This window comes from Helianthus annuus, chromosome 1, assembly GCF_002127325.2.
Source record: "Helianthus annuus cultivar XRQ/B chromosome 1, HanXRQr2.0-SUNRISE, whole genome shotgun sequence".
NCBI classification, from domain to species: domain Eukaryota; kingdom Viridiplantae; phylum Streptophyta; class Magnoliopsida; order Asterales; family Asteraceae; genus Helianthus; species Helianthus annuus.
In genome coordinates, this window is record NC_035433.2 from 126368932 (window position 1) to 126441020 (window position 72089).

The 72089-nt window shown below is 34.9% G+C and overlaps 1 protein-coding gene and 3 long non-coding RNA genes across 4 annotated transcripts; 3 read left to right on the forward strand and 1 right to left on the reverse strand.

Moving 5' to 3' along the window:
- Positions 1 to 20997: 20997 nt before the first annotated feature.
- LOC118479791 lies at positions 20998 to 21989 on the reverse strand. Its single transcript, XR_004860758.1, has 2 exons — positions 21903 to 21989; positions 20998 to 21393 (listed from the first exon to the last, which is right to left on the reverse strand). It is a non-coding gene; the product is annotated as an uncharacterized LOC118479791 (long non-coding RNA).
- Positions 21990 to 22001: 12 nt separating this feature from the next.
- On the forward strand, positions 22002 to 24001 carry LOC110871628. Its single transcript, XR_002553853.2, has 3 exons — positions 22002 to 22207; positions 23012 to 23341; positions 23559 to 24001. It is a non-coding gene; the product is annotated as an uncharacterized LOC110871628 (long non-coding RNA).
- An 11790-nt stretch (positions 24002 to 35791) lies between these two features.
- Positions 35792 to 36354, forward strand: LOC118479331. The gene is made up of 2 exons (XR_004860742.1): positions 35792 to 35932; positions 36024 to 36354. It is a non-coding gene; the product is annotated as an uncharacterized LOC118479331 (long non-coding RNA).
- A 736-nt stretch (positions 36355 to 37090) lies between these two features.
- Positions 37091 to 39403, forward strand: LOC110871611 (replication protein A 70 kDa DNA-binding subunit B). Its single transcript, XM_035989107.1, has 7 exons — positions 37091 to 37154; positions 38179 to 38333; positions 38428 to 38707; positions 38804 to 38906; positions 39001 to 39128; positions 39221 to 39305; positions 39400 to 39403. The coding sequence occupies exons 1-7, from the start codon at positions 37091 to 37093 to the stop codon at positions 39401 to 39403; spliced, it is 819 nt and encodes a 272-aa protein (XP_035845000.1).
- The last annotated feature ends 32686 nt before the right edge of the window (positions 39404 to 72089 follow it).

Here is a 72089-nt window from a genome sequence, read left to right on the forward strand (position 1 = left end):
GTAAGATTAAGTATTTTGTCAAATACTAAATTCCGTAATAGGCTTAAATCAGTGGCTCGATCAGTGGCTCAATAGTTATTTAATTATTAGCTCTGATACCACCTTCTGTCGCGACCCCCGACCCACCCTGGATGGAATCGGGAGCCGCGAGCAGTTCCAGTGGTACCCGTGGTATCTGATTTATGCGGCAGCGGAAGTCTTTTATTACAGGATCTTTTCACCGTAAAAATTTCTCGTTTAATATATTACACAAAGTTGTTAGGGATAAATTCCCATAATTTACAATACGTTGATTTCACACAGAAATCATTATTTGCCAAAACATGTTTTATTTATTTATTCACAATGAGCCACTTCTCTGAGCTTGTAGTGCTTTACTGCACTTTTCCTGGATCGCACAGATCACCTGAAACATGTTTGAAAAAGGTTTTGTCAGCGGGGAAATACTGAGTGAATCATTCTGTTTTCTAAAACGACCCGTTAGTTATAAATTACAGTATCAAGGGGAATTACAATGTTTCTGATATCAAACCAACTACCCACAGTATTTGTCACTCGACCAACCATTGGCTAGCCCATTTGTCCAATGGTGTCTGTGACTGTGGTCAGATCACCCCTTGGCCGCCCGTTTGTCCAAGTGTGACGGGAAACAAGTAATGTATACAAAACCCCACATACCGGCTGTAATTTGGTGATTACATAGACTTAATCCCTGTAATTATAACTTTGGAAAATAACTTGGAGTTTTGTAAACTTACTCACAAACTGTGAGAAAACAGTTTAAAAGAAGAATGACTCACATTGCAGATTAACGAGCAATAGATATAAGCCTACTGATTAGCCTTGATTAAACCTAGTTTAACACAATGCACACACAGGCAGGTTAGTAACTAATACAGCAGTTACGTCAATTCACGAGATTAAACCCTCACAACAGTTAATCAGTGCAATACTCGATAATTCAATCGGATTCACAACGAATAACAGAGCATAGTCCGAATTCGAACAGCACTCTAATATTCAAGTCGAAATCACGACGAATAATCAAAGTACAAGCTCAATTGAGCAGCACCTGGACTATCGTTGGATAGTTATAATCGATCGGACGTTGAATCGTAATAGCGATCGAGTTATTACCGTGATTGCGGTAGCACCTCGTGATCGTGTGTGTGTTTATTGTGGTATTATGGCCTCAACTCGACGTACAAACAGCAACTTTACGTCGTTTTAACTTCTACAGGTGAGTGCCAATGTCGGCTATTTATAGCAAGTTTTGGGACTCCCTTACGGACCGTAAGCCCGAACCTTTACGGTCCGTAAGCTAAGCAGTCTAATTCATAGGCTGCCTAGACTCGGTTGTAGCTTGGGTGACTCAACTTTTCAACAAATCAGATTTATGCAACGTTCATTTTAGATAAATATTAGACTAGGGTTTGCCCCCCCCCCCCCCCCTCTCGAGTTTTAGGGGCCCTGATCCTGATTCCGATCTTTCTGAAAATTTTAGGGCTAGTGCAGAATTACTTGGGTGTCTCAATTAGGGTTTTTCTTATTGACTAATTATTGTCCTAACTATTGATTTTAATGGCAGTTATTACAAATATAACCTTTGTTGATTGTATTTTTTTTTGTTGATGTATTTTTTTTTTCGGTTGATGTATTTTTTATTTTGTTGAAGTAATTTTTTTTTGTTGAAGTATTAGTTTTTATTTACTTTGATCAATATTTTTATAAAAAATAGGAGTTTTTTTATATCTTTTACATAAAAAAGACAAAATAAATCAATGCCACGTGTCGCAAGACGCCCTAGCCAGCCAAGTTGCTCCACTCCCCTTTTTTTGCCCAAAATCCTCACGTCACGTGTCGCAAGACGCCCTCTCAAAAGGATGCCCCACTCCTTTTAGTCTGAGGGAGCAACAATTAAATGAGGCGACATCAAGACTTATCATATCACATCAATTTTGGATAGACAAAAAAAAAGAGAGTGGCAGCTGATTTATTTGGAGTTCACGTGAATTTTGGGATAAAAAGTCATTCAACAATTAATTCATCAAATGATAAAACATATTGGACTTTTGGAGGGCACTGTTGGACTTGTTATTGGGCCGCCATATTGAGAAGAATTAATAGAGAGCTCAACATAACATCATCAATATTCACGTGACATCAAGGAGAAGATAGTGGGCGACATCTTGGACTTTGGGGATACAAGGCCCATTATTTTAATCATCCAACATCACTTGTGGGCGGGATTCTTTTCGGGCGCTGACATACTAGGTTGGAGAGAAGGCAGCCACATATCGTCCATTTTTTTGGGGCTCTAATCACTAATGAACATCCTCATTCCCACCTCTCAATCAAATCGATCATGCCTTCAATCTCATCTCAAGTCGGTGATCGCGTCCACCCAACCATGAACGACTAGTCTCTGTGGATTCACCCCGGTGTAGATGTTGTAAGATTTCTAGGGTTTATACATTTGTATTTTAAGTTGTTTTGTGACAAATTGTTTAGTATTTGAAACTTATGATAATTGTCGTGCATTTAAATTGAATTTGTGAATTGTCGAACGATGATAAAGTTATGACTTTGTGAAATGAATTTGTGCACTTATGCCTTATCGTAGGTTAGGATTTACATGTCCGAGGCAACGAAGTGCATTACGGTCCGTTGTCTATGACGTTGATAGCAATTGGCACCTAAGCTTCGTGATAGTAATCTGTTAATCACTATATGCAATTGATTCAACTTAAGATATGTAGAAACCCTAGGTCTTGCAATTATCGAACCGGGTGTGATCCGTATTCTCAATTCTTGTTTCAACTTTCTAGTTACGATTTTAGTTGCAATTTTAGTTAATCAAAAGTGTTTTAGATAATACCCATTGTTGGTTCACTCCGATTTATTTTCGAATCAATTGAACAAATAAAATTAGCAAACTTCATAATCACGTTGTACATTGTTTGTAAATAGTCTAACTAATCGAACGGGTTATGTGAGACTGGCCACCTGCTCTTCGTGGATGATACCTGACTTACCCTGACTACCTAGGTTTAATTGGGTTTTTTACTGATCGGGACGACACGGTCACGTCAGACGCAATATCAAACGAACAAAGATAATCAAGAGCGAATTGTTTTGCAAGAAATCAAGCTCGAGAATTATTGGGGTAAAGTGGGAAGCTTAGAGATCAAGAAATTTACGGGTTCTACCTTACGATTTCTTTTATTTTCTAGTTTCTTGTTTTTACTTCGATGAATTCTTGTTTGAGATTTTGTTTGATTATTTTTAAGACCATGATTCTTGGCTAAATTTCATAAACTACCTAGGCTTACGACAATGGTTTAATAAAGTTTGGATTTTATTCGTTATTAATGTGGTTTATGGGTTTTCTTGAAAAGTAAACGATTATGGTATTTTGATTTGGTGTATATGCGTGCTTGGTATTGTTTGAATATTGATTATTGCTTCATATGATTCTTGGTGACGGTCTATATCACATAATAGAGTCGTGCTAGGGTTTTAGATTTAGGTGACGGTCTTTATCACATAATAAATCTCTAACTCTTTAAGGTGAAATCGCGCGAATAACCTTAGAAGTAATAGTCGGTAATCTTATAAAATCAAGTGTTCTACTAATCTTGTCGCAGTAAGGCTCGGGGTTATTAATAGGTCTCGGTTTGGTATATAGCTAGGATTAGGTTTTGTAAGAAATCGGTCTTAGTTCCCTAATCATTCTCTTGTCTATTAAACCAAGTTAGAAACCATAGTTGCCTTAGACTTTCGCGATGTAAGGTAGATTGTTATATTAAGGCACTTTTCAAGAAGTTAGAGGACTGTAAGGAAATCTAACAACCGGTAGTCGTAATGGCCTAGGTAGTGCCATAAGTTTCACCTCGAGAAGGGTTGAGGGGCTTAGTTGGTGTCTTAATAGGTTTAGTATCATAAGATCCCGGTTCCATACCACATTAGTTTCGAATAGAAATCCACTCCAAGTTAAACCTGCGTCTAGCCTAGGTATTCTTCATCGCCACTGGTTTAAGTCTTCGTCCAAGTTCGTGTTTCGTTATTTTAATTAATTTAGTTTAATCTTTATTTGCAAATTTAGGATTTTTAGAAACCCCCTAATCAAATAAATAATTAGTGAGTCGTGTCAGTCTTAGTCTAGATAGAGTCTTAGCGTAATTTAATTGAGTCTCGTGGGTTCGATATCCGGACTTACTTAGCTTTACTAGAGTCGATCGGTTCACTTGTCGGTTAGTAGTTTAGTCGAGTTTAGAGAGTCTAGAGTATTACTTTGAGTCTAGATTTAGGTTAATTTTAGTTGTTTTTATTAAACTACTTTTAGCACATCAAGTTCTTGGCGCCATTGCCGGGGGACTCTTTGGCGATTGCGTTGATTACTTTATCTGGACTTAATTGACATCATACGTGCTACTTGCTTTTGTACATTGAGTCGTAGGAGTCTAATTGTCCGTGTCTTTTATTTTTCTTGAATCTTGTAAATATGTGTGAAATTTGTGGAGGACCTCATTTTACTATTAATTGCCCACAATATGAGGGGTCCTCTGCACAATGTTATGCTAACCCTTTTATGCAGCCGCAGCCATATTTTTCACAGGGGTATTCTTTGCATTGTTATGATAATCAGCCATATTACGATGATCCGTGTCAGCAGCCACAGTATAATGGGGGTCAGTACTATGAACAATATTCTGGTAGCAACTCTGATGGGGTGATGATGTTGTTTGGGGTAGGATTGAGGAGATGTTTGCTCAGTTAATGGTGAGAGATCAGGCTACTCAGAAAACCTTAATCGAATTTGGTAGCTTCGCTAAAAATCAAGATCAAATAAATAAAAATCAAGAGTCTGCTATATTAGATCAACAGTCTACTCTACTAGATCTTCAACGTACAGTAGATGACATTGCTAGAATATTGAAAGAAGAGGAATAAGCGCAAAAAGTCCAACCAGAACAGCCAACGACTGTCTATACATATGATGCGGAAGGGAAAAAGCTGTCATATGAGGATTGGTCAGATGAAGAGATCACTTCAGTCACGGAGACGAAAATGGACGCTGAAGCCCCACCTCCGGTTCCACAGGTTCCAATTATTAATTACTGGAGCGACTCTAATGATGAAATAGACGAAGAAGAGTGGGTTGCTTATCAGAGGTCGTTAGTGAAAGAAGAAGTGATGGAGAAGGAAGTAGACTTAGGAGACTCACTTGGGTTAATGTTTGGTGCAGAGGAAGAAATTGTAGTGGTTGAAATTAAGTCATCTAGGGAGGATGAGTTTTTAGAGTTAGAATTAGAGGGTTTACCGATCTATGAAGAGGTAGGAGTGTTGGACCCTAATAGGGACATAGCATACTTTGATGCCCTACTTGAAGGTGAACCGACAAAGATGATCGAACCTACCCCTTACGAAGAGACTAAGTGTGGGGATCATCCTTTGAATGTGGTGGAAGAAGAAGAAGAACACCACAGCTGGCCCATGGTATTAGTGATAGGTGAAACTGAAAAATCAGAGAAGCCACAGGAGAAGGCAAAGAAAAGAAAGAGAAAGGATCTAAACCGGAAGAGGATCGAAGGTTGGGGCGGGATAGAGATGAAGAAGCCGTTCACGCACGATCAGTCTTCTCGCTACATGTTGCGCATTCAGTTTCTTCCAGGTAAGTTTAAATTTTGGTGGTCTGACCCGTTTAAAATTTTTAAAATATTTTATTATTCCACCAATAAATGTTTAATTATTTTTGAGGATCGGGTGGAATTAAACGGGTTAGACAAGGTCCAGATCAAAGAAAAACCTCCTGGTAAAATTCAAGTGTGGGGAGGTTTTGTAGAGTTTTGTAAATTTATATAGATTTGGTGTATTTTCGGTAGTTGTGGCGTTGAGTCGTTTATTTTGTATCATGAGTCTTATTTAGTAGTTTTTGAGTCAATTTTTGTGTCGATTCGGTACTGCTTGGGTTTTTGCTTGTATTTGTTTATGCAGGTTTGAATCGTACCACCCATACTTAATCTCCATTCGGGTGATTTTGGAGCTGCTTATCAGATATCAGGCATTTACTAAGCATACCAGTCAGAGTCAAAGCCGATCGCGACCGAAATGCTACGATCGAGCTGGATTGGACGAGACTGTGGGAGCTTACGCGTTATTAACCAGCTAAGTCCTTTCCATTTATGCCCTTTATCTTTTATTTTTTTATTTATTTTTTAGTTTTTTGAGTCGGTTTCCATCCTACATTGAGGGCAATGTAAAGTTGGAGGGGGGGGGGATATTCCACGGTCCTCCCAACCGCCAAGGTGATCCCACCTCGCAGACCGCCACCCAGCAAGCCTGAGTCTGGGGGTAAATCCGCTACCGTAGGGGCATTGGGAATGAGCAAGACTCGAACCCGCCACCTCCGGGTTAGAATGCGGGCTGGTGGCCATTGGGCTGACACCCAATGGTTAGGGCAATGTAGAGTTTAAGTGTGGGGATGGGAAACTATCGTTTAGTGTCTTAGTTAGTAGAGTCTTGAGTAAAAAAAAATTAATTAAAAATTTTCAAAAATCCAAAAAAATTAAAAAAATTAGAAAATGTCTTTTGAAATAAGAAGTTTGCAAAATAAAAAACGGAAAATGATAGAAAAGTTGTATTTTTGTTCGGGTTCTAATAATGATAATATAAGATAAAATAATTGAGCTTGTGTCTAGTTTGGGATGTGCGGGTAGGCTCGATTCGGTTCTGGGTTCCTTTTATCTTAAATATACCTAATTGTCGGTCTACTAGTGGGTTTTTATCTAGGGAAAGTGGGGAAATTGAAACCGCCAATAATAGTATAAGGGATGCCGTTATAAGTTAAGATCGTTAGAGTTTCTTATCATATCTCGTTGAAAGAAAAGAAAAAAAAATAAAAAAATATAAAAAAAGAGCTAGAAACTAAATGAAAGTAGCGCAGTTCTATGTAATCTTGGTTGGAGATAGCGACTCTACAGCCGGAATACCTCTAGGATGTGTGAAATCGAATTTGCGAATAAAAAAGTACCGAAGCCTAAGTAATCCGAGTTGGGGATAGTGACTTTGCAGCCGGAATGCCTCTGGGTTAGGGAAAGCAACGTCTACGCTCGTTAAAAAAATGAAAAGAAAAAAAAAGTGATGAAAAAAAAATGAGAAAAAAAATGAGAAAAAAATTGACTTTAAACTCTCTTGATCTTGGTATAAAACGGTTAGGAAATAACCCAGTGGTTGTTCCTTTTGTCCTGTAAGCTTGAGGGGGGATTAGGTGGACTTGCGATTCTTAGCGTGAGACCCTAGGTAGATTGACCATAATTGAACTAAATTGCATGATAAGGGCTTGGAACCGAGTTTAGGTTTAAGAGGACAAATATACTTGCAATCGCGGCTAACACAAGTTTCGATTTTAATAAGTAATTTAAGCTTTTGTCCCAAACGATTATCTAGTCTATGATTCCGTTTTGCATAATTCTTTTTCAGGGACGAAAAAATGTTAAGTGTGGGGATATTTGATAAGTGGTAAAATAGACATATTTGTCCCGTGTAAATTGTATAATTATTGTATAGTTTTATTTGTTTTTTTTATAGTTTTTAGTATTATATTACATTATTTTGTGTTGGTCCAGGTCCTGATGCAAATGAAGCAAAAACGAGTAATATGGAAATGACCAGCCAATTAGGCAGAGTGAAGTGCCAGTGACCGAATTAAAGTTGCAACTATTTTTCTTTAGTGGACCGGGCCCGCTATATATATAGTATTAAACCATAATGTCATATATTATAATTTTGGGAGTCAACATTAGACGTCATACTTGGAAAAAGAATTCATATTGCACAACACAATGACATCACTTCTACATGAATTCGAGATACATCATCGGCCCAACAAGTTTACATTAATTATGGTTTTGGGCCTTGTGGATTAATTGATTGAACAATTATAATTATTAAGATCAAAACCGTAATCCATGCAATTCAACTTAGACGCCACTTTTTGAATGGACCTGAGATATATAATTAACCTTGGAAAAGAAGCAATATATAGAGGCATATCATAATTAGCCACACATCAGAGGGGTTCGCACGTTGAAGGCACAAAGGATTTAGATTGGACACCACCTTTTGAATACATATATTACGTATAAAAACAAAAAGAAGGCGGCTATTATTTTTTGTACAACAGAAATTAATTGGGCCAAGCCCATGATACGAGGAAAGGGTGGAGACGCGTATTCTTGGGGAAAAAGGAATATCATTCCTTATATATCTTGGAGACGGCTGGACATAAAAAAAAAGAGATCAGAGGCACGAAGAGAGAAGGGGACGCAATATCAGACGAACAAAGATAATCAGGAGCGAACTGTTTTGCAAGAAATCAAGCTCGGGAATTATTGGTGTCAAGTGGGAAGCTTAGAGACAGCGGCGGAACCAGAACGTTAACTCAGGGGTGTCCCAAAAATTTTTTTTTTCACCGTGCAACGGTTGCGGTTGAAACTAGTAAAAGCAAAGCTAGCTTCACTACCCGATAAACTAAAGGACAAGAACTATGTTGCCTGTTCTTGTTTAGGTGAGCACTGATCAGCGTCTGGCCCCTGCACTCAGGTCGAAGTTTCGTTTCCTTCCAACACTCCACTGCCGCGCTTTGAAACTTCAAAAGGGTTATTAACTTATTTTGTATTTTGGGCTAACATATAAACTGTTTTGGCTAACAATAGATTCGGGCTTTAATAATAAGATAAAGGTTGGGTCATTATTATATATATTACTTTTAATTAATGAACGACACATTATTTTAGTTAATGAAATGTAATGTGCTACAAGATCTAATCGACACCGTCCATTTTAAATGAAGTTTGATTATATTCACTGCTTTAACTTTTTGCTTTTTCATTCATAATCCCAATAAACTTCATCTTCATAGGTCATCCGTAGTCACAAAGCCCCTTTGGGGGCGTTATGCGACACGTGGCACGCCACGTCATATAGGGGCGTTATAGGGCGTTATATCACTATTCATTACTCAGTTATTAATTTTCAGTTTTTATAAGTAATTTCTAACTTTATAAAATTAAATGGAATCCTATTTTATAATTTTATAATTGGAATCTAAGAACTAGTTTTTTTTTCGCTTGACAAGTTAAAGAAATAAATTCATAATAGATTTTAGTTATAAAGCTAGGTATTGATTGGCAAAGTTTAGAAATATATAGGGATTAAAGTTCCTAACCTGTTTTAAATATATTAAGAATTACAGGGACTAATATTGTACAATATCAAAACTTTCAAAATTAAATAAAACAAACACCCGTTCTTCAGTTCATCTTCTCCGACTATTCCGGCGGAATTCCGGCAACTTCGGAATGGTTCGATCCCCTAGTGTTTAGCTCATTTTTCTTGCACTAAAGTTTATCTCCACTCTTTTTCTAATCGATATCGCTAGTATTATCCCTTCAAGACCTTAATAAACTTCATATTATTTGCAAGTTTTTGCTGACCAGATTATTCATTATCGGCGACCGGAAAATTTATTTTCATCTCATTTTCACTTACATTTAGGGTGTCCTCGTAGTTGTTTAGGGGTATCATTTCTATAAAACCGAAAAATATATATATAAATATACACTACCGACACGAAGTTGAGCCCTGTCCCGTGCTACAGCTCATAAAGAGCTAGGTCCGCCCCTGCTTAGAGATCAAGAAATTTACGGGTTCTACCTTATGATTTCTTTTATTTTCTAGTTTCTTGTTTTTACTTTGATGAATTTTTGTTTGAGATTTTGTTTGATTATTTTTAAGACCATGATTCTTGGCTAAATTTCATAAACTACCTAGGCTTACGACAATGGTTTAATAAAGTTTGGATTTTATTCGTTATTAATGTGGTTTATGGGTTTTCTTGAAAAGTAAACGATTATGGTATTTTGATTTGGTGTATATGCATGCTTGTTATTGTTTGAATATTGATTATTGCTTCGTATGATTCTTGGTGACGGTCTATATCACATAATAGAGTCGTGCTAGGGTTTTAGATTTAGGTGACGGTCTTTATCACATAATAAATCTCTAACTCTTTAAGGTGAAATCGCGCGAATAACCTTAGAAGTAATATTCGGTAATCTTATAAAATCAAGTGTTCTACTAATCTTGTCGCTGTAAGGCTCGGGGTTATTAATAGGTCTCGGTTTGGTATATAGCTAGGATTAGGTTTTGTAAGAAATCGGTCTTAGTTCCCTAATCATTCTCTTGTCTATTAAACCATGTTAGAAACCATAGTTGCCTTAGACTTTCCCGCTGTAAGGTAGATTGTCATATTAAGGCATTAGCAAGAAGTTAGAGGACTGTAAGGAAATCTAACAACCAGTAGTCGTAACGGCCTAGGTAGTGCCATAAGTTTCACCTCGAGAAGGGTTGAGGGGCTTAGTTGCTGTTTTAATAGGTTTAGTATCATAAGATCCCGGTTCCATACCACATTAGTTTCAAATAGAAATCCACTCCAAGTTAAACCTGCGTCTAGCCTAGGTAATCTTCATCGTCACTGGTTTAAGTCTTCGTCCAAGTTCGTGTTTCGTTATTTTAATTAATTTAGTTTAATCTTTATTTGCAAATTTAGGATTTTTAGAAACTCCCCAATCAAATAGACAATTAGTGAGTCGTGTCAGTCTTAGTCTAGATAGAGTCTTAGCGTAATTTAATTGAGTCTCGTGGGTTCGATATCCGGACTTACTTAGCTTTACCAGAGTCGATCGGTTCACTTGCCGGTTAGTAGTTTAGTCGAGTTTAGAGAGTCTAGAGTCTTACTTTGAGTCTAGATTTTGGTTAATTTTAGTTGTTTTTATTAAACTACTTTTAGCACATCACAGATGTAGAGGGAACCGACTGCTGATCATCACTGACAATGTCATGAGATCTGACTATACCTTCTTCATCATTGGGAGTTTGAGATATTCAGGTGAATATGCTTCATATAAAAAAAAATTTACATGATTTAAACTTTTATCAACACTAACTTTATCCACATTATCACTGAGAGTTTAGACTTGAAAGGATAAACATGTTCATAAAACTTTACATCTCTAGAAAAAAAGTTTTTTTTCTCATCTAAACTCCACCGTTTATATCCTTTTTTAACATTTGAATAACCTATTAAAGCACACTTATCAGCGTGCTAAGCGAATTTATCAGACTCATTCAACACGCTACTGAAGCATAAACAACCAAAAGACCTCAGATGTGACAAGGAGGGTTCAAACCCAAACATAAGTTCATAAGGACTCTTTCCTACTAACACAGAAGACGGAAGCCTGTTAATCAAATACACACCAATTAGCACACAATCACTCCAAAACCTCAGTGGTAGCCCACCCTGAAACATCAATGCTCTGGCTATGTTTAATAGATGTCTATGTTTTCGTTCAACTACACCATTCTGCTGTGGTGTATATGAACAGGATGTTTGGTGTATTATACCTTTTTCTTTAAAGAAAACATTCATCAGATTATTAACAAATTTAGTTCTGTTATCACTACGAAACACATTTACTTTGGTTTTAAACTGAGTTAAAATATAAGTTCATAAAAATCTTTTAAATTTTCAAAGACCTCCATTTTATTTCTAAGCAAATAACACCAAACAAACCTAGAATAGTCACAACTATAGTTAAAAAATACTTGTATCCTTCATAACTTGCAACTCTATATGGACCTCATAAGTCTAAGTGTACTAGATCACCAATACTTAGAGGTGTACAAATCGGTTAATCGGTTATTAAAAAACCGGGTTTTTCACCCAAAATAAAAACCGGTTTCTTTTTATAACCGGTTCCGGTTACTAACCGGTTTTTGAGGTCCAAAACAATAACCGGTATAACCGGTTGGGACCAGTTTTTAACCGGTTTTTCCCAAAAAAACCAGGTTTTTACCGGTTTTAACCGGTTTTTTAATAACCGGTTCGGTTAATAACCGGTTTTTGAAGTCAAGAATAGTAACCGGTATAAAAACCGGCGGTTAAAAAAAAAACCGGTTATAAAAAAACCGGTTAAAAAAAAACCAGTTTCGATTTTTTTTCCGGTTTCGATTCTAAAACCAGTTTTTTTGTGCACCTCTACCAATACTCTTAGACTTATGATCACTTAAAGGAAAAGGCACTCTAACTTGTTTAGACTTGTGACAAATTTCACATGGACATGCTCAATAGATTTAATTCCTAATTTATCTCTTAACACAACCAGAACATGATCTGAAGGGTGGCCTAACCTACTGTGCCACATATTGGATTTCAAAACACTATTATAACATAAATTCACTGAATTACCATGTCTACCAACAAAATACAACCCATTATCCTGGTTACCAGTCACCAGGATTTTCTTTGATTTCAAATCCTGTAACATACAATTACTCTCATTAAACAAAACACCAATGTTATTATCTTTAGCTAGGGGGGATAGTGTACGGTCCTCCCAACCGCCGGAGTGATCCCACTCCGGGAGCCGCTACCCGACCAAGCTATCTCCGCGGTGAATTCCCCTTGTCGAGTTCTTACTCTGGGCGACATACGCCACTCCCAAGACTCGAACCCGGTACCTCTGGGAAGAGGTGGGTGTCGGTGGCCAACTGGGCTACCCCAGTTGGTTATTATCTTTAGCTAACTTATGCACAGAAAGAAGATTAACACTATACCCAGGAACATAAAAAACATCTTTTAAAACAACATTGTTAATCAGTTTTAACTCACCAATTTTTAATTCATTTACACTAGTTCCGTTGGGATGACCAACTTTTAAACCACACTCAGAAACATCAACACAATTAATCATGTCTTTATCAGTTTTAATCATATGTTGATTTGCTCCTGAATCAACAACCCAACTATAATCATGTTCGAAATTAACAACACTGGAACAACTAATAAAGCTATTCACATAACTAGACTCACCTCCCATATTAGACTTCAAATGCTCTCCTCCTGACTTCTCACCAACTAAATTTATCAACTTAGAAATCTGCTCGGGAGTAAAAGGAAGAGCAGATGCAACAGAACTAGAAGGAGCAGCAGATTGATTAGACTTATTACCTACATTGTTTCTACTAGACTGACCAACAGGTCTTTTTTTCATACCAGGAGGATAACCAATCAACTCAAAACATCGATCTACCATATGACCTAACATATTGCAATTAGAACATTTCAAGTTTGGGTTAGGTCCTCTAAAATTTCTCCTTCTAGGGTCATAGCCTTGATTAGACTGGTTTGACTTAGTCACAAAAGCAACAGAGTGACTCTTTGACCCACTACTAGAGAGTCTATGAGACTCTTCTCTAGAAATCAAAGCATAAGCAGCCTTGACAGACGGAAATGGTTCTCTTGTCAACAAATTTGTCCTCACAGGTTGATACACATCATCACGGCCCATGAGGAATTGCATTAACTTGATTAAAGTTGAAAAATCATTGTAGTCTTTGGCTGCTTGACAAGAACATGAAGGCAGATGCACCATTGCATCAAACTGCTTCCACATTGTTGTCAGCTTGTTATAATACTCAACCACAGAACTACCATTTTGTGAAATACAGTTAATCCGTTTATATAAATCATAGACAACAGAACCATCTACCTTATCATATGTTTCTTTCAAGTCTGTCCAAACTTCAGATGCAAGTTTGGAGAAGACTTGTCCTAAAAAGAACTCTTCAGACACAGAATTTAATAACCAAGTCAAAACCACAGAATTGCATCTATCCCATTGGGCAACTAAGACATCGTTATCATCAGGTTTTTCACATTTACCAGTTATGAAACCAAACTTATTTTTTGCTTCTAATGCAAGTTTCATAGCACTAGACCAAGCAGCATAATTCTCAGTGCCCTTAAGCTTTATGCTAACTATAGTCAAAGCACTTGAGTCACCAGGATGCAAATAAAGAGGGTTTCCTATATCTAACTTGCTAATAAGAGTGATAGAGGTACCTTCACCATCACCCATGATAACAGCACACAAAGAAACCAACAAACAGACTAAAGAAGTTACCAGGCAGATAACACACAAAATATGAACAAAATATGAAACAACAATTATAAAGAACCTAAGGCGAAACTGAGTCAGGGACCAGATTCCAGGTTCATCACTCTATGGTGCCTGGACAAGCCTTTACTCAAGAGCCACAACTAAACCAGTATAAATCACAATGGGAAAGAAAGACAACAAAACTTGAACAAAGACTAAACACAGAACAGATATCACCAATAACAAACAGAAATAATACAAAACTAAACACGTACAAACAGACAATGCAACAACTAGCAAACAGACTCGATCAAGTGCCGGCCCGACTAGTCCGGTAAACAGGGGATGCCTAGACTCAGAAATGATATGATGCAAAGACAAAACTAAAGAGATAGGAAAGATCTTACAGCGGGTGCAAAAGCTCCTAGAAGTACCAGATCAGTACTTTTCGAGAACTACAAAATCTGATATAAGAAAAAACTCCAAACAACCCAACTGGTTAGTTTGCCCTGAACCTTCTAGGGTTCAGAGACTAACGCAGAGTGTAACGCAGAGAAGAAGCTTTGAAACCCCAAGTTAGGGTTTCAATCTAAATCCCGATCCACTTCCAACAGTAACAAATCAAAGCAGATCTGAATGCAACAAGGATTCCGAGCACAGAAACGCTAGAAATAAGAACAACAAACAATAACAGACAACAAAGAACTAAAATACACAGGAAGAAGAAAAAGGCTCTGATACCATGTTAAAAACTATTGTATTATGATTGATTTCCACACACAACACTATAAAATCACAACGAACACAAAATATAGCGATAAAACGGTGGCAAAACTCTTATTAAACCAACCCGAAATGATTACCCCCCAATATCCCAAACAGATCTTACAAAAGTAAGGTCTAACAATACAGAAATACAAGAACTGTTCGATGATCATCAACAGATGATCATCTATAAAGCACTAACCACAATCTCTCAGACACAAATGAGAGATTCAACTGTACAACTAACAGCTGCAACAATCGCAGCAATCGCAGAAAGAAACCCTAGAACGATACAGAAGATACAGAGAGTGAATGTGTGAAAAATGTGAGAGGAGAACTAAACAAATGAACTGATAACATCCCTTATATACAAGTAGCCATATGAAGTTACATCCAGGTCCAAAAGATTGACTGAAGATGATCGCAGTCCTTCTCATTTTACAGTTTACACCCTCCATCTTTATAACCTGTTGCAACCACTTGAACGACTTATAACAAACTTATAACAACATAACAACTTGTATGCTCAGACCAAAAATATAAGCCCGATGTTCTACTGAGGCCCAGCAAAATGTGAGCTGACCAACTTATATTCATGAGCCCAAAATGGATGACCTGAAATATAACATTTTAACAACTTGAAAAGAGTTTCAATGTATAAAGTTAAACCTTTCGTATGAGATGTGTGATCCCTTACGGATCAAGATGTGATGTGATAGTTAGGTTAAGTTTATGATGTTCATGCACAACTAGTTTATAATGTAGTTAAACTAACTATTATGTACGAACATGGGTTAAATTAGGGTCTAACAAGTTGGTATCAGAGCCCTTGTTTGAGGGATTTAAGTAAAATGTTGATACTTAAACTCAAACCTTGTGTGCTCTTAATTTATAAGGGGTTTTAGACCCGAGACTTGACAGATGAAACTCTGTGAGCCTGAAGGGAGTAACAAGGCAATATTTATCAGAGCCCTTGTTTGAGGGATTTAAGTAAAATGTTGATACTTAAACTCAAACCTTGTGTGCTCTTAATTTATAAGGGGTTTTAGATCCGAGACTTGACCGATGAAACTCTGTGAGCCTGAAGGGAGTAACAAGGCAATATTTCTAAAAAATTAACTTGTCTATTTGGAATATTATATAGCAGGTATAAGAATACTTGAGAATATCGTGTTGATTACTACGCATGGCCCATGTAGTAATAAACATGATGCACTGATTTATTTTTATAACGGACTTTATAGTATTACAATAAACAAGGGGGGTTAATGGGGGTAAAATGAAGTCTTTGACTTCAAAGAGTTATATGAAGTGGACTTTCACAAAGTAGTAAATGAAGTCCAAGAGTTATGTGAAGTCATTCGACTTTCACAAAGAAATAAATGAAGTCTTTGACTTCAAGGAGTTATGTGAAGTCATTCGACTATCACAAAAGGAGTTCATGTAGCTTTGACTTCAAGGTGTTTGTTGAAGTCATTCGACTTTCACAAAGAAGAAAATGAAGTTTTTGACTTCAAGGAGTTATGTGAAGTCATTCGACTATCATAAAGGAGTTAATGAAGTCTTTGGCTTCAAAGAGTTATTTGAAGTCATTCGACTTTCACAAAGGAGTATGTGAAGTCTTCGACTTCAAGGTGTTATATGAGGTCATTTGACTTGTCACGACCCCCGACCCGTTTTACCCGGTTCAGAAGTCGCTCGACAGAAACCTGTGGTATTGGTGTTTAATTTGGCAGCAGAAATTTTAACAGGATCGTTTAAATTAAAAACACTCAATTATTTTATTATAGGTTTCGGGACAAACCCCGTAATTTACAATAAAGGAATTTTACTGAAAATCCCCGATTTACATAAAACATGTTTATTTATTTACCGAGCCACTTCATTCAAGCTGGAGTCCTACGCGACACTTTTCCTTGTTCACAGTAAATCACCTAAAACATGTTTTAAAAAGATTTGATCATCGGGAAATACTGGCGAGTGCATTCAATTTGTACAAAAGACACATTGTTATAATTCACAGTATTAAGAGCGATTACAATTGCCACAATCTTATAATTATCTGGTCCAGTTGTCACTCGATCGGATCTATGACTGTGGTCATATCACTTTTGGGTCCTGTCACCCAAAAGTGACGTGTATCACTATTTAGGCTCGCCCACCTAAGAGTGATAATACAGCAGTAATGTGCACAATACCTCACTTACTGCCAGTAATTTAAGATTTGCAAAGACTTAATCCTTGTAATTATAACTGGAAAACATTTAGGGTTTTTCAAAGTAATTTGATAAAAACAGAATGAGTCACATTATAGATTTAAACGGACAGAGTCTGTCTACTGGTTAAGCCGGTAACCTAGTTAAATAAAATGCAAACGAAACTAGGTTAGTAACTTAATACAACTTTCACGATAACTCACGAGATCGAAACCCTCACGACGAATGACAAAGTATAGGCCAAAATTTAGGCAGCACTTAAACATCCATCGGATCGGTTTTAATCCATCGGACATTGTATCGTAGCAGTGATCGAGTTATTACCCTGTTATTGTAGCAGCGTTTCACTATGTTGGACGTGTTTTTAGAGCAGATGATAGTGATTTTTAAAGAAATTTGCGAACACAGAAGAATGCCCATGCAACGTTCTATATAGCTAACTTTTAGGTTTCTCGCGGCCCGCGACAACTTGAAGAGGGATCCTTCGCGGCCCGCGAGGGCCACCCTAGCTACGGCTAGGGCTGCCTTGTCATCCCCTAGGCTTGCCTCGTGTGTGACACGTGGCCTTGATCATTATCCGGAACCTCAGAGCTGTCGCGCCCCGCGAAACCTATCTTAACTCCTTCGCGGCACGCGACCGAGTAATAAAACTTGTTTTTCTTGATTTTTCATAAAATTAGAGTTTTAGGGGTTCAGGTTTTCTACTTACGAAGCGTTTTAGGACATTTTCATGCAAGTCGTTACATGACTTTCACAAAAGAACAAAGAAGCAATGAACTGTTCGACTCCAATAAGTTATGTGAAGTCCTTTGACTTTCACAAAGGAGTTACATAAATGAATATCATGAAGTCTGTAACTTCACAGTTATACAAAATTCTGATTTCATTTATTAATAAAGTAATGATTTTCGCATTAATTTACCAAATATGATAAAGATGTGCTTAAAATGCAACCCACAGTGGGAACTCATAAACAAAGGAATTATATGAAGTCATCTTTTGACTTTAAGAAGTTTTGTAAAATCCTTGGAGTTAACAAGGGGTTATTTGAAGTCTTTTAACCACAAATGAATTCACAAAGAACTTTAAAGTTTTTATTTTATTTGAGGATTGTTATGAAATATTTCTATTTCATAAAGGAATAGTTTGAAGTATTTGACTTCACGAAAGATTATCTAAAGTATTGTTTTTTTAGTGAGTAAAATGAAGTCTTTGAGTAAAATATTTTGAGTTTGGATTTAATAAAAGGTGTGACCTCACTAGTAATATATTCCATTAAATGGAGATAAAATGTATTACAAGAGTTGTGAATTTAGTACTTAATCACATTTTTCTTAAATCTTTGAATTTAGAGTAAATTACAAAAGTTGTCCTTTATGTTTTACACTCATTGCAAAGTGTGTCATTTGTTTTTAAAAAGTATAAAAAACGTACTCGATGTTTGCAAATCCTTGAATGTTATGTCCTTTGTGGAGAGTTTAAATGAGAAGAAATTTTTTGTAAGAAGAAAAAAGAAGATCGAAATTTCAACCAATAAGAAAACTTTATTTAACTTCATTTAATTTAAGTATTTAATGTTACTATAAGGGTACATTGTTAATCTACATAGGCCATTAATTTGTACTCTTCCTTTTTAATTGCTAGCTACATTAAATTTTTTGTAACTTATCTTCAAAATATATATTTTTTCAAAAAAAAATAATAATTTAAAGTGTAGGATAAATTACGAGTTGTGTATGATAAATTTCAACGTGTAGGTTGAATTTCGAAATATGTAAGATAACTTTGGATGTGTGTAAGCAAGAAGAGTTAGTGTGGATGATACTAGTCTTTATGACTAATTAATTAGTCAAAAATGATAATAAATGAGATAAGTGAAAAAACTATTTAATGTTTTAGAAAATTACCCTTTGTTCTTTTTCTTCTCAATTAAATTTTCTTCTCAAATGAACCTTCCCCTATATCCTTTAGCCCTAACTCAATTAGTTTTTATGATTAAATCAGGATAGATTGGTAATTTTACTCATATATTTAAAATCTATTCAATAAATAAAACAAAAAAAAAAGAATTTAAAAATATTAAAAATATATAAACAATAAATAAATAAGTCCCTCTCTTTCTCTACTCTCTTTCTCTAGCTTAACTCTCCCTCTATCCCTCTTTAGTTCATGTTCTTACCACTATAATAAACCACCACTATAAACCAATAAATCACCCTCCCTCATCTCACCTATCTCTCTATTTGCTGGTGGGATTAATATCTTCAAAGGATCTCAAAGGTTTATTAAATTTAATTTAGTTTGACTTTTAATTTCTATCATCGCAAAGCATGTCAGTGAACCAAATAGCATTGTCTTTCCTCCTCTTTGAGAAATCACAAACACGAACCTCTGTAACTTTCTTTTTCTTATTCTGCTTTGCGACAACTCCGATCGAATAACAAAGCTAACCTCACCTATCATTCCCTCCGGCCAACAATTAAAATTAGAGATCATTGAGATTTATTTCTTCAACTTTCATTCTCATCGGTTAATTAATCTCAAACTCACCGTTAATCCATCTTGTACCATCTTCGATCGAACACAGAGCTACCATCTCCGATCGAACACAGAGCTACAACCAGAGGTCTCGCGAAAATATATTTGCTTCTGATCTGAACGAACACTGAGCTTCAACCAGAGATCTCTGGCCAGCCAGCCACTCTGAACGAACCGCCAGCCGACCACCGCTGTTAAGCACCACCACCGCCTAAACAATCTCTCTTTCGCCCCTTTTTCTTTTCTTGTTCGATTGCGGCGTTAGATGAGAGCTGGTGTCGATGGGGATGGACCAGATCTGTAAAATCATAACTAGATCTTGGTCGGAGGTTGGGACTTGGGGTGTTGATAGTGGTAGCAACCTATATCAGAGGGTGGAGAGGCGGCCGTGTGACATCCGGGGTGGCGCGTGATCAGATTTGTTAATGATCTACTAATTTCGTAAAATTGTGGTGGTTTAGTGGTTTTAAAAATGGGGTAGGAGGATTTGGGCAGTGGTGCTTCACCGGAGAAGAAAAACAGATGGTATGGTAGGGGTGGTAGGTGAGTGATGGTGGTGATAGGGTTGTTAGAGAGAGAAAGAGATGGGGTTTACACATGTGTGTTGTCTGTGTATATATTTTAAAATACACATATATATATATATATATATATATATATATATATACATAATATTTTTTTTAAAACATAATTATTTTATTTAGGGTAAAATGATCAAAATATCCTCATGTGGGGTCAACTTGGTCAGATATAACCATAAAAACTAACTGTGTTAGGGCTAAAGAACGTAACATGCAAGGATTTGCAAACATCAAGTATGCTTTTTGTACTTTTTTAAGACAAAGGACACACTTTGCGATATAGTGTAAACATAAAGGACGATTTTTGTAATTTACACTTGAATTTATGAAAGAGGGAATTTACCAAATAAAAGGGAATTTACCCAAGGGGCCAGGAAGTCCTTACCTCATAATGGAGGCAAATTAAATGAAAGAAGTTGAGTTAAAAAAACGAAGAGGTTATGTTGAAACTTGTACATAATACGTTATGTGTGAGCTAAATATATAAAAAATGAAGTTTTCATATGTAGAACAATGAGACGTTCATGGATCATGAGGATATATACCACATGAAGGTGAAAAATCACATAAATTGTGATCAAATTAAGGGAGGATTGTTGTATCAACGAGTATGTTGTTCCTAATGTAGTTAATGGTGGTGTTACAATTGCCAGGGCAGGGCAACTAAGCTATCTGATGCCATCGAAAATGCTTTAGAGAGGTTTGAGCCTAAGGCTATACGATATGGGGATCGGCTTTGGACCGTCCCCATCCGTCGCCGATCCTACCTGCATGCCGCCCCCCAACGTCGGCGTCGTCTCCGTCGTTTTCTCGACGTCCAGGACGGAGCAAATCAAGTGGGGCCCCCTTTCTTTGTTTGTTTGGTTGTTTGTTTGTGTCAAATAACATGGATTAACTGTAAAACTCTTTATTATTACACAAGACAAACAACTCTTACAAAGAAACGATGAACAATAGACAATCTCTCGCACAATATCATCAACACGATGATCTGCTACTCTCAAAGATAGATCAAACACTGGTAATCAAGATCTCAACAAGAGATCTAACAGATCTAACTAACTAAGAACAAACCCTAGGAGAGAGAAAGATGAAGAGCCAGAGAACCTGAACGTTTAGAAAGAGAATGAGCAACTTGTGTATGCCAATGAACCTGGGTAAAAACCTTTTTATATAGACTCCGTATAGTAGTACTCCAAACCCGTATGAAACCTGAATATAACCAGGCCTTCAACCTAGCCCATTAGCAAAGCCCATCTCCTCACAGCTTCAAGCCCAATCGATGACCTGAACAAAGAAAAATTAAACAAATAATAGTCATCTAAAACATAAAAGTAAACAAGATGTAAAATAATGAAATTGAGTTTTAAATGTATATTTTAACAGTTTGTGAATTAGATTTGTACATTATGCTTTAATACTTGTACATATTTTTGTGGGGTAGGCTCATCTAGGACCATTCTCCCATGCCCTCTAGTTTTGGAGGATGGACCATCCTTGGGAGGACTATGATGTGGCGCCTACGTGGCGGATCATCCTCCAAGGATGGACCATCACCATACCCACTAGCCTAATTCTTTATTTTTTAAACAATTTTCATTATTTATTATTTAAAAGTTATTAGTTGATTGTTGATTCTTCATGTAGTGATTAAATCTTGCAAATGATCCAAGTTTTAGTGTAAATTATTCTTTTGATGGGATATTTTTCTAAAGCGAATTGTGTCAATTATATAAAACTCTAATTTACAACAATTCTAAGCATTAAGTGTTGTACCTTATGCTTCAGTTATTTACCTTGCATTATAAGTTGTACTATTTGCATTTAATTGTTGTACAACGGTTTTCTTTCTGCAAACCCTAAATCCATTGTCGCTGCCTACTCTCCACATATTCCGATCCATAAATTGATTTCACCACTCGATTATTTCTTATTTTCTGATTCGCAACTGATCTCCATGGATATACCAATTTGATTTTGCATTCACGATACGTAATCCGTATGTTTCTCCGCCAAGGATTTTCGGTTATCATGTTGTCAATTGTAGCAACAACGCGTCGTCATCTTCAGTGTTACGATAACAATCTTCGCTTCTGTTAGGGTATTTCTTCATCATAACTGAAGTCAATTTTTTCCTTTTTTTTTCCACGTCACAGACTTGTATGGTTTGACTTCTTTTGTTTATTTTGTTGGTTTTGTGGCTTTTAATCTTTACTGTTCGTCTTTGTTTATTTGATACGATAATTCGTGAATGTGACATGAATGCTATAGTCATTATTTGGCGGGTTTTGCTTAACCTGCTATTTGGTTTGTCCTGTTTATGGTATTTCAGTTGTAATCCTTCATATTCTTCTTGTAGTCTAAATATGTTGACCAAAATTAATGTTGCAAAATCTTGAAACTCAATAGTATGATTTTAAGTAAAGTATTGTACCTAAACTAATTTCAATATCTGGAGACTGGCCAATTTGAGATAAACCGTGAAAGAAGCTCAAAATTATTTAGTATTAATGAAGCTAATAGATTCTAATTTCAATATGGTTAATTAAAGGTTCATGTGATTCTATCAGCTATAGATAACTTTATTGGTTTCAAGATTAAAGATAATCCACAACTCACATTAACAGTAACTAATTTTTTTGCTAATCAAACTTATGCAAACTTTAAATTCGTTAGATGTTTTTTATTAAACTAGCAGAAAAATGCAATCAATCTATTTAAAAGATAACCGTTAATTCTTGCGGCTTAAACTAATCTGGTCCAGTGGTCCGCACTACTTTCTCTTGACATTGATTAAAGCCTCACTACTCAAGATGTTTTTTTTCTTCAACTTATGTCTTTTCAAGTTTGAGAAAGGTATTCCTATACGCGAACTGAATTTACTAATAAGTAATAACCTGTGCAGGGCCTTTGCATGCGTTATAGCTGGTGATTGGATGTATACAACAGAGGAGGTGTAATTGGAACCCTGTGCTTCATATGCAGAATTACTTTTCTTTGACCAAGGTGTTGTACGAGTTGCAACAGGTGACGTGGAGGCGTCAACGACAGAATTGTGGTGGATAGTAGGATCTGGTGATGAGTGGAGTGTCCGAGAAAAAAGTGTAAGAGATCTGGTGGTGTTGGGTCCAGATGGGTCAGAATTCAACTATTGCCAAATGGGCTAGCAAGTTGTTAAAGAATGGAATATTAGATTATGATGAAAAAGATGTCACCCTTGTGAAGTGCAACAATGGTATGATTTGAGTGGCAATATTTAATCATATTCCTTTCTACCAAATGGGGTCTTAGTTTTTCTTTGATGTTGCTGCATCTATCATGCATTCACGACATGTTATATATTATTCTGTTCATTGATTTGAGAGTTGTAGCTCAGTCATCATATGTTGTTTCAGGCTATTTGAAAGTGGACTAGCTTAAGTTGGAACTGATTTTTTATCTTCCCTTTATAGGATACATACATATATCAACTACGAGTATCAATATTGAAATTGGGAAATAGCTAAAGAGTTTGTTGAAATGTTAACTCCGTGATTCCAACTACCGAATGGGTCAAGGGAAAGCATATGGAAGAAGTTCTGACCATCAAAAACACGTGAGTTTTGGTCCTTTTTTCTCTAGCGTGCTCGAACGAATATGCGTTTATTTTTCTATTTCTTATTCTTTTTTTTTTATATTTTCTAAATTCACTCTTCATTAATAAGGGGTTAAGGGTCTTTTGTTTCTTTGGTTTGGTTTTGTTGTATAGACCTCCCTGCTTTGTTTTTTCTCTGTTATGTGGTGAGGTGCTAGACTTTTGGTTTGGTGTTGAATGAAAGTAAATTTTCTAAAAAAAGACTATATAAGTTATTTTTTAGAGGTTAGGATTAAATGCTTAATTTGATCTTCTTCGATTTCTTTTGATTTTTTACGATCGACTCATTTGGCGGATAATATATGTGGCCCCGACCGCAACGCGGCGGATGCTATTTCTAGTTTCTACTAAGAATGAAGATGCTATCACATCTACGATTACTAATGTTATTGACAAAGGATACTTAAAAAAAAAAAAACAAAAACAAACAAACTATCCTATATTCGTTCTACCAAAAGGTTAAAAATCAATGGATCGTGTGACCCCGACCTCTTGTATGTGGGCCCTCCCTTGAATAGAAACGGTAGTTTCAACGAAAGAAATTACGAAACATTTTTATTTTGAGCTTTTGATGAATAAATAATTAAATGAGTTTTATTTGAATTTTTAACCAAACATTATTAATATATGCCTCTAGTTATTTTATTAACATAATGAAAATAGGGATGTTACAGTGAATGTGGTTATCTCGTACGCATCGTACGATAAGGCTACATAGTATGGGGATGATCCTCCAAGTGACGATGATCCGCCACGTCATCGCCACATCACCATCCTTGGGAAGATGGTCCATCCCACAAATTTAGTGGAAATGAGAGGATGATCCTAGATGATCCTACCTCACCACTTTTTTGTTTTTTTTAATCTTCCACTATTTTTAACATTTAACAAATAAATTAAGAAAACATTTTCATTAATATTAAAAAATAATACATAAACTTAAAAAAAATCCTAACAAATTAAAAAGAAACATAAACTTTAAAAAAATCAACCACTTTGATGCTTCTTCATGATGTCGTTTTGTAGTTTTAGCAAAGTCGAACGTTTCGGCTCGGGATAACTATCGACATCCATCGTTAATATTTCCCATTCCTTGAGCCGAATCTTTTCATCGGACAATCGAATCTTTTCTCCCGGCACGCGTTGTACGTGTAACAACCCGCGTTTTGGAAGTCAAGATATAAGTCAAAGTCAAAGGAAGAAAAGATTGCTAATTACGATCTGTCACTCCTTGCTTAATTATTGATTATACTCCTTGACTTGTAATCGGTATTCTAGTTTTATTTACTTTAGTTGTATTATGTGGAGTATCTATAATAAATCGCAGTTTTATCGCTAACCGACGTATCGCTAATCGCATCGCAATTCAAATTATGAGTTCTGGATATTGTTTTACGTGTGTGTGCTACTTATGTGTTACTTGTGCATGTTTATTTATGTTTGAGCTGATTAATCGAATACGCAATCGCAACTCTATCGCAACTCTATCGCAACGCAATCTCATCGCGGACTCGAGATTTAAGGATTACTTCTATGATATTTAGTGGTTAAGTTATGTGTGTAATTAATGGGTAATACCATCGCATCGCTTACTCGAAACGCATCGCAACGCTCAACGCACGAAACGAAACGTCGAAAATCAACTCGCACCCACCATCCGATCGAATGACCATTCGATCGAATGGTCATCCGTTCGGATGACCATCCGATCGGATGGCCATCTGATCAAACCGCCCTTCGATCCATCACTTGTGCACCGCCTTTCTCCTCACTCACCTATAAATACCACCTGTCACATCATGAACTGTCACGGCCCCCGGCCCGGTTTGACCCGTTCCAGGAGCCGCGAGACAGAAATCCCGTGGTATTTAATTTAGGCGACAGCGGAAGTCTTTTTAAAACAGGATCTTTTAATATTTAAAACTGCACGTTACATAATTTAGGGATAAAACCCGGTAATTTACAATACTGTGATTTCAATGGAAATCTTTATTTTTCAAAACATGTTTCTTTTATTTATTTACAATGAGCCACTTTTCTAAGCTGGTAGTGCTTCCTGGCACTTTTTTTTGCTCACAACAGATCACCTGAAACATGTTTGAAAAAGGTTTTGTCAGCGGGAAATACTGAGTGAGTTCATTCAGGTTTTAGGAAATGACCCATAGTTATAAATTACAGCATAAGAGCGATTACAATGGTTCATATCTTATTTTTATCTGGCTTTCTATCACAATGGTGACAAGTCACAATGGTGACGATGGTCATACCACTATTAGGTCAATGAACTCTAATAGTGACGTTCCTCCCTAGTAGGTCAATGAACCTAACTGGGAGAAATAGTAATGTGCACAATACCCCACTAACCAATAAATCAAGATATCCACGACTTAGTCCCTGTAATTATAACACTTTGAAAATAATTTGGAGTATTGTAAAATAGTTGATAAAAAGAGAATGACTCACATTGCAGATTTAACGAGCAGTGTATAAGCCTACTGATTAGCCTTGATTAACCTAATTTAAATAACAATGCACACACACAAACGGGTTAGTAACTAATTCAGCAGTTACGTCAATTCACGAGATCAAACCCTCACATCGATTAACAAGTGCGATACTTAATAATTCAATCGGATTCACAACGAATAACAGAGCATAGTCCGAATCCGAACAGCACTCAAATATTCAAGTCGAAATCACGACGAATAATCAAAGTACAAGCTCAATTTGAGCAGCACTCGGACAATCGTTGGATAGTTCTAATCGATCGGACGTTGAATCGTAATAGCGATCGAGTTATTACCCTGATTGCGGCAGCACTTCGTGAATTGTGTGTGTTATTGAACTGATTGTGATATAACTCTTCGTACACAACGAATTTCTTCGTCGAAACAAGAACAGAAGGCAAGTCCCGATGTCTGCTATTTATACTAATTTTTGGGACTCGCTTACGGACCGTATGCCTGATCCCTTACGGTCCGTAAGCTAAGCAGTCTAATTATAGGCTGCCTAGGCTCGGGACTAGGCTTGCTGAATCAAAATTTCAGCTAATCAGATGCTAGCAACGAGTTAGTTTGGATAACTATCAACTAGGGTTTGCCCCCCTTGAGTTTTAGGGGCCCTGATCCTGATTCCGATTGTTCTGAAAATTCTAGGGCTAATGCAGAATTACTTGGGTGTCTCAATTAGGGTTTTCTTATTGACTAATTATCGTTCTAATTATTGATTTTTGTGAGAGTTGTTACATGAACTGTGATGTGACAGCTCTCTCATTCGACCAGCACGTTCCAGCCCTATTTTCTCTCGATTCCTAGCAATTCTTATAAGTTTTCCATTCAAATCTTGTACTTCTTCAATCAGCACACACTTTCTCATCATTTTCACCATCAAATCTTAACTTTTCACCATGAAATCAGCTGATTTGGGCTGTTCTAGGGTGATGTCATCATGGATTCTCATGAACTTCAAAGTGTGACCTCATTCCACCAAGAATAACTTAGATCTAAGTGATTTTAACATGTTTAAACATTGATTTCGTTATAATCTAAGCATTTTCTAACTGATTTCCACTTTTCTTCATCATTCTCAACTTTTAACATAAAAACCGATGGAATCCGAGCTCGTTCAGACCTTCCACTCGTCCTATAGTGAAGTATTGGAATGAGAATGGATTCCTATCGGAGAAGACGACCGATTCACGGGTTGAACATGAAGTACCATCAAGAACAGCTAACTGATCGGACGGGGTGGTTCCCATCCGATCGGACGACTTGGACTGATGGAGATCCCGTTGTTTAACACGTGGTTATATCGTCTCGGTTCAAACACAAAACTTTCAAAACTTAGCAAACTTCACAGATTTCAAAACGAACAAGTTACCAAACGGATTGTCGTCCGATCGGATAGCCATCCGATCGAACGACAATCCGATCGGACGACTTGTGGTTTTCAACACTTAAAAATTTTCACAAAAATATAAAAGAAGATCAGTTTCAGCGAACCGCCATCCGAACGGACGGCCATCCGTCCGGATGACCTGATTTGTAGAAACACTTCCTTATTTTGAAAATGTTACAACGAAAACTTTAAAGTTTCACCATACACAAACACATCCATCCCAGACGAATGATGATCCGACCGAATGGCCATCCGACCGGATGACCATCCGTCCGGATTGTCATCCGATCGGATGACCCTTCCTCACTCTGTTCACTCGCACCGTTTAACGCACCGCTCATCGCTTATGCTATCGTTCTGTAATCAGGCTTACTCTAGCGCTCCCTTCAATACAATCATAGATTGTGTTTAGTAGCTACCATCTCTGTGAGTATACTCGATCCCTTTTTGCTTTACGCACTTTTGGGTGTTACATATGTTTTCTATATCAAATCATAATCGACACACAACGCAAACACTTTTATACGCTGACCTCTAATGCATGTTATACGTGTTACTCGATGAATGCTTGCATGTTATGTTTACACAGTGATTGTTGCCTGACACCTTAGCAACGATAGTACTATAGTTTGGACTCAGCACCTGTCGTGGACGGGGGTTGTTAAGGGTATTTTTTCACGTGTCACAGTGGTGATATGTGTTGCGCATTCTACAACTCGCAGTCATGTATGTGCATATTTCATTGTCGATAATCTGCTAGGTTCACTTTTCAACATGTTACATGTTGGTTATGCGTAAACCGATTTCGCTACCTATTATACTATTAAACTTGTATGCTCACCTTTACACTATGTGTATTGACCTCTATTTTAACATATGTGACAAGTGTTTGAGATGCTGGGATGCTTGCCATGTATGAGTTGTCGGAACAGCTTTTATTTGTCTTTGAGATATTTGGTCTGTAATAATTAATTTGTTGGATATGTTATGGTATGGGACGTGACTTAAAAAGTATTTGGTAATATTAGTTGTTATGGATTTCTCCTGGACAATCTGTTCCGCTCAATGTCGCGCCCCGATGATTCCGCCATCGGTTGGGGTGTGACAGTTCGGGTTGTTGGGGACGTTCGGGTTGTTCGGGTTGTTGAAGGGATCCATGGTAGAATATAAGTTTATAAAAGGGGAAGATGTTTATAAAAATTGAGAGAGAGATGAGTTGTGGTAGATGAAAAGTGAGAAAAATGGTGTAAAAAAGGGGGGTTTTATAGAGTTTTAGGAGGTATTTTGATAAAATATTTGAATATTACCGTTAGTTTTATTTTTGAATTTGGAAATTTATTTTTATTTTTTTAACGGTAACATGCATAAAAAGGGAGGAACTTTTGTCCTTACATGGCCCGTCTGAAACATCTTGGACTCGACAGTCTCGACGAGGACGGGGGAGGGGGAGGGGGTGGCACGGTGTTGGGTTCGGCGACGGGGCTAAACGTGTGGGGAACGGTCCCCATACCATCTAGCCTAAAGGGTATCATACTTTAACTAACCTCATTAATTGTAAATTATAGGAGTGATTTGTGTATTTATTGTATATATAAAAAGATACACATCATTAGGCTGGTGGGTATGGGGTCCGTCCCCATACCCGGCTAGGAACGGCGCCGGCGTCATGGCATCCCGCCCCCCACGTCACCGTCTTCGACGTCGAGCTGCGGACGTTCAAGACGATCCAAGCTGGTGGGCCCCCTTTGTTTGATCACCTACCGCGACGGCGTAGTGGACCGGACTATGCCGGAAATCGTCCGGATTAAGCTTTTCCGGCGTCTTTTTTGTCGCCGGTGTGGGTTTAGACATACAGATCTGAATGACTTAAAAGAATGAAATCGGTAGTTATGACTAGTATCCAATCGGCTCGGCTTTTAATGATTTTCTATAATTTATTAATTACTAGGTTAGAACCCCGTGTATTACACGGGTTGAATAAAATAAATATAGTTAATAATAAAGATTAAAATATTATAAAATAAATTTTGTGGTAGCATATTGTTGATTTTTTTAAAAGTTATAAAATTGAATAATAGAATCTGAAAGAGAGTGAAATAAGAGAGAAAATAAATTTTCGGCTAACTATATTATAACATGTGACGCAAAATAATAATAATGATAATAACAACAAAAACATTGTACCAATTAAAGATAAAACTCGAATATAAAAAACGTAACCTTAAGAAGATTTATTACATTATAAAATTTGTAAAGTAACAAAATAAATTTAGTGCATGATTATATAACACAGTGGTAAGTGATTATATAACCTGGTAGTATGAGATTATATAACTTTGATACGTAATTATATATGAAATTTATATTTCTCATCTAAATTACATGTGTCACATTTTGGTCACTAATAAACCATTTGTACGATATATATATACATATATATATATACACACACATGGAGAGAGAGGATCAATAAGAAGACTCATTATTAATGATAAAGCTTAAAATACTCCATTCGAAATTGTATTACACATATACATATAAAATACGTTTATTCAAAAATGCTTGCGATCCACAATGAGCATATGTAGTATTACACATATGTAGTACATGATATATTGCGTATCTGCAATAGTCCTTTTTTCCAATTTTTATTTTTTTTATTCTTCTTGGATATAAAATACAGGATGTTACACAAATGGAACTACATAAAAGTTTACCTTTTATAGCTTAGTGCTATCGTAACGTGTGATAAACATATTCCTTTAGAGTGGTTGTGGGTTACAATCTCATGGTGGACATTAATGTAGTTTCAGAAATAGGCTTTAAAAATAAAATAAAAAAAAATTACCTTTGGAATATAAAAGAAAGCCGTCACCTTAAGAATTTTCATAAAATTATTATGAAATTTATAAATTAATCAAACAAATTCAGTTAGGAAATATCTAATATAACTTCTAATAAGTTAATGCCGCATGTCAACACATCATTTAGTTTATTTATTTCTTTTTAATATTTGAGGGTATGTCACCGAAATAATATATGGAATTTGTGTGAAATATATATAAACAAAACAAAATATTTTTGTGTTATACAAAATCGTTACAAATTCAATGTCATGATTTTATATCATCATCTTTCTTAAAGCCAAATTTATATGTAAATAATGCATAAAATAAAAATAAAAAAACTTATCTATAATTATGATTTATCACTTATCAATTACAAAACATATAAATAATATTTAAACTAAAAAATCCGTCAAACAAAAAATAAAACTTACTTTTTTCCAATTTTTATTTTTTTATTCTTCTTGGATATAAAATACAGGATGTTACACAAATGGAACTACATAAAAGTTAACCTTTTATAGCTTAGTGCTATCATAACGTGTGATAAACATATTCCTTTAGAGTGGTTGTGGGTTACAGTCTCATGGTGGACATTAATGTAGTTTCAGAAATAGGCTTTAAAAAATAAAATAAAATAAAAAAATTACCTTAGAATATAAAAGAAAACAGTCACCTTAAGAATTTTCATAAAATTATTATGAAATTTATAAATTAATCAAATAAATTCAGTTAGGAAATATCTAATATAACTTCTAATAAGTTAATGCCGCATGTCAACACATCATTTAGTTTATTTATTTCTTTTTATTATTTGAGGGTGTGTCCCCGAAATAATATATGGAATTTGTGTGAAATATATATAAACAAAACAAAATATTTTTGTGTTACACGGGATAAGTATAGGTATTATACAAAATCGCTACAAATTCAATGTCATGATTTTATATCATCATCTTTCTTAAAGCCAAATTTATATGTAAATAATGCATAAAATAAAAATAAAAAAACTTATCTTTAATTATGATTTATCACTTATCAATTACAAAACATATAAATAATATTTAAACTAAAAAATCCATAAAACAATAAAACTTACCTATAATTGTGGCTCATTTTGTGGAAAAAAAAATTACATATTTATTAGAGATAGAAGATCATGAATTATTTAAGGATATTAACTAAATTAGAGATAAATAAATCAGTGGGAAAACAATTCTGATGATGCGTAGAAATGCGACACGTGTCCCGAAACAGGTTTCTTTTATTATATAGTATAGATTATTAATAATAAAACAAATAAATGGAATTTCTTTTCGCTCTTTTTTTTCCTTGTAATTGTTAATTTTTTTTATTTGTCAATTGATCCTTTTGTTTATGTTTACCCTAGTACGTAAGTTGTTGGATATTGCATCTCAACCACTTTTTTTTTTAAATAAGAAGATAAATTAAAAAAAGTTAATATTTTTATTAATGTGCATAAGCTATAAATATTTTTATTAATTTATTTGTAAAAAGTTAAAAATAAAGTAGAAGATTAAAAAAAATATAAAAGTGGTGGGGAGGACTATGACTAGGACCATCCTCCATACCCTCTAGTTTTGGGGGATGGACCATCCTTGGGAAGACTATGACGTGGCGCCTACATAGCAAATCATCCTCCCTTAGAGGACCATCATCATACCCTCTAGCCTTATTCACGTTGATGAGGTTGATTTGATATATCTCTACTTATTAATTGTAATATTTAATATTTGTTAAATATTGTATATATAGTATTGTAGCAGAAGGTTGATTGTGGGGGGTGGGGGATAGTGCACGGTCCTTTCAATCGTCGGAGATTCCATTCCGGGAGCCGCTACCCGACCAAGCTAGCTCCGCGGGGAACTGACTCAAACGAACTTTGATTGGATTCATTCTAGCGGTGTTGGAACCGGCTCATTGAACCCTAACTAAGATTTCTTAACCCTAAAGTTAAACAATAAGGCTAAACCCTAAGCTAAATCGTAAAATCTAAACTATAAACCCTTAAAACTAAACCCTAAATGTTAATGATTAACCCTAAAACTACCATAAAGCAAAACCCTAATATAAGACCCTAAAACCAAACCCTAATATATTTAGAGATTAGGATTTAGGGTTAAGAGATCCTGGTTATGGTTCGACGAGCCGGTTCCAACTCCGCTGAAATTAGTTCAATCTAAGTTCGTTTGAGTCGGTCCCCCACTGTTCCTCATTTTTTTTGTATTTCTCAATAAACCTCACACTATTATTGTATATATAAAAAAAATACACATCCTCATTCACGTTGATGAGGTTGATTTGATATCCCTCTACGAGTTTATACAAGAGCATCCATGTACTTTTTTTAACGGCAAATTTGGGTTATTGACGGACCGTTGGAGTATAAATTTGGGAAAAACCTTATTGTGGGAGTCGAACCCATGACATTGTGGGAAAAATGTCACTAGACTATAATATGTGTAGCATCTGTGCACTTTACTTTTAAATTAAAAGTTTACATAGTTAGGCAAACAGCCACCTAATTCATTAAACTATTCAAAGAAACAATAAAATTGAACGCCGTGATTCTCATGTTTTCACAAAAGTTAAGATCTTTTGAATGATTCGGAACTAAATTGAAATGGGGTTTGGTTGAAATGTTGAATTAAAATAAGTGATTATTGATTTGTTGAAGTAAAATAAGTGATTATTGATGAAGAAAATGAAATAATTGGTTAAATGATCAACACGTGTGTTATGTTTCATAATGCCGGAAAATAACACCACTTCTCCCTCTATTCATTTTTCCACCAACAGATTCATTTTTATATTTGTTGTTGTTACTACATTATAGTTAAAAGATTATTGGACACAATTTTTAAATATATTAAAGTTTTAATATGTTATGGTTCAATTTTTAAATATATTAAAGTTTTAATATGTTATGGGTATTTTAAACGAAAAAGGGGTTGGTGATAACAAATTTCTTCATAAAGAAAAGAATATTAAAAAGAAATCAGCATATATGTCATAATCAGATATAAAATTTATCTAGAAAAATATGTTAACATTATTATTATTATTATTATTATTATTATTATTATTATTATTATTATTATTATTATTATTATTATTATTATTATTATTATTATTATTATCTATCTACTATACTAAATGAATTCTCTTTAGCCACAAGGTTTAATCTTAGTCAATCATTTTGATGATGTGGCATTGCTCAAAAGGCTGATAATTCAGCCAAAGGCGGGCTCCTCATTTTCCTTTCATACGCGCTCTTCATATAAAACGTATATTAATTCTATTCAATATTCAATTCATTTCAATGCCTTTCATTACACAAACCCTAACACCGCCTTCTCTCTTCATTTCTCTGTAATCATATCGTTCCATATATCAATCCATTTTCGCCGTGAAGTTGATGTAAAGATTTGTTTTCTGCATCCTCTTCAACATCGTCTTTCTTTTCATCCATCTATTTCGGGTCTTTTATTCGTTAATCCATATCGACATCTGTAAGTATTACTTTTTAATATTTTGGTGTAATCGGACTTTAATTATAGATCTGTTGTTTATGTTTAATAACTGTATGTTTTAGGTATAGATTTTGTTTGTGATTGTTAACCATAGCCCTAAATCGATTGTATTTTCTCTGTTCTAGAAACCCTCATAATCGTATTGTTAGCATGGATCTGCTGTGTTAGGTATATATTTTGATTGTGATTGTTACTCCTAGCCCTAAATCGATTGTAATTTCTCTGTGATAGAAACATGTTTAGCATAGATCTGTTGTTTTAGGTATAGTTTTTTTTTGTGATTGTTAATCCTAGCCGTAAATCGATTGTAATTTCTCTGTTGTACAAACCCTAATCCTGTTGTCATCATCGATCTGTTGTTTATATTTATTTGTTGCAAGTTTTTTTTGTATATGTTTTGATTTTTTTTCATATATTTAAACGATTATATAGTATAAGTATTTTTTCTGTTCTAAAAACCATAAATGTGATTTTCATCCAATATGTGTTGTTTATGTTTAGTTAATGTCTTCTTTTGTTATACAATTTTATTGTTACTCATAATCCTAAACCGTTTTTAATTTTTATGTATTACAAACCCTAAATCCGATTGTCAATGTATACATGTTCTTTATATTTATTTATTGTGTATTTCTTTGTTATAGATTTTTATTCTTACTCATAGACCTAAACCGATACATCACTTTTAATTTTATTCCTTATGTTAATTTTTTCCTACTGTAATGCAGGTTTAGAATATGTCTGGGTCATCTTCTTCTTCATTAAGGTATATATATATCTGTATTGTTTGTTTATTGTTATTTCATTCTGTATCATTTGTTTCGAACAATAATATATAAAAATGTTTACTAACATTCTAATTTTAAAATCAGTATCAGAGAACCCTGTCTCTATAGGCATATGAAAAAAGCAGATGAGATAATTCTGGTAAATAATATTTCATATTTTCTGTTGTTATTATTAAATTAAATTTGTTAAACTTTTTTTATATTAATTTTATATATTTTTTTTATATTATTATTTCTCATCTTCTACTTTTTGGTTTGTTAGTCTATTCCTTCTGATGCTGCTTGCAACCTGTGGGGTGTTGATATGGGCCCTACGAATGTGGACATACATACTGATGATGGCCGCATTTTTAATGTAGGGTTAACCTACTATAAAGGAAATTTTTTCCTTTTTTATGGATGGTCCAATGTAACACGACATTTTGGACTATCAGAAGGATGTTTTATAGTATTCAACCCCATCGATTGCACTACGTTTAAATTAACCCATTTCATTGATGGTGTTAGCGGTAGCTCTTTTTGGACTTATCTCCTATGTACATCTTCGCATTTTTATGTAAGTTATAATTTACTTTTAAGCATCTTAAAGTATTTCTGTTTATATTTGTTGATATTAAAATTAGTTATCTTATATGATTTAATTATCGTTTTTACAGGTAATACCTGAAGTTATCCTGCCGGAAACCTTTTCTACATCCATTGATTTAATATCCACTATAATGATAAACAACAATCCGTTTCATGTTAGGATTGAAACGGATGGCGGTAAATTCGGATTTACCGCTGGTATCGACGTTATTGTTAGTTTGTTACATTTAGAGCCTGGTTGTTTTTTGATATTTACAAAGTATTTTGGTAATGATTTTAACTTAAAAGTATTTGGAAAAAATTGTGTTGAAAAGAACTTTCATGATGTAGACGTTGATGTGGTAAGGTTACATTTTGTTGTTATATGTTATAATTGTTAATTTAATAATGTAATATATTGTACTAAATGGGATATTTAATTTGCAGCCTTCAGTTCCTCCTATTGATGCTTTGAATGAAATTTATGAAGAACCACATAGTCGTGTTTATCGGTTTTCCCGTACCGTTGGTACCGATTTTGTAAGATCTGTTAATATTTTTTTTAGTTAGATTCATTTCGTTATTTATAATCCGTTTTTTTTTTATTAATTATGTTTTGTTAACAATACAGATCCTTCCCGATTGTGTTTCTGAAATGGCCAAACTTAATATTTGTTTGAAAGATATAACCGTCAGACTTTTGAATCTGGAACCTCCACTTCAGTTTACCAATGGTACAAGACGTGAAAGGACACATAACGGTTTTCGATATGCGTTAACGCAATGGTCTAACTTCATGAAGACTGCTGAAATTAAGGTCCGTGACACCGTTGACTATTGTTTTGACGAAAATGATCAAGTGCTGATTGTTGAAAAGGTTGTACCTTACGTTAGTGGTCGTATTTAGTTATTTGACTCTTTCGATGTTGTTTTTTCCTTTATCATTAGTATCTATTTTAACTTTTTACGGATTTTTTTTTTGTTTTCAACATTGTTATGTTTTTCAATATCAAGATAGTACATGTGATTTTTGTTATTTTTTATTTTAAACAATAAAATTGATTTGTAAATGATAATATTAAATTATTAAAAGTCCAATGTGTACAATGTTATCATCAAAATTTTGATAAACTACCTATTTCCAACTGTAATAACTTTTCAATACTGTTGATTTAAATTTCTTGATTAAGTGTTACGTTATGTATTATGTATAACTCACACCTTTACGATAATGCTACATATGCTTATTGCTTATATGTATTCCTGGGTTGTTTTCACTAATGCTACATAGAATTTAGTTACTCGAATGCTATTTCTGTTACAATTTCACTAAATTTATCGTTTTATATCGTTTGAAGTATTAAATTCTGTATAATTGTTTCACGTTTTTTGTAGTAAGATGCTTAATTATACAAAACATATGTAATTTTATTACCTTTTCTAAACACCTATTAATGGGAGTTTTCAGGATGTTGTTGATGATGTAAATGACACGCTTTTAGCTATTAAGGAATTGAGCTATACACAAAGGATATGTCAAATACGGTTTAGATGATACATGTTCAAGTTAATAAGAAAAACTCTCTGTCGAATTAGCAACCATTTTTAGGGTTTTGCTTATAAGATGGATGTGTCGGTGATGTTGTCGAGGAGTGTCCGGGAATGCTTAGTGATAGCATTTTCTTATACTCCTCGACAATGTCACCGACCCCTCTTAAAAACTCCATCAAAACTCTCACACCGGTTGCTTCTTCAACAGAGGGTTTTTTTTTTTGTTAACTGAACCTGTATCATCTTAACCTTTTTTGACTGACTGTGTATTGTTATTACATCAAGACTCAATTAAGATTAATTTCTTAATTAAAGTTGATTCGCATCACTTTTCATCACCACATCTCATCTCATTTTTATGTAAGTCATTTATTTAATTTATCTATCTTAAAGCCTTTATTTAGCTCTGTAATTATTTTAAAACTAAAGTTATAAGTTGTTTTGTTGTTTATCTTACAGGTCATACGTTAATTTATCAAACCCGGTAACCTTTGATATTGACGTTATACAATCATTGATCTAATATACACGATATCGATATCCAACAAAACCTTTGACGTTAGGATTGAAACGGCTAATGGTAAATGCATTTTTACCTTTGATATTTACTGTATTAGCTACTAAATGTGTTATCCGCTGTTATACATAGTGTTGGTTGTAATCGTTCTTTATTTTTATTTCTTAGTATAGGTAGTGGATTTAGTATAATTGTTATAATTATTACTGTTAGTATAGGTTGTTTAGGTACTATAGTTTCTATTTGCAGCTGTTATTTCGTATGTATGAATTATGAATGGATGTCATTATTTGTTTTTTTGGTCGCACACACTATTGTATATAATTTTGGAAACTGTTCAATCATATAATTTTATTTTAAAAACAAAATATGTCCTTCCTTTTAATGTTTTTCAGAATTAAGGAAACTGGTCAACCATAATTCTTTATTTTACAGTTATTTTTTTAATTTAGTAAAGGTTTACTATTTATAATTAAAATTCAAAAATTCGTTTCCAAAAGTATTTTGTGTCTTTTGTTATAAATAAGTCTAAATACTTATGTTTCATACACAACCCAGCTACGGACTTGGTATAATTTGACTGCATTACTTCTGGTAAGAGTTTGCAGAGTTACAATACATTTCACATGGTTATTGTTTTTATTATTTAACAAATTATGTTCTTTACATTTGACTGCATTATGTTTATAATGTGATGTTATTTTATTTTTGATTTCAGAAATGGAACAGGCAGCTATAACGCTTCTAAATAATGTTGATCTTAATGTTGATGATTACACTATCAGAATCCGTATTGTTCGGCTATGGACAAGACCTTCTTTCAACAATCCTAGGAAGGTTTATTGCTATGACATGATATTCATGGATCAGGAGGTTTTCTTATTGTCTGAATCACATCATATTTCATTATGATTCTAACGTGTTATTATGTTTTATGATTTTTTATTTATACAATGTCTTGGTGTAGGGCACCAAAATGCAGGCTTTCGTTTTACAAAAAAACACTACTGCTTACGAGCATTTGCTGAAAGAAAATCAGTGTTTAACTATTCGTAATCCTTCTCTTGGAGAAAACCGTCAGAAAGTGAAATACGTTCATAGTTCGTTCAAGATAAATCTAAATGAGAACACCATTGTCGAGCAATCTGCCGAACCTATTGGTGCTGAATGGGGATTTGATTTTTCTCCATTTGAGTCAGTTGTTGAAGACTCTGATAATGACGGCAAGTCATTCAAAAGCCCTATTGGTACGTTTTAACAAAATGTTTTATCGCATAATTACTATTAAATCTTTTTTATATTTGACGTTGTTCTAATTATAGTTCTGTTTGTACATTATGTAGACGTTATCGGTTTTGTTGTGAAGTGTCTTCCGTCAGAGGAGAAGACTGAAAATAATAACGGGAAAGATGAGAAGAAGGCTACCTTTATTCTGGAGGATTTGCAGTACCGTCTACTATATACATAAATTTAATTCGCTTTATTAAATACTTTTTTTGTTTACACCTTCTAACCAAACTCTATAAACTGTTTGTTGTAGACACCAGCAGATTTACGTTACTCTGTGGGGGGTTTATGCTGATCAGATTATTGAATTTCAAAGAGAACATAAGGATGAAAAAAATGTTGTTGTGGTTGTTCAGTTTGGCAAGTACCGTTTTTGGGGAGGTATTGTTTTATATTGGTTTGTCAATTTAAAAAAAACTTCATATTAAATTGTTGAACTATATGTTTTTTTATACTTTCATATAACTGTACAGGAAATTTGTTCGTATCCAATTTGTATACTGTAACTCGAGTGTTCATAAACACTGAAATTCCCGAGATTTTGGAATTTAAAAGAAGGTACGTAATGTTATTACGTTTTTGTTTTATAGTCTACTTTATGTACATATTAGTCTAAAAAATGGCATTATTTTTGTACAGTTTCCTTGCTCAGATGAATACGTCAACGTCTTCCGGTTACTCTGGTTTGAGTTCCCCTTTATGAAGTCAATGGCTGAGGAGTATCTTTCTGATATTTCCTTCAGTACAATTGGAGCATTAACCGGAATATCAGAAGTAATATTACGTTTAATAGTATTTTATTGATATACCCTTAATTTTTGAAAATTCCTGTAATTCACTTAAATACAAATATGTATGCAGGAAAAGTTTGTTATTATACTTGGAACAATTAAAAGCTTTGCTTCAGAAGACTCATGGTTTTACAATGCATGTAAAACTTGCAACAAAAAGGTTTTTACCAACACTATTTCCAAGGCCAAGGAAGATGGTAGCGAAGGATATGATGAAGTAACTGTCTTGGAATGCCAAACTGATCGGTGCAATAAAAGGACAGTTGTCTCTGTTCCCAGGTGAAATTACTTGATTCAGTTGTTGCTATATTATAAAACATACTGAATATTAACACCATCTTATTTTGTTAATTTTTAGGATAAAACTGCTTATTCGTGTTCAGGATTGTACCGGGATTGTTACTTTGACTTTGTTTGAACGTGAGGTTGTTAAACTCCTAAATGTTAACGCAAATCAACTTTTGGATAATAACATGGAGGTAATTTATGGTATCCAAATATAAGTTGTTAAACTCCTAAATGTTAATTTCTTTATACGTATATATATTTTCTTACTTTTCATTACGTATCTAACTTATATATTAACTCATTTGTAACAGTTAGCAAGCGAAGGCAATTTTCCAAGTGAGCTGAAGGCATTGATAAACAGGAGGTTTGCGTTTAAGATAGCCACAGGTTCGTTTAATATAAATAAGAAGTTAGATGGCTACTCTGTTTCGAAGTTGACCGAAAATCCTTCTATCATCAAAGATCTTGATGTTCATTTTGATGTTTACCAGGTTCTATATGTACCCTACACGTTAACTTAAATTGTTTGTTATAGTAATCTTTTGTAGCACTTATGAATACGTATTGTTGTTTATGAAATGCATACAGGCTGCTGATGATGAACCTTTAGGTCCTCATGCTTCTGATCCAACTCCAACTGTTAACGTTAACATCCAGGTTTGTTAAGCAACTTTTTTATTTCATTAAACCTCTATTATTTTTTTGTATTCAACATTTATGTCCATTTATATATTTTACCTTTTTAATTTTTTGTACAGGATTCTGTTTCCCGTGTCGTTGATGAAGACACTCCAATGTCCAATTTGAACAACAACATCTTTACTACACCATCTGGAGCTCATATTAGTTGTTCTTCAAAGATGCTGGACAATGAGCTGAAGCGCAATTTGGAGGCGGTTTTTGATGTGGATCTTTGTTCTTCTCAGTCTTCAACTAAACCGCGTCAGGGTGATTGTGAGAACAATGAAGGTTTGAAGATGAAAGCAAAGCTGGAAGATTAGTAATAACATTTAACAGTCATTTCAGTTTTTTCGAACAATTTGAGATGTTTTATTTTGGTTTGTTTATTTCGTAACATTTATTTCAGTACTTGATGTTTGGTTTCTTATGCATATTTCGTTTATTATCGTGGTATTAAAAGATGATTTGATTGCTTTAATTTTTTTTTAGGTTGCGTATTCTTTATTGCATCAATTCAAACCTTTTTTATTTTGTTACATGTATATTGAATAGTTTTATGGATTAAATTATTTTTACATAACGAGAATAATTAATTTACTTTGTTACATAAAATTTCATTTTACACAATTAGTTGTTTAAAACTATTTAATATAATTCACAATAAACATTTTGAGATCAACGAATTTGACTAACATCATTTTTTCGTCTAATGTTCCGAAATCACATCTTATTGGTCTTAATATTCGATCATCTATTCCAACCGATTGTAAAATAAAAGTCACCCGTTTCTATTTTATGTTACATGGCATTGTATAAACTTATATTTATATACTTTTTTAAAGAGTCAATGATATCATAAACTGCAAATGTTATTTGATGTTATTATTGACATATTTATAATCTACATCTACATTGGATAGTTATGATATTAACTTTTCAATGTATTTGAACTGTAATATACTTTTACAAAATTAAAAAAGATTATTTCCTTCCCTGCCTTTTTTTTATTTTTTTTTAAACAATAATCTTTTACAATTTATAATACACATATTGTAACAAATATTAAACTTTGTTTCTAAAAGAACATGTTACTTGAAATTTAATAGTCATGAAATAATATTTATCCCTTATTTGATTAATGTAATTGATTAAATAACAAAAAATCAAAAAATAGTTTAAAATATATGTTCTTTTAAATTTCGAAACACTAATTAATCATAAGTCTAGATGATCTAAATAAATCTTCCATAAGTTTTGCATTATTTGTTGAAATCATATATTAAAAAATTAAGGTTTCCAAAATTGATATTCACTATATGATGAAAGTCCTATAAATACCCATATCTCGTGTACTTCTTGCTCATTCAGAAATTCGTATACATAACACCTCCACTCACACGGTTAGTTACTTTGAACTGTAATATAATTGTTTAATCTTCCATTGTTAATTATCAATTTTTTATACAATAACTTTTTATACAGTCGTTTTTTTTAGTTGTTCTTTCAGATTATTGGTTCTCATGGATCATATTGGGGATGACATGATATTTGAAGAGATCTTAACGAGACTACCCGCAAAGGCAGTTTGTCGTTTCAAATGTGTTTCTAAACACTGGTGTTATGAATTATCGACACCAAAGTTTGTTTTCATCCATACTCTGCGAGTTGGAAATTCAACAAAATATAAGCTACTTTCCTTGAAAGAAAATTCCGTAGTCGTTGACGACATAGTGTCTGGCGACTTAGGCGACGATACTATCAAAACCGTAAATTTCCCTTTGGAAGTTCATCCATCCTCTTTAAGCATTATATGTTCGTTTAATGGTCTGATTTTAGTTTCCATTAAAAGGATTCACAATGAAAGTAATGACCTGGTCCTTTGGAACCCAACGACGTGACGTTTTAAGTTAATATCGGACGACTACTTTATTCGTTATTTTGGTCGACATAACGATACGGGTGGAATGTACTTAGACGAGGACAACGACCTAAAAGTGCTTCATATTAATTGTTACTGGGACGTAGTTACTGCTCGTGTATATTCACCACGTCATGACTCATGGAGAAAATTAAACTTCTTGAACGGAGGTCAATTTGCTTCAAACTTTTATTCATGGTCTTCTGGAGTGTATTCCGGGAAAACAATATATTTCATTGTTTCCAATTACTGGATTCCACCTGGTGAAAGGAACATAGTTGCTTTCGATGTTATCTCTGAATCTTTCAGTTTACTTCGTTTTTCGGAGCGTATTGAAGGCAATCCTTGCCAAGTACATTTTCTAACAATTTCTAACAAGCTCCATGTCATTGTCGTTCAATATGCTGGTGAACTAATTGCAGATTTGTTCAAATTTGAACATGATGATTGGATCAAGGTCTTTTCTTTCAATAAGGCTCGCATAGTTCAACATTTGGACCCTCAGCAAAGGACAAATTTAATTCAAGACAACAAGTGGTTGATAACCAGTATTTGTGGAGATACTGTTGAAGTTCTACTTTGCAATGATTCTTTTAACTACATCCAACATGTTGACAGCTACAACGGACCGAAAGGCGCATTATTTTTGGAGACAATTGTTTCGCCTCCCGATTAAAAATTAGGAATTTATTTGATACTGTTTCATCTTTTGTTACTCCAACTATCTAATTTGTTTCAAGTATCCCAAATTTTATCATTTCGTTAATTTAATAATAAAAGAGTTTTTATTATGTTTCACATTTTATTATATCCAATGAACGTGTACTTTAAATTACGTATTTTAACATTCATTGTCGTGACGTTATTCCTTATTAACAAATACCATCGTCGATTAAGATCCATCCTAATAAAATTACAAATCTTATAATAAAAAAAATTATATCTTTTTGAAGTTTATTAATATAGATAATAGATTGTAATAAAATGTTAAGCATAAACAATAAATATGGAATTTTTTTTTAAAAAATTCGTATAAAATTGATTATACAAATTAGATATATATTTCAATACAAAATATGCTTTCAATATGGAAATTATTATATTAATGTTTTGAATCTAATTATAGAAAAATGTAATTTTTGTATATAAACATTCTAACGAATATTTATTTAATTTTCGAAATAATAATTTAAAGTCCGTTTCTTTATTTAGTCACTGTTTCTACAATTATGTTGATGTTATATTCGAAAAAATATTTGCTTACTATATTTTCAGTTATTGTTCCAATAATCTTTTCAACTTCACTCCAATCATATTCCAATAAAACACTCGGTTTCCATATAACAATTCATTACGTCAATGGAGCTACATATATACATGGTTTTACATTCCTAACCGTGTTCATCTACATTTTCTTTTTTTCAATTGAGTTCTGAATTTCACATATCGATCTAAAAATCTGTAAGTTGTTTTTTTTTTTAAATTCCATCTGTATTCATCTGTTTTTTATTTTATTGACATTATTTAAACTATCTTTATGTTTACTTAATCATAAATCTGTAAGTTTTGCTAAGAGTTCTTAATTTTTTTGTCTTCATAATATGTTGTTGTTAAATTATATGTCGTATATGCAAATCCCTAAATCCGATAACCGTTCATATATTATTTTTTTATTTTTATTTTCTTTTGTAATTTTTATTTATTGACTGTAATTTTTATGAAAATCTTTATCCGTTTGTCATAAATATATTTATTAAGTTTTTTTACAATTGATGTAATATAATTCTTAATTAAATCGTATTGTTATTTAATTTTGATCAAACGGCATATGTATTTCATAACCGTATACCATTATTGTATATTTTAAAGAGTGTTAAAATTTGTTAACTGTTTTTGTAAATAAATTGGTTTGATTAATTTTTTTCGATGTATTATAATGTTATATCATATGTTTCCTTTTTTTTCAATTATGTTATAAACATGACGTATCATGAAGAAACTATTACATATCTATTTTATATTATAAGATGATGTTGACATATTATTTATGTTGTTAGTAATATCTTTTTTAACGACTCAATAGATACGTTTTGTTTATGTAACGTACTTTTGTAGGTATTTCTTATGGCTGAAGGGTCATCAAGGTATTTATTTTGAATTTTGTTACTTTATGTAACATGTAATTTGTATTATCTTTGTATGTTTTTTCAAATTTGTTTATTTTTCTCACACTAACATTTACTTATTACTCTTTTTTAATGTTGTAATTTTAAAATCAGTTTCATAGGATACTGCTTCTGTAGGCTAATGAATGTAGCTGACGAAGTTATTTTGGTATTTTGATAACTTACTTTATAATTTATATTTATTATTTTGTTTTTTATCATTATTAGATACACTTTAATATTATTGTATTGCTTATATATTCTTATTATACTAATAATTAATTTTGTATTTGTTTGTTTTTTTAGTCTATTCCGGACGACGCCGCGTGCAAACTATGGGGTGTAGACCAAGGCCCTACAAATGTCACGATAGAAACTGAAGATGGCCGGTTATTTAATGTTTCTTTAAGCGCTGCTAAAAGAAAGTTATTCTTTTTTCACGGTTGGTCCAAAGTTGTAGAACATCTACGCCTAACTAGAGGTTGTTTGGTAATATTTAATCCTGTAGAACCTACTACCTTTAAATTAACATATTTTGTTGATGGGGTTAGTCGTGGCTGTTTCTGGACTTATATGCTTCCTCCATCATCTCATTTTTACGTAAGATAAAGTATTTTTATTTTTTTATATATATTGATGTATTACGTCACTATTATTAAATACAATTTTTTTTCCTTTTTTTATCATTCCCACATGCTATTCCTGAATGTATCTTGCCAAAAGTTTATGATTATTCTTCAAATGATGTAATATCTACGGTAATAGTAGACAACAAAACTTATGACGTTGCGATTGAAACGTCTGATGGTAAAGTCGGGTTTACAATTGGCTTTGATGTAATTGTTAGTCAGTTACAGTTGACGGACGACTGTCTTTTGTTATTTACGAAAGGGTTTGGTAATTTATTCTATTTAAAAATTTTTGGGAAAAACTGTGTTGAGATGAAGTTTCCTGATGTGGATGTCGACGAAGTAAGTTACTTTTTATTACTTAATTGCATGCTTTATATATGTTAATGTAATACATTTTATATATTTAATTTTAAGGGTGATGTTGTACCTATCGATGCTGAAAATGAAGTCAATGAACAAATACATGGGGGTGTTCGCCGTTTTATTCGTACGGCTGGTGATCGTTATTTTGTAAGTTCTAATATTATTTTGTTAAACTGCTAAAATACATTTCTTACTGTTTGTTGTTTATTAATAAACATTGTTGGTTTAGGTTCATATGTATTAATAATGTTATTTTTACGACAATACAGAGGATTCCTGATCCTGTTTCACGGATGGCTAGACTTGATGAAGGTTTAAAAGATATCACCGTTAGGCTTATGCATTTGGATCCGCCACATGAAATTACCAACGGTACCAGACATGAAAGAAAATCCGACGGAGGTTGGCGATACGCATTTACCAGTTGGAAGAAGTTTATGAAAGCTGCTAGAATTAATGTCCGTGACAGGGTTCACTATTCTTTTGATGAAAACGAGCAGGTGTTGAGTGTTGATCTGGTTGTACCCTTCGTTAGGCGTACTCACTAGATATGAAAGCTGTTACAGTTTATGACATAAACTTCAAGTTATCTGCCTTTCATATGCTAGATATTAAATTTATATATATATATATATATATATATATATATATATATATATATATATATATATATTCTTTTTTACATCCGGTATTGATTTGACATTTGTTTGCTATTTATTTACGTTATTAATTTCATCGAAAAGCATTGTAAACACAATTTTATCGCAATCGTTTAAACTTTTAACATGATTTAAAAAAAAGGTCTGTAATTATAATAATTGTTATTTATAGTAGTTAATAACTAATAGACTTTTATTATATATAGTTTATAAAATTGTTAATTTTATTGTTTTTTAAATTAATTGTCCGAATTCATTAATTAGCACAACTTACCTTTCGTATATTCGTTTGTTTTATTATAATTGTTACGTTTCCATATTACTTAAAATATGTTGATAAAAAATAATGTTATATATCATTCCAGTTATAATTCTATTTTCAACTAATACACTATCTTAATATACTAACTACTAATCACGATATTTAGTTAAAATATAAAGAGATATACAATTCTATGTTTAATTTTTTTTAAATTTACGGAAAGTTTCTTAAATTAAAATCTATAATTTATATCGAATACGCACAAACACATAGTATTAGTTACAATGATTTTTTCTGATTATGTAATATAAAGTTACAATTAGCCATTTTAAAAATAAGACATTTTAATTATTGAAATATACACTGAAAGTATAGTTAGAGATAATATGGGTAAATGTATTAATTTATGATTATTGGTTACATGTACAAAAGTATTCGATTACAATAATATAAACCCAATCAGTTTTACCAAAATTGATTTAAATTTACCTTAATAACATAACTTTCTATTTATAAAATCATTCTATATGAATATAAATTACAACATACATATGTATTATATATGCAGTTTTAAGCTATTCATTTGTTTCTTCAACTAGGTATTATCCAAAATTTGTAATTTATACAAAATATATTTTCATGTGGAATATACAAACTAATGTAATATATGTTTTATTATACGTTTTTATTTTTCTAGGTATTCCATATAATGGAACAAATTCCGTTTGATGTTGTCATGATGGAAATTTTTGTTAGGCTTCCTATGAAATCAATATGTCGGTTTAGAAGCGTATGCAAAAAATGGTATGAAGATCTTTCAAGTTTTGAGTTTTTACAGAGACACACCAATCGCGTTAGTAGTAGAGTGGTAAGATAATAAATTTGTTACATAATTTCAATGATTACAATATTAGTATTTCGTTAACATTCTTCATACCTATTGTTAAATTTATTTATCATATATGTTTTAGGATGAACTATTGGAACAAGGCATGTTTCCAGATCCTTTTGACATTTGAGAACCTGCATGGGTGTACGTTGTCTTTACATGTTTTGAATATTTCTATTATTGATCATTTTTAAGGATTAATGAATAATTTATCAATCGTAATATTTGTTTCATATATTCAAGCACAATGTTTATTTTGTTTTTTTTGTTTTGCAATGTTATTTATTCTTATTATATATATTTTGTATTAGTTGTATGTATTATTATCAATCAAAACCCATTGACTTGCATACCGCAATTTTATTTTTCATCCATTCAAAATTAGAACTAATAATATTATTCAAACATAGGAAACACTTATTATAACAAACAAAAAAGCCAGAACGCTAATGTTCGAAAATACTAATTCTTTTTTTCCCCAATCGTTTTATCTTCTTCAATTGCCTCATATTCTTCTATTTTCTTCCGTTTCGATTCAGAAGTAAAAAAATCTTTATAATGTTCTCCATTTAACGATAGGCAATCCTCCCAAAAACTTTCCTGTGTGTATAATTGGCAAATAAATTTCAATTAAAAATCCAACAATTTTCATACATTTAATTTAAATTTTGAAAATTATAAAAAAACAACTATAATATAATACCAGACATTCGTTAGCGTAGTTGACGTGTAACCATTCAAACGGCCATGATGTTAGCCCTTCATTCCACTGTTTGCACACACATTTGTTTTGACAAATGTATCTTACATTGAGCCTAATCAAGATTTCAAAGAGTATAATATCGAAAGGAATATAAACCATTGTTTATAAACTTCAAAACATATGACTGAATATGCAAAGTATATCCTTTATATAATTGTTTGTGTTTTGCATTATAAAAAAAAAATTCGATTTGTATTTAAAAAAGGCAAGTCGATCTCTGTAATCACAAATTTGAATATATTAATGTTTTTAATTATAATTCAAATTTATTTATACATCTATCTAAGTCAAGTTCATTATTTTTGGCGTATTTTTATTTGTAATTAACAACCATATTTATTTAAGTAAACCTAAACATCGAACTTTAGAATGTAAATTAGATTTTATTTTTACTAATTCATTTGTTAGGTAATGATGTTTTAGCCAATAAAACCATTAATATTTATATACATAGTTTGTAATTTGTAACATACAAAGATAAAGACATGTTGTTGTAAGTTAAATAGAAATCCATTATTAATGTAATTTTTAAAACTTTGTGGGTTGATTGTGTAAAATATTAAATGACGGTTGCTTGAAGAGAATAGTCCATCATTACATAGCAACCTATACCATCATAGCATGTCTCAAATTCTCATGACCAGTCACTTCACCGGCGACGGAAACTAGGGCTCCGATACTCTCCATTTTCACCGATCTTAAGCTTTCCGTCGGAGTTGTCTTAGATGGATTCCTCATTTAAAGGTAATAACATTCCACTTCACCGCGATTTTTCTTTTATTTTGTTACTTAATCGTTTGAATCGTTGATTGATGATATATAATTTTAGATATTTTATATCTAAACCGGTTGTAGTGTTGTTTTTTTAGGGTTGAATCTTTAATTGTTTGGGATTTATTGTTCGTAGTTGTGATTTGTTATGATTTCTTCATTATATACATTCACTTATAATTTCATAGATACAGTTATTAGAACATTAGATTTCAAAATCATTATAGTTTTGGTCTTTGTAAGATTCAGTCTTTATTTGTCCGAAATTAAGTGTTTGTAGTTATCTTTTGTTCAAATTTTGTTTACATACCAACCGTATTTTAGACATTATTTACAATGATTATTTGATTTGTAGTCATTCAGTTAGAATCTCATAGAACCTTTATTAGGAACAATAGATTTCTGATTGTTACAAATTAGTTATCGGATTGAATGTAATAAGAAAGAAAATGTATGTTTTGTTAACCTGATACATTTTGTTTTTTTCATGAATTCAACTTTATATGTTAAGATGTAACAAAAAATATATATATCTTCAAAATTCAGGTGAATTCATGAATGTTTCGTTTGTCAAGATCCTAGAAGATCCAAACTCTTTAAAGCTGGTATGATTAATTACATTTTAATGAATAGTATGATGTTTTGTACCCAATTTCATATAATATTTATTTAAGTTCATTATATATACTTAATAGTATTATCTTTGTGATCAGGAGTTACCTCTCAGTTATGTTTATAAACATTGGGGTCGTCCATGGCCACGTATTCATCTCAAAATCGTTCATGAATCTGGTAAGTCTTGGACCGTAATTATGAAAACATTAGACTCTAGACCGGCTTTGGCTGATGGTTGGGCGGCAGTTGTTAAAGGCCTTCAATTGCAAAAGGATTCACTCTTGGTTTTCAAGTCGACCCTACATGATGTTTTTGAACTGAAGTTTTTTATTGACGGTGTATGCGGTCAATCGTATTTCACATATCAGCGATACACACAATTGGGCTTAATTGTATGTATCTTTATTTACTTTTGCACACTATTAATCTAACTGTATACATGTTATTTAGTATATATTTATGTTACATTATATTATTAGTTATGTTTACTATAATGAATCAACATTCGCGGGAAGTTATTTATTTTAGTTTCATTTAATACAGGTAATTCCAGATGCTTTTATTAAAAAGTTTTTTCAAAAAGAAAATCTAAACGACACTTATGAAATACTAGCTGCTGGTAATCGATGGTCTGTGGAATCTGCTAAAATACATAACTGCTATGCATTCACGGACGGATGGCCTACTCTTTGCGAAAGGCTTAAAATCGTTGATGAAGATTTATTGATTTTTAATAAGATTGATAATGTTTCCTTTCAATTATCAGTTTATCGTGATTGTATTCCTGTTGGTTTGGTTGACGAAGTTGATTCAGTTGATGATGATGAGGTTGTTGAAATAAGTCATGGTCAATTTGTTGATGAGTTAGACAAGGTATTTATTTATTTTTTTTTTGTTATATACACCTGACTTTATTAAATAATATTTCTGAAGTTACAACGATGTTTTTGTTATAGGCATATGGTACACATTCTGGCGACATCATCCGACATGAACTAAAAACAGATAACAAGGTAATGTTGTATTTGATATTAGTATTTATAATGTTTACACTTCATAATGAAATTAAGGATGTTATATAATAAAGTTATATATTTATAATAATTTTTTTATTGTTTGATGATTGATATGTGTATCGACGAAGCTACCTGACATTCATAAAGGAAAAGGTATCATGATTAAGAAAGAACTTTTCAAACCAACGAAAACGAGAGAAGATGTTGTTCATTGCACTTTCAAGGTATGTATCCGTGTTAAGTACGACCGTGTATTTGAAAACGCTCATTTTGTGTATGATACTGTTTTAATTTTTTTACGATAATAACTATTTAGTATACTTTTTTTTAACATCTATCAGGATAAAAAGATCAAACAAGTGAAGAAGTCTAGCCCGCCGAAGAAGGTACAAACGAGGAATGTTAACACGGACTCGGAATTTTTCGACTTTACTCGGAAAGGAGAATATAGGCTGGTATGATTTGTAGTATATTAAAATCTGATATACATTTTGGCAGTTAATAATTAATTTTAAATATTGTTTATTTTTAACGTATGTTGATAAGCAATGTCTGTTGTTAATGCAGCGTCTACCCGTCGAAGTTGCTAATCGAGCTGGGTTCAAGAAGAAGAGACATTCATTGAATGTTCAGAATTTGGAAGGTGAGGTTGTTGTTTACACTGCCAAGATTGAAAAAAACGGAACTGCGAAGCGTTATTCTGTTGAAAACTGGCAAAAATTCATGGATGACAACAACTTGATTGATGGTATGATGCTTGATTTCACCTTTGTTACTTCGAAAAACACCATAATACTGAAAACCGTCCGATCCGGTTAGTAAAACTTTTGATATTTGTATTTCCAAGTTAAGTGGAAGTTGACATGAACTAAACTTTTGTTGGTTTGTTAACTTTTGTGTATTTAAACCAGTACTTTAGCATTATCGTTTTTGTTTGTATGTTACTCTTTGATCTTTTAAATCTAATTGTCAAGAACTTGATTAAACCATTTTGTTTGTATGTAGCGATATTGGGTTTTCTTATGCAAGTAATAATGTATAGTATTAACATGAATGTTACTTATCAACGTAAACATTAACTTGCAATAATCATAGGAATCCATGTTTGTTAAACTTATTAATTAATGTCAATCGATTATTTAAATGAATTTAATATATCCAGTTCATATTATTTCTTTCTAAATGTTTCATTACTTATATAAAGACATTATAAGTATATGCATAAATATAAGCAATGTAAACATTTATGATTTTACATACAATATACCTAATAACTTTACAACATAGTTTACAACCATAGTTCTGAAACAAGTTATTCCGATACATTTTTTTATTTGATAGCTATAGAGACATTAATATTTCTTTACACAAACAAATATAATTTTCAATTTAATATCTTTATTAAAACAGACATATCGAATTTAAAAAAAAAACAAAAAAGAATAACGTGTTTACTTTGTAAATTTAAACAAAATATTGTAATAATTATTTTAAATTGTTTGATTTCGTTTATATTTAGCAATCGATATGCAATACATATTTTTAGTTTTTAAATTAGATGACAAATATCTTTACAAATTTAGATATTAATATGCTGTCAAAGTTTACACAATACGTTTAGCTTTTAAATTTGAACAACTAATTTTTCTTATTTCCATAAATTAACGTTTACATTATTTTTGGGAACTGCTAAATCAAAGAAATTATTTAACCTTGATTCGAGTATTTTAGTAAATTTTCATTACCAAATTTTGAAATTTAAAATTGATTGATAAAATTTCAAAGCCACCCTCTATTATAAATACCTTTCTTTCATTGTGTTTCATTCACATCTAACATTAAGAGTTTTTGTCAATCCATTCTACACGATCAAAGGTAATGTTATTATCTATTTTATCATTCATCCATTGTCCGTTAATATCAACCTAAATTCTTTGACTTCTTTTCAACTGTTGTTTTATTTATTTATAAGAATGTTTTTTTAGAGTAAACGTTACATGATCATGTACTCTTATTAGTATTAGTATTCAGTCTACCTCTTATTTCGAGAATACAATTTAAATTGTTATACGGAATTATTAAGTTTAATGCGTATGTGGAATAATATTTTTTATAATTCAGTAACTTATTGATTTTTTTTATATTCTATGCAATTGGTTCCGGATATACTTAATTCCGATTATTTTTATACATAATAAGTTTAAGAGAAATAATAGTTACTGGATATTTTTGAATCTTTTAGCTTTATATTTTTATACCATGCAATTGTCTCCGTTTGTAGTTAATTTCGTTTAATGTAACACATACTAAGTGAATATTATAAAATTTTGTTGTATAAGCATATATAAATTTTAATGTGTATTACAATTACAATTTGTTTTTGTTGTTATTCTTCCATTGAACTAATAACATTAGTATAAATTTATTTATTGTTTAACTTAACAACTTAAATTTCCGTTATTATATATTTTCATACTATTTTATAGATTTTTAATTAATGTTCTTCTATGTTGTAATACACAGGTACAAACATGCTTACGCGATTTTTGTATTATATTTAATTTTTTTTATTCTCATACATAATAGGTTTTTGAATTAAAAATTTATTGTGTAATTATAGCAAGAAATAACAGATAGTTTTTTTTTAATGTATACATAAAGTTTTTTTTTTATTTCTTATATCTTTTATTGTAGCAAAATTTTATCATAAAATGGAGAAGCTTGGTTCTGAATTGATTGTGGACGAGATTTTCATGAGGCTGCCTGCAAAAGCTATAGGCCGTTTCAAGTGTCTATCTAAATTTTTTCGTGATGAACTATCAAATAACAATTTTGAGATTACGCATTCTAGGCGAATTATAACTTCGCTACAAAAGAAGCTTCTTTCCTTAAAAGACAACACAATTATTGTTGACAACATAGTTGGGGGTAATTTGCAAGCCGATACAAGCAAAACTATAATTTCTCCATCTAACGTCCATCCTTCATACTTACGTGTTTTAGCGTCCTTTAAAGGTCTGATCTTAATTTGCAATGAAAGGATGTTTTCTGAGCTCATTCTTTGGAACCCAACAACAAGGCGCTACAAAATTTTGGCCGATGACTACTTTGATCGTAATTTTGAGCGAGACGCTTCTACCGGTGGAATGTACTTTGACGACTCGAACGATCTCAAAGTTCTCCACATCAAACGTTACCGTAATGTTCTTTCTGCACGAGTTTACTCACGTCGCCGTGAGTCATGGAGAAAGATAAATTCATTTAACGTCACTAATTATGCTTCAACATATTATTCATGGTCTCCCGGAATTTATTCTGGTAGAAGCATTTATTTTATGGTTTCCAATTATTGGTTTCCACCAGGTGAGAGACACATGGTAGCTTTCGACGTTGTCTCCGAAACTTTCAGCACAATTCCTTTTCCCGAAGTTTTGGATTTGAATCCTTGGCAAGGACATTTTTTGAGCATAGAAATGAAGCTGCACGTCATTGTTGTTGGACGTTCTGAAAACCTATATGCTGATTTGTTCAAATTTGAAGATGATGCTTGGGTAAAGGTGTTGTCTTTCGATACGCCTCATGTTGTTCATTATCTTGAAAGGCGTCGAAGGAATAATATAATTCAAGACAACAAGTGGCTCATAACAAGCATCTGGGGTGATATTGTAGAAGTTGACCTTTCCAACGAATCTTTTGAGTACCTACAACATGTTGATGACTACATTGGTCCTAAAGGAGCTTTATTTATCGAGACCACTATGTCTCCTATAGTTTAAATATTTTTATATTATTGTTTCAACTGCTTAATCTTATATCCTATCTTAAACTGAATAACTAAAGACCTTATTATACTTTCTTTTTTCATTGGTTTAATACAGCATTTGAAGTTATGTATTCACATCAATTGTGTTTTGTTTCTGTTTGTGAATTTTTTTAATTTTTGTGATGCATTTAAATTGTGGTTGTATAATGTTAATTTAGGATAATATAATTGACGTATCAATTACTATATAATACATAAGAATAAGAATGTTTAGAATGTCATACTTAAATATATTTAAACTTTACTACAATTTTGGAATGTCGCATGCTTAAATCGTATCACATTATGATTTCAGGAATGTCTAAAAGAAAAAACGAGTTTTCATCTGAATCTTACAACAAAGGAAAAGAAAACATTTCTAACGGTAATGTCATTAATTTAAATATCGATTTTTATTTCATATAGTTTTATTTTATTTACATATTTATACATAATTTAATCATGTTAATTACAGGTGTTCCAGCCATCTTAAATACGAATGCATCTACAAATATTACAACTGGTCATACAAATGGTAATTTAAGTTGTTATAAATATTCAAATCTTTTTGCTTTACCATATGAGTATATTAATTTTTATATTCTATTACGTTTATTTTTTATCATGTATATCTTAACAAACAATCTGTTTTGCTAAACTGTCTATATTTTTCCCTTACAGTTCGTAGAGGTAGAAGGCCATTATCGACAATTACTAATGGTACTAATTTACTAACTTTTTTTACTTTCCTGTTTTTCTACATTCATGTTCATTGACGTCTAGCTTTTTTATCCATATTCTTTATAAAATTAATTTTTATGTATGTTGTTGTTTTAGTTGTTGTTCCCACTGTAACACAAGATCAGGCAAGACATAGTCGAAAAATTAGGAAAGTATTATTGGATAACAAAAGATCAAAATTAGATGGATGTCCATCAAATGTTGACCATACAATTGTCATAACAACTGATTCGATACCCTCTCCTTCTATTCCGACCGTTACCCAAAAATTATCTGCTTTATCTGCAGGTTAGTTTGTATTTTGTTTTTTTTATTTTTAATAGCCGTATTTAAAATACCTTATTTTATTAAACTTGCATTTCACAATATTTTTAATTCAACGTTATCATATATTTATTTAATGTTATTTTTATATAATAATCTTTAAGAATTTGTATATATAGATAACAGCCGCTTTAGGGAAGTAAATTTGGAGAATACAACATCTCCTCTGAGAAATAGTATATCATATTCCAATAGGAGTATACATCGCTCTCCTGATATAGAAGCAACTCCAATTGTCATTATTAATCGTACTGCATCATTCATGGGAACAAGTAAATACTTATTAACTTTTATACACTTCAATGTTTTTGTATATAAGTTTATATCATGAAGATTATGTTTTTTTTATATATATTATAGGCAATTTAAGTTGTGTTACGAACAACGGTACACCACCAGCAGACGCTACTCCCGGTCGTATTGCTAGCAACATTACGTCATTTAGTGGCACCTCCGGTATTCTTCAAAATTCTTCTTTTGAAAGGTTGTCATCCGGTAGACGTAAGTTAATTGGTAGGCCACGAATTACTTCTCCAATACCAATTATTGACTTTACCACAGAGCAAATTGTGGTTCAAGATCCCTTGAAAGGTGTTTCAAAAGGTGCATTTCAAATAATTTGTATTCTTATGCACAAAAAGTATAAAATTTGTCGATATAATGTTATCTTCTTTATTAAATAACATTGTTAACAATTTTTTTTGTTTATTTTCACAACAGATTATTTGGACCATGGTGACCAATGCGTTACTTGTGAAGTATGTAATGCAAAGTTGTGGAATGCAGAAAAAGGAAAAGGAAGAAAAAAGGATGGAAAAGTTTGTTATTTCATTTGTTGTTCTTATGGCATAGTAGAGCTTCCAGATTACAAAGATGCAAGAGGAAGTTATCGGATTCTGTGTACTAACAATGGTGATGAAAGCAAGCACTTTTTGAAAAATATTCGCCGTTACAATTCTATGTTTGCATTTACTTCAATGGGTGGTAAGGTTGATTCGACGGTTAACAGAGGCAATGGTCCTTTTTGCTTTAGAATTAGCGGCGAGAATTATCATACAATTGGAAGTCTTATGCCAATCAACGGAGCTCAACCAAAATTTTGCCAACTATACATATATGATACTGAAAACGAAATTTCAAACAGGCAATCGATATTTAGGTAAAGTCCATTTTATATGTTACCATAAATCCATTTTTTCAGATTAATAGTTCATATTTTGTTAGACTGTGAATAATCTTTGATAACAATTTTGTAACAGGGGTTCAGATGGTGCGTCTTCTTCTTCATCGGCAAATGTTGATATTAAATTGATCGAACATATAAAGGATGTACTAGACAATGACAACGAGTTGGTCAAAACTTATAGAAGAGTTAGGGATTCCTTCCAAGACAACCCTAATGTAAATGTGAAGCTTCGAATAATTGGAGCAAGAGAAAAAGATGGTCGCACGTATAACTTACCAACGGCTGGTGAGATCGCTGCTCTTATTGTTGGTGATATCGAAAATGTGGTTGACAATAGAGATATTATAGTTGAGACTCGAACAGGTGAACGAAAAAGAATTAGTGAGTTGCATCCATCATATCTTGCACTACAATATCCGATTCTGTTTCCGTACGGAGATGATGGCTACAGAATTGATATCCCTCATAGAGGTGTTGTTGATGTTGTTAATAAAACACGTCCAAAGTGTACTATGAGAGAGTTCTTTGCCTATCGTATCCAGGATCGTATAAATCAGTTTTCATTGATCCTTAATTCTAAGAGGCTTTTCCAGCAGTTCCTGGTTGACGCATATACTATGATAGAGAGCGAGAGACTTAGGTACATACGATATCAACAAAAAGATCTTAGGTCCGACACATATGAAAGTCTCCGTAATTTACGAAGTAAAGGTCAAGATGATATATCTAAAGCTGGAAAACGCATTTTTTTGCCGTCTTCTTTTACTGGTGGAGCACGATATATGATGCAAAACTATTTAGACGCTATGGCTCTGTGTAAGTGCTTTGGTTATCCAGATTATTTTATTACCATAACATGCAATCCAAAATGGCCAGAAGTTCAACGGTTTCTCAAAGACACCAATCTTAGTCCGGAAGATAGGCCTGATATCCTGTCTAGACTCTTCAAAATAAAACTCGATTCTATCTGCAAAGATTTAAAAAAGAATCATCTATTAGGCAAAGCGTCAGCAGGTAATGTTAACAAAATAATTCAATTATTAGTCATCATCAAAGCTAACACTTTGTTTTATTTTTCTGTAGTTGTTTACACTATCGAGTTCCAAAAACGTGGTTTGCCTCATGCACATTTATGCTTATTCATGGAACCTGAATTCAAATTACCTACTGTGGACCATGTTGATTCATTTATATCTGCTGAAATTCCAAACAGAGAAGAAGATCCAGAATTATTCATCCTGGTGAAAGAGTATATGATACATGGTCCATGTGGTAATGCTAGGTTGAGCTCTCCATGTATGATAGATATGAAGTGTTCAAAAGGCTTTCCAAAAAAGTTTCAAGATCATACAACACTTGATTCAAATGGGTTTCCATTATACAGAAGGAGAAACAATGGTTCTTCTGTTGTGAAAAATAAAATTGAGCTTGATAACAGGAGTGTGGTTCCTTATAACAAAAAATTATTGAAAAGATATCAAGCTCATATCAACGTTGAATGGTGCAATCAAGCCGCGTCTATAAAATATCTTTTTAAATACATCAATAAAGGTCCTGATCGAGCCACTATAGCTGTTGCGCGTGGTGATAGTCAACCGGAAGAGCAACCACAAGACGAGATCAAAGAGTATTACGATTGCCGCTATATATCAGCTTGCGAAGCATCTTGGAGGATATTTGCTAATGAGGTACATTATAGAAGACCTTCTGTTATGAGGCTTCCATTCCATTTACCTGGCCAACAACCTGTTGTTTTCGGCCCTGACGAGGATATTAACTCCGTTCTAAACAAACCTTCAGTTAAATCTTCAATGTTTCTATCATGGATGGAACGTAATAAAGACCCAAATGACCTGTTGGCACGTACACTTACATATGTTCAGTTCCCTATTTTTTATGTATGGAAGCTTGACAAGCGAGTATGGGAACCAAGAAAAGGGAAAAAATCAATTGGCAGGATTCATTCCGTATCTCCAACTTTAGGTGAAGCGTATTTCTTGAGAATTCTTCTTAACAAGGTTAGAGGACCAACATCGTTTGACGACATTAAAACAGTTAATGGTAAAGTTTACGATACATACAGAGATGCTTGCTACGCACTTGGCCTTTTAGATGATGATTCAGAATATGTAGAGGCAATAAAAGAAGCAAATTTAACTGGAAGCGCTTCATACATTCGCAATTTATTTTCTACGATGTTGTTATCCGGTAGTCTTTCTAGACCTGAGGTTGTTTGGGAAACTTCGTGGAGATACATGGCGGACGATTTTGTTTACAGATTATCAAAATACCATCGAGTGACAGGTACGTTTTGTTTACACTGAAATTTAGTACTTATATTTTTTGAAAAAAAAAAAATTTGATGTGTTCATCATTATTTAAGTTAATTTATCTTATTATGATGAAATGGTTTCCGTATTCATTAGATGAATTTGTTTTCTTTCTTATTTCGTAGCGTTATCAATTCCGGATCACCAACTGAAGAACTATGTGTTGGTCGAAATTGAAAAGTTTTTATTGCGAAATAATTCTTCTTTGCGAAGATTTGAATCAATGCCATATCCAGATATGTCGTCTTCAGGTATTTCCGATTGTCGTTTGATATACGAGGAGCAGGCATATGATACAACATACCTTGGAAATCTGTACGATAGTCATTTGACAATGTTAACTGATGAACAACGCACTGTTTTTGAAGAGATTATGGCAGCAGTAAACAGTGATAACGGTCAGATTTTTTTCCTTTATGGCTATGGCGGAACAGGTAAAACTTTTCTATGGAAAACATTGTCCGCTGCAATTAGATCAAGAGGTCAAATCGTGTTAAATGTGGCTTCCAGTGGAATTGCATCGTTGTTGTTAGATGGTGGCAGGACTGCACATTCCAGGTTTAGCATACCGTTGAATCTTACTGAAGATTCCGTATACCATATAAAACCAGAAAGTGATTTGGCTAAATTACTTCACGAGACTAAATTGATAATTTGGGATGAAGCACCTATGGTTCACAAACATGCATTTGAAGCGCTCGACAGAACAATGAATGACGTTTTCAACATTGACACATCTCTAAATTCTGAAATCCGCTTTGGAGGTAAAGTTATTGTTTTTGGAGGAGATTTTAGACAAATATTACCTGTTGTTCAAAATGGTGGCAGACAAGAGATTGTTAATGCCTCCTTATGTTCGTCTTATTTGTGGAGTAAATGTAAATTGCTAAGACTAACTGTCACACCCCCAAAATCCACCTGCGGATAACACCCGCTTCGAGGGCGTGACTGACCAGGATCCAGCCACCAATTATACTGAGCATTGAATTAATAGTAGAAATATTTAATATCCAAAATAGTTAACAACATCGGAGTTTAAGTTTGATAATTAGTTTAACAAAACAGCGGAAGCATAACCAAAGTAGTTTTAAAGATAGTTCTGAGTTCAAAATAATTCACCCAATACACGGGTTTGACGAACACTACACATCCCCAAGCAGCAGCTCCTGAGTCACTGGTTACCTGCAAAGCATGCAATAAGGGGTCAACAATAATGCTGAGTGAGTTCACTAGTTGTCCAGTTTAGTTTACCAAAAACTTAAGTTGTTTAGATAAAGCATTTATAATCACGTTGTGGGGAGCTACCCCATCTGTAAGCTCACTAAACTGTAGATACCGAAACTGTTGACGGAATATAAATATTCGTGCCCCGAGTCAATGTCTATCGTCATTGACCATGTTGCAAGGTCTACTAGTTCACGCCCGATCTCCCCCGGTCACGGTGTGAGGTTGTCAAACCTAATAGCGCTATCAACTAATAACCCGTTCGCCCCCGGCGATTAATCGGTACTGTAAGCAGGGACTTAAAGTGATAGAGTTTCATTTAGTCTGGCTAGTTGTGATTTATAAATAGTATCCAAACGTATCTCCCCCGGAGATAGTAATTACCCATTCTGTTTTCCCCCGGAGTAATGGGTCGAAAGTATTTTCCCAAAGTTGGTAGTTTGTTCGTGTCCCTCCGCGGGACGCATGCTTTTAGTGTGTGAACTCACCTTGGGTTGCTCGGCAGATTAGGTTACTTGGTCAAACACGCTGGTCACCACGTCCTAACATGGTTACCGGTATAGGTCAGGTTTATTGTACAAGCAATCACGCAATACTTACAAACAACTAGCACGTATCATGCATAAAATTAGACAGTGGGTTATTGGGCCGGCCCTAACACTTTGCACAAGCAAACAGTAGCACGTAGTCCAGTTAACAGGTAGCCCATATTACACATAATGGCCCAATAACCAAAGTGGACAGCCCAGTCGCAACCAGATGGTCTCGAGTCGCAACCAGGTGGTTTCGGCTTGTCACGCTGTGGTTGCGAGTCGCAACCGTCGTAGTCTCGAGTCGCAATCGTGAGGTTTCGAGTTGTCATGCTATGGTTGCGAGTCGCAACTGCGTGGTCTCGAGTTGTCATGCCATGGTTGCGAGTCGCAACTGCGTGGTCTCGAGTTGTCATGCCATGGTTGCGAGTCGCAACGGTGCGGTTGCGAGTCGTAATGCTGTCTCTTTCATGTACACGTGATGATGCAGATGCATCAGTCCAATATGTACTATGCAATCAGGCCCAAATCAGGAAACAACCAATAAGGTTTCCACTAACACTTTGCCTAATCTGACTATTAGTAAACTTAGATCAAACTTTGCCATTTTTGAAATCTTCAAACCACATTCAACAAGTTCATCCTATATTCATAAATTTCTAGGGTTTTCATGTCAAACATAACCATACATTTTAGACCAAAATCACATATTTCGTCAAGATCAACATGTAAGAATAAAGAAACATACAATATATATCCGAAATCCTAAGTTTAACATCATCATTTTGCAAGAAACAATGAAGCATAGTATGTTTAGCCATAATCATTCTTAGACTACCATTTGTTAGTCATTTTAAACATGTCACCAAGCATTCAAACCTAAGGGTTTACACATATAGTCAATCTTCACAACCATTCATAAAAATCATGCATAAAACTACTAACCAAGCATTTCTTAGTTTATTCAACACAACATAAATCCTTATGCACATAATAATTAGCACTAACCGGTTGTGAAGAAGAAGAAGGAGCCGAAAACAAAGAGAAGGGAACCGAGAAGATGGAGTGTCCGAGTGATGATCTTGACCGAGATTCCTTGTCCGAGATCCTTGAGCTTGAACCGAAAGTTGGGGAAGAAAATGGTGTTGTTGTTTGGGGTTTCTAGTTGAGAGAGAATAGGAGTGTATGTGTAGATATGTTTGTGTAGCAAATGAGGGAAAGTGGGGGAAAGTGGGGATCTATATACAAGGTTCGAAGTAGGCTAAGGGATTTCGGCCCAAACCGGTTACGGCCCAAGAGGCCCACTCGAGACCGAGTGGCCCACTCGCAACCGGGTGGTTGCGAGTCATGGTCTCGAGTCGTGGTCTCGACTCACATACATATATATATATACATACACAACACACATATCATGTAAAAAGTCACGTTTCCATTTAATAATATTTATATATACACGAAATATTACAAGGTGTTCGTTCGGAAAAACCTAGAGTGTCACATTATCCCCAAGTTTTAAGAACTTTCGTCCCGAAAGTTAAGGCAGCCACTGCCAAGCTAGCGTGTTTCAACGGGGTGTCACATCATCCCCCCGTTAGTTTGGAATTTCGTCCCGAAATTCAGTTGTAGCTTCAGTGCTGGGGGTTTCGTTTGGGAACAACTGGGGATACTTAGACTTCATCTGGTCTTCCCGCTCCCAGGTAAACTCTGGGCCACGCCGTGAGTTCCAACGAACTCGCACGAGAGGTATCTGGCTACGTTTGAGGGTTTTGATCTCTCGATCCGTGATCTCAATCGGTTCCTCAGTAAAGTGTAGCTGTTCATCAATAGTGAGTTCCTTGAAAGGAATTATAAGTGTTTCATCTGACAGGCACTTCTTCAGATTAGACACGTGAAAGACATTGTGCACTGCACTCAGCTCTGCAGGCAGGTTCAATCTATAAGCAACCTTACCGATTTTCTCGGTAATTTCGAATGGTCCAACATATCGCGGATTCAGCTTGCCTCGTTTACCGAAACGGACCACACCCTTCCAGGGTGAGACTTTAAGTAGAACCCGGTCCCCGACCTGGAATTCTAGTGGTTTCCTACGCTTGTCAGCGTAGCTTTTCTGACGGTCACGAGCTGCCGCCATGCGTTGCCTGATCTGGGAAATCTTTTCCGTTGTATCTACCACCAGTTCTGGGCCTGTGAGTTGACTGTCACCTATCTCCGCCCAGCAAAGGGGTGATCGGCATTTACGACCGTACAGTGCCTCAAAAGGTGCCGCCTGAATACTAGTGTGGTAGCTGTTATTGTAGGAGAATTCCACCAGCGGTAGATGCTTCTCCCAGTTCTTGCCAAAATCGATCACACATGCTCTAAGCATGTCTTCCAGGGTTTGGATGGTGCGTTCAGACTGCCCATCCGTTTGTGGGTGGTAAGCGGTGCTCATGTCCAAACGTGAGCCAAAGGATTTGTGCATAGCTTGCCACAACTCGGAAGTAAAACGAGCGTCTCGGTCGGAAATAATAGAAGTTGGCACCCCGTGCCTCGAAACTACTTCCTTTAAGTAAATTTCCGCCAAGGTAGAAAACTTGTCTGTTTCCTTAATGGCCAGAAAGTGTGCGGACTTAGTCAATCGATCTACTATCACCCAAATAGTATCATTCCCGCGTTGAGATCTAGGTAGCCCCGTAACAAAATCCATGGAAATTTGCTCCCATTTCCACTTCGGGATTTCGGGTTGCTGGAGTAGGCCTGCTGGTTTCTGATACTCAGTCTTGACTCTTGCGCAGGTCAAACATTTGCTAACGTATGCTGCTATGTGGGCTTTCATGCCAGGCCACCAGTAAGTGGTCCTTAAGTCGTGGTACATCTTATCTGAACCAGGATGTACTGAATAACGGGACTTATGGGCTTCGTCCATCACCAGTTCTCGTAGATCTCCGTAAAGTGGGACCCAAATGCGCCCTGCCACATAGTAGGCGCCGTCTTCTTTTTGTTCTAGTCGTTGTCTCGATCCTCGCAGGGACTCAGCCCTGATGTTTTCTGGTTTCAGAGCTTTGGTCTGAGCATTTCGGATCTGGGTAGGGAGGTTAGACTGGATGGTGAGTTGTAACGCTCGCACGCGCTTGGGAGTAGTGTCTTTTCGGCTGAGGGCGTCTGCCACGACATTGGCCTTGCCCGGATGGTACTTGATGGCGCATTCATAATCATTCAGAAGTTCGACCCATCGACGTTGTCGCATGTTTAATTCCTTTTGTTTGAAGATATGCTCGAGACTCCTGTGATCGGTGTAAATGGTGCACTTGGTACCGTACAGGTAATGTCTCCATATCTTAAGCGCAAAGATCACTGCTCCTAGTTCCAAGTCATGCGTAGTGTAGTTCCTTTCGTGTGTCTTGAGTTGTCGAGAGGCGTAAGCAATAACTTTGTCGCGTTGCATTAACACACAACCGAGCCCATGGATGGATGCATCGCAGTAAACCACAAAGTCGTCAGTGCCTTCAGGCAACGAGAGAATAGGAGCACTACAGAGATTATCCTTAAGTCTCTGAAAAGCAGATTCCTGTGCTTCATTCCACTTGTAGGTGACGCCTTTCTGAGTGAGCGTAGTGAGGGGTTGTGCAATCTTTGAGAATCCCTGAATGAATCTGCGGTAGTAACCTGCCAATCCCAAGAATTGGCGAACTTCAGTGGGAGTCCTAGGTGTAGGCCAGTTCTTTATCGAGTCGATCTTTGCAGGGTCGACGTGGATTCCATCCTTGTTAACCACGTGCCCAAGGAAATGGACTTCTCGAAGCCAGAAGTCGCATTTCGAGAACTTGGCATACAATTGCTCATTGCGAAGGAGTTCGAGGATAAGGCGCAGGTGCTGTTCATGCTCTTCCTGACTTTTCGAGTAGATCAGGATGTCGTCTATAAACACGATCACAAACTTGTCGAGGTAGGGTTTGCATACTCGGTTCATGAGATCCATGAATACCGCAGGCGCGTTGGTCATCCCAAAGGGCATAACGAGGAATTCATAATGACCATAACGAGTTCTGAATGCAGTTTTGGAGATGTCTTCATTACGGACCCTTAGCTGATGATAGCCTGATCGCAGGTCAATCTTAGAATAGTAGCTCGATCCTTGCAACTGATCGAATAGGTCGTCGATTCGCGGGAGAGGGTAACGATTCTTGATGGTAACCTTGTTCAGCTCACGATAGTCAATGCACATTCGGAACGTGCCATCCTTCTTCTTAACAAAGAGTACCGGTGCTCCCCAGGGTGATGAACTAGGGCGAATAAACCCTTTATCCAATAGTTCCTGTAGTTGAGTAGAGAGTTCCTTCAATTCTGCGGGGGCTAGTCGATAAGGCGCACGAGCTATGGGCGCTGCTCCGGGAGCTAGCTCGATTTGGAATTCGACCTGACGGTGGGGAGGGAGTCCAGGTAATTCCTCAGGAAATACCTCGGGATAGTCACGTACTACCGGAAAATCTTCAATCCTCTTTTCCTTTTCGTGGGTGTTGGTGACGAGTGCTAAGATAGCGGTGTGCCCTTTTCGTAAACACTTCTGGGCCTTCAAGAAAGAGATAACGCCGGAGATTTCTCCGCTTTTGCCACCTTGTACAATGAGGGGTTTGCCAGAACGACGGGGAATACGAACTGCTTTCTCTTGACAGAGGATCTCAGCGCGATGCTTGGATAACCAATCCATACCAATAACGACGTCGAAGCTTCCAAGAGTAACAGGGAAAAGATCGATACTAAATGTCTGACCAGACAACTCTAGTTTGCAGCCTTTGATAACATGTGAGGCCTCGATGTTTCTACCATTAGCTAACTCGACAATATGAGGAGAACTTAGTAACGAAAGCGGACGCTTAAGCTTCTTACTAATACGTAGGGACACATAACTAGCATCGGCACCGGAATCAAATAATACAGAAACATAACGATCATCGAGTAGGAACTTACCCGCCACGACATTGGGGTCATTCCTTGCTTCTCCAGCTCCAATCACAAAAGCCCTTCCTCTAGCACCATTCCCAGCATTGTTGTTCTGATCGTTGTTTCCAGCTCCCTGATTGTTGTTGCGGTTCTGGTTCAGTTCAGGGCAATTCTTCTTGTAGTGCCCCTCAGCTCCACACTGGAAACAACCCTTGGCATTCCCGTGATGATGTTGCTGCTGGTTCTGCCCCACGGGACGTGGACTCCTACAGTCCTTGGCCTCATGCCCCATTTTGTTACATCGCTGACACTGGCTTTTCCCACAAGGCCCACTGTGGTGTCGATTGCACTTGTTGCACTTGGGGTGGTTACCGCGATAGCCACCCTGTTGTTGAGTGCCCTTGTTATTTTCAGTTTTCCTTTGCTGTGCTGGGGCCTGAGTGGGGTTAGCATCCTTGCTTTGATTTCCTTCCCACTTACGCTTGTTGTCACTAGAAGTTCCGACAGTAGCACTGATCCTTTTGGGCAACCTGCCCTCTTCTACGGCCTGATCAGTGAGTTTGTGAGCAAGTCGAACGATCGGCTGAATGGTAGTGTGGTTGGCTGAAGTTACATGGCTTCGAATTTCTGGAGCCAAACCCTTGATGTACAGTTCGATTCTTCGATACATAGGTCGAGACATGTTTGGGCAAAGAGCAGCATAGTCATTGGACAACTTGGTGTAGGTTTCAATCTCTGACCCAACCATCTTAAGCGCATAGTACTCATTCTCAAGCTTGTGGATGTCATCCCGGTGACAGTATTCCTCCTTAATCATGTCCTTGAAATCCTCCCACGCAGTAGCATTAGCAGTTTCCAAACCAAACATCTGAATTTGCGCCTTCCACCAAGAAAGCGCGTTTCCTTCAAGCGTAGCAGTAGCAAACTTCACCCAATTCGCAGGGGGACACTCACAGACAGCAAAGACAGCTTCAACTTTCTCAATCCAATGTAGAAGACCTATGGCACCCTCAGTGCCGTTGAAAGGGAGAGGCTTGCAATCCATGAAGGTTTTGAAAGTACACACGGGTGGTTGCGCAGGTGCATGCTGACCTGTTCGTGAGAAGCGAAGCGTATAGGTTTAGAGGCGAAAAGACGTTGTGACGGTAGGATCTAAACATCCTAAAACAACGAGCTTACCTATAGGGTGAGCTGCGAAAGCCGCAGCCACTGTGTTGAGCAGGTTAGTGAACTGAGCCTGAGTCATGTTGATGTTTCCCCTTCCACGTCCACTCATTGTCTTCATAATCAGAAAACACAGTATGAGTGTGATGTAGCGAGAATGAGATAGAAGAGAGAGGTGTATCTATCTAACTAGGCACACTAGTACGTATAGCAAAACAGGAAACATAAAGTAAGCAAACAAGTAAACACTGGTCCGAGCTATGAGGTCGAAAGTGTTGAGCCTTGCACTTGGAGTGTAGTGTCGTCGCGAGTCACAGGTTATAGTCTGGTTTTTCTCAAAAAGATTTTCCCCTTTTTAAAACCAAGTTCACTATAACCAATGGCTCTGATACCAATCTGTCACACCCCCAAAATCCACCTGCGGATAACACCCGCTTCGAGGGCGTGACTGACCAGGATCCAGCCACCAATTATACTGAGCATTGAATTAATAGTAGAAATATTTAATATCCAAAATAGTTAACAACATCGGAGTTTAAGTTTGATAATTAGTTTAACAAAACAGCGGAAGCATAACCAAAGTAGTTTTAAAGATAGTTCTGAGTTCAAAATAATTCACCCAATACACGGGTTTGACGAACACTACACATCCCCAAGCAGCAGCTCCTGAGTCACTGGTTACCTGCAAAGCATGCAATAAGGGGTCAACAATAATGCTGAGTGAGTTCACTAGTTGTCCAGTTTTAGTTTACCAAAAACTTAAGTTGTTTAGATAAAGCATTTATAATCACGTTGTGGGGAGCTACCCCATCTGTAAGCTCACTAAACTGTAGATACCGAAACTGTTGACGGAATATAAATATTCGTGCCCCGAGTCAATGTCTATCGTCATTGACCATGTTGCAAGGTCTACTAGTTCACGCCCGATCTCCCCCGGTCACGGTGTGAGGTTGTCAAACCTAATAGCGCTATCAACTAATAACCCGTTCGCCCCCGGCGATTAATCGGTACTGTAAGCAAGGACTTAAAGTGATAGAGTTTCGTTTAGTCTGGCTAGTTGTGATTTATAAATAGTATCCAAACGTATCTCCCCCGGAGATAGTAATTACCCATTCTGTTTTCCCCCGGAGTAATGGGTCGAAAGTATTTTCCCAAAGTTGGTAGTTTGTTCGTGTCCCTCCGCGGGACGCATGCTTTTAGTGTGTGAACTCACCTTGGGTTGCTCGGCAGATTAGGTTACTTGGTCAAACACGCTGGTCACCACGTCCTAACATGGTTACCGGTATAGGTCAGGTTTATTGTACAAGCAATCACGCAATACTTACAAACAACTAGCACGTATCATGCATAAAATTAGACAGTGGGTTATTGGGCCGGCCCTAACACTTTGCACAAGCAAACAGTAGCACGTAGTCTAGTTAACAGGTAGCCCATATTACACATAATGGCCCAATAACCAAAGTGGACAGCCCAGTCGCAACCAGATGGTCTCGAGTCGCAACCAGGTGGTTTCGGCTTGTCACGCTGTGGTTGCGAGTCGCAACCGTCGTAGTCTCGAGTCGCAATCGTGAGGTTTCGAGTTGTCATGCTATGGTTGCGAGTCGCAACTGCGTGGTCTCGAGTTGTCATGCCATGGTTGCGAGTCGCAACTGCGTGGTCTCGAGTTGTCATGCCATGGTTGCGAGTCGCAACGGTGCGGTTGCGAGTCGTAATGCTGTCTCTTTCATGTACACGTGATGATGCAGATGCATCAGTCCAATATGTACTATGCAATCAGGCCCAAATCAGGAAACAACCAATAAGGTTTCCACTAACACTTTGCCTAATCTGACTATTAGTAAACTTAGATCAAACTTTGCCATTTTTGAAATCTTCAAACCACATTCAACAAGTTCATCCTATATTCATAAATTTCTAGGGTTTTCATGTCAAACATAACCATACATTTTAGACCAAAATCACATATTTCGTCAAGATCAACATGTAAGAATAAAGAAACATACAATATATATCCGAAATCCTAAGTTTAACATCATCATTTTGCAAGAAACAATGAAGCATAGTATGTTTAGCCATAATCATTCTTAGACTACCATTTGTTAGTCATTTTAAACATGTCACCAAGCATTCAAACCTAAGGGTTTACACATATAGTCAATCTTCACAACCATTCATAAAAATCATGCATAAAACTACTAACCAAGCATTTCTTAGTTTATTCAACACAACATAAATCCTTATGCACATAATAATTAGCACTAACCGGTTGTGAAGAAGAAGAAGGAGCCGAAAACAAAGAGAAGGGAACCGAGAAGATGGAGTGTCCGAGTGATGATCTTGACCGAGATTCCTTGTCCGAGATCCTTGAGCTTGAACCGAAAGTTGGGGAAGAAAATGGTGTTGTTGTTTGGGGTTTCTAGTTGAGAGAGAATAGGAGTGTATGTGTAGATATGTTTGTGTAGCAAATGAGGGAAAGTGGGGGAAAGTGGGGATTTATATACAAGGTTCGAAGTAGGCTAAGGGATTTCGGCCCAAACCGGTTACGGCCCAAGAGGCCCACTCGAGACCGAGTGGCCCACTCGCAACCGGGTGGTTGCGAGTCATGGTCTCGAGTCGTGGTGTAACACCCCCAAAATTTCACCTGCGGAAACCCCGCGAGGCGTGTTATGCATCAGAGTACGAGCCACCAATCACATTGAACCAATGATAAATATTTAAATAAGTCATGACATTAATTTACCAAGATAAGTTGTCAACATAATATTAATTCTCAAAAATTGTGTAGCGGAAGCATGTACTAAGTTGTTTAGCAATTGTTTCATAATAACGCTTAAACCAATGTATCAAATGTAATTTAATCCAAGAGCCTCGATCCATGACCACTCCAGCACTCCCAGATAGCAAGCTTCCCAATTCCAAGATACCTAACGACCTGCGAGCATGTAACACGTGTATCAGACAAAGCTGGCGAGTTCACAGTTTTAGAAAACGTTTGTTACCCGTTGTATGTGAAACAGTTCAATAACCAATGCAAGTAATATTGTTAATATCTCAATTCCGAACAATGACGGCTCCTGAAATACACGACTGCCCTTCCCACGTACTCCTATCTAGTACTGGGCCAGACTGGGTCATTAGTTCACCTCCGTCCTCTACAGGCACGGGGTGAGGGTGCCAAACCTAAGTAGCGCTACTAACTAATACCCGATGAGGGACTTACAAAAGATGATAGGTGAGAATATTAACCAATATACTCGTTTTTACCCAAAGACTCATTCCCCCCATGGGATACCCACTGACTGTCCCCAACCACTGGGACGCATGCTCGAATGTAGTGAACTCACCTTGGTTTGCTCGGTAGAATTAGTTACTTGTTTCACAACAGTGATTTACCAAGCCCTATGATAGTTACACATAACAATCAGTTTGTATACAAGCACAACACGTATCATTTCACATTCAGTCATCAGCTAGTGTACACGAATACAAGTGTTAACATTCATCACTAATCATGGCATACCAATTAATCATGCACAAATTCCATCATTCAAAGTATGTTCATAACCCCTCAATATCTTTCGATTCACACATATCCTTCGATTCACACATATCCTTCGATACACATATCCTTCGATTCACACATATCTTTCGGTCATACATATCTTTCGATCATAGTTATCTTTCGATCACAGTTATCTTTCGAACAACTATTATCCTTCGGTCAAACAGTTACGTTGTTTCCCTAATTTAAGCAGAATTTGTTACAATCAACCATTAATTCGATTGGCCAATATAACCGTTTCCTTAGTTACAGTTTCGATTAACACAATATCAACAAATCAATTTGTAACATATAGATCAAACAAGGCAAATTTAAGCTATCTCATAAGAACCCTAATCCAAACCAACATGAACAACATTCTCAAAACCTTGAATAAACATATAGACTTAACAACATGAAGCCGATTACATGCATACCCGATTCCCTAGCACAGGATTATCCATCCATATCACAGCCGACTACATTTGACAACATTCTAATCATGATGCCCTAAACCAAAACATAACATGTTAGTCGATTGCCATTTAATCAGTTTTAAATTATTTTCATGGAACCTAACCCACAAGAACATCAACACGCAATTCATATCGTTCATCACATTGACAGCCCTAATCATACTAATCCAAACATGAAATCATATAATCGTTTAATAAAGAAAACAACATAAGACACTAACCGAGGAACTGGAAGGTATGATAATGATGATCACGACAAGAGGGGGGGTCCTTGACTACTGCCGCCGCACAAGAGAGGTTTCTAGGGTTTGGAATATGATTGAATGTTTTGTGCTAGGCATCTACGTAACGTCATATAATGTTAATGGGGGTTTTGGGCTGGTAACAAGTTGGGCCGAAAGTTAAGGTCTTTAGTCGAAAGATCTTGGCTCGAAAGACTTGAATTCCAGCCGAAGGATCCTAGCTCGAAGGATTTTATCTTAAGTCGAAAGATAGAGTCTTGGATCGAAGGATCTCATTACTTTCGGTCGAAGGATCACCTTATGTCTTAGGGTCGAAGGATTAGTATCAAGTGTTTAACGCGTTAATCAGTAACAAGTTTGTAACATAATCCCACTAGCACAATGATCTTTCAAGATGCCAAGAATATGTGAATTCAACAAAAGAGTCGTGGAATAGAATAATACTAACCTCGGGAATTCGGGTTGTCACATCATCCCCAACTTGAAAGAAATTTCGTCCCGAAATTTGACAAGTAAGTACGAGAAAGTGAAGTGGCAATTCAAGATTGTTGTGGATTTTCCTCAGGTGTTACATCATCCCCAACTTGAAGAGGAATTTCGTCCCGAAATTCACCAGTGATAACCATGGTTGGTTCAACCTCTTGAACCATTGAGGATATTAAAGTTTCGACAAATCCTTACATTCCTATGTAGACTCCAGTCCACGTATTGAGGTTTAACAAATCCACACGATTGTCTTACAACTTATGCTAGCGAGCCTTGACTCCTTAGTCCGTGTTTTCGATAGGTTCCCTGATAAATACAACTGTTCCGATGACTTCATATTCCGACCAGGGTATCATAAGGGTTTTCATCGGACAACACAGTCCTACATCCATGGCATACATACCATTACGACAGTTATCCCACTCCATCAATTAGCCCGAGTTTGTGAGCCATGTCACCGTTTTATTCCAGAAATTCGAATGTTCCCACGCGTCGAAAGCTACGATTACCATGTTTACTATAGCGTATCGCACCCTTCTAGGGTGATACTTTCGATTATAACA

Bases quoted from the DNA above. Each gene is read 5' to 3' on its own strand.
- LOC110871611 (XM_035989107.1), top strand. From the start codon at position 37,091: ATGTCACCGACCCCTCTTAAAAACTCCATCAAAACTCTCACACCGGTT. The intron at 38,334-38,427 runs GTTTTCTTATTG...GTCTTGGTGTAG, and splicing joins TGATATTCATGGATCAGGAG to GGCACCAAAATGCAGGCTTT. The intron at 39,129-39,220 runs GTATTGTTTTAT...ATAACTGTACAG, and splicing joins CAAGTACCGTTTTTGGGGAG to GAAATTTGTTCGTATCCAAT.